Source organism: Anoplopoma fimbria, chromosome 12 (assembly GCF_027596085.1).
Source record: "Anoplopoma fimbria isolate UVic2021 breed Golden Eagle Sablefish chromosome 12, Afim_UVic_2022, whole genome shotgun sequence".
In the NCBI taxonomy this organism is placed as follows: domain Eukaryota; kingdom Metazoa; phylum Chordata; class Actinopteri; order Perciformes; family Anoplopomatidae; genus Anoplopoma; species Anoplopoma fimbria.
The window spans coordinates 16,973,734-17,045,822 of NC_072460.1; positions in this window are offsets into that span (position 1 = coordinate 16,973,734).

Here is a 72,089-nt window from a genome sequence, read left to right on the forward strand (position 1 = left end):
GGCCAGCCTGTGTCCATCGGTCCCTGCCGCTCTGTAATGAGGGGACACAGCAGCACTGCAGGTTAACATTCTGCCCATCTCTCTGAGACGCCATGTCAATATGGATTAGGGGACTGAAGTAGCCCTGGAGGGGGAAAAAAGCCCCTCTCCCATCTTCAATTACAATAAGCAAACAGCTCGTGGAAATGGAAGAGAGAGAGAGGGCGGAGATGCACTTCAACAGCATCGGGTCCAACCCACACAAGACAAAGTAAACATTATTAGCTTAATAACATTTTCAATTAGCTGTAACCCACATAGCCGTAAGCTAATGGAACAGGAAGCCCAAAATTAATTAGAAAGAATAATTTGTAATTACTGCATGGTTTAAAGGCCCTCACAGGTCCCAACTTGAGAGATGGTTCAGAGAATTTGGCCTTATTCTCTGTGGTCATCCACGCATGGATACTGTGTGTGATGATATTCCTCAGACTATCTCTGTACGACGCAGAACATGGGGTTTGGAAGAGCATGCTCTCTTTTTGATAATAGTCCCATTACCAGTTCTTCTTCTACTTCTACCAATATGTTATGGGCTATTACCACTGCCATATTGAAGATTGTGCCCCTGTGATATGGTCACGGCACATTACAGTGCAGATACACTTGTCGGAACAATAACTGTCTAGCCTCTAGTGTTCTAAATGATAAAAGGAGATTGAAACTGTTTTATGATCTAAGTGGAGTCCAGGTGCTGAATCAGAGGCATCTCTTGCCATCTGCTTCCACTAGCATCATCTGCTTGTTTGTTTTGTTTCTGTTCAGTTCAATTAATCCTAAATTAGAATTTTTATTTTCATCGAATTTTAATGTAGGAAAAATAATACTTTTGATTATCGAGGCGAGATGTTTCATGATTCTTTGATTAAGGATTTATTTCTCAAAGAATAAGCTTTCCATTGCTCATCTCCCTGAAAATTAAACTTTTCATCCCTCAGCCTTTGAGTCATTATCAGTCCAGTGTCTACTATGTGTTCGGTCGTCTTGCTGTTCTTCATAAAATGGAGAAGTTCCATGAAGCCAGTGAAAAAACTGGTTTGCCCTCTGTGCCATGATGGTGTATAACAAGCAAACAACTCGTTGAAAGATTTCACACTCAGAGCTCTAAATATATACGTCAACTGCTGTTCACCTGCGTACACTGTTGTCTAACTGTTGTTCACTCTCTGACAAATTTTTATTCCTTAACTAACAATTTACATTCATCCCTACAGAGGTATGTATTATGAATACATGGGTACATACCTTTGACTTGATCCGGTCTGTATTTTATTGTGCCATATGACTTGTTGCCAGAAACACAAATGAGAAGTTGAAGTACAGAACGTAGCTTTGATTTATCTAAAAGATTTCCTAAGTCATTGTTGAATATTTTGCAGATTTTGACAGCGTGGATGTGACACGAGATTTCAGAATGAGACTTCGCCTTAAACGAGAACTTGGTTAGACGTGATAAATAAAAGAGACCGATCAAGCGAAAAGGGTAAAGAAAAACGTTTTTTCTTTCTGTAGGGTCTTTTCCATAATGTTTTCAGACACTAATAATAACAATTTGAGCCTGTAATTGGCAAAACCAAGCATTTTTAGTGGACATACATTGACGGTGAGGAGTTGCCCTGAGCGATTACATCGCAGACCATTTAGCGGCTGCCATCTGCAGCTTTCTCACTCAATATTTGACCAATTTGGTGCAATCGGGGGGATGTTTGGGCTCCCATGTCTTCTGGGACTTGCTTTAAATGTTTTTTACTGGAGAGTCATTCATATTTTATGGTGTAATAGGCACCGAGCCTTGGGACCGTGTTGGCACCACGATTACAGCACACATACCCATTAAAACTGATCTCTCATTTGAGGGGAAGCCCGTGTCCACAAAATGCTTTGATAATCATTTTGTTCCAAGTATTAAATGTTGGGGCTTTTTGAGTCAAGTGAACAAACACAGTGTATGCCTCATCTGTGAAAGTGAAAACCCTTCCCCTGGGTACTAAACAACTTGCATCGAAGCTTGACAAATGATTTCACCACCTCTTTATTATGCACGCCATAACAGTTGGGGAAGTGAAGTGACTGCGTTTAAATCGCCTGAGCACCGTGAAATGATACTACTGATACACAACAAGCCAGTTGTTCTGGTTCACAAATGTTGTGTTCAAGAACGTTGCATGCTTTGTTTCTCCCCATCAGTCTTTAAATGTGTATAATCAGGCAGAAATGTTGTGGAACCAGCATACCGATGCCTTGGATTATTACATTGATTGAATTTTTACCCTAGTTAATATTTTCCATTGGTGTAAAACAGTGGTTATAAAGATTAAAATATTTTAGTATATTAGTATATTTTGGCCAATTTGATATTTTTTGGAGGTGTTGCTGGATGCATTTAGTATAGATAATAAAATGTAGTTAAATGTAAGATAATAAAATAATTATATTATATTATCACAATATAAAAGCATAAAGTGGCATCAGTTAACTTGAGACATGTGATTCTATCCAGAGTGTGTGCAGGTGCTTTGGTAATCCTGGTGAGTTGCTGTGCCACACACGATATGTGTGTTGATGTGTGTTGTTTCCCACGGCTGCATGGAGGCCGTGCTGTACTGCAAGCTGCAGGGAGGATTCCTGAGAGCTGGACACCATGTGGGAAAGATATGGCCATTACTGCCAGCAATCCCTCCAGTGCTGGAACAGGCCACATCAGCGTGTGGGCTGTGGGTCCTAGTTAACATTATTGGCAGGTGGTGCGTGAAGCCGGCTGTCCTTGTCAGGACCCTAAAGGCAACTTCACAAACTAAACTGAAAGCCTGGAGACCTTGTCAACTTCTTTTCAACCATAAACAGCAGTGCCAACATGGATGAGGGGAGGAGATCTTTCTAATGCAGCTGATATAAAGAACATAAAAAATATAAAATACTATCTATTCAGAGGACACTATGGGCTGTAGCTTGTCAACATTGATATATAGAAACTGGTATTGAATTATTATTATTAATATAGAGTTATATCTTTTTTAGAAAGTACAATGTTGTGAAGAGCAGGTCTGGAGGGGAAGCTGTCTGAAGAGTAGCAGGAAGTGGGAGGAGCCTGGCTTGATCAGAGCCTATATGGGAGTTCAGGTGTGAGCCCTAAGCATTACCTGCAGCAGAACCATTGGCTCTCTATTGGCAACAACTTTGAGTACATTCATGTCTGCAGTACCTTGATGATTGAGTTTTTTATGTTCGGCTAGAGTGAGTTTCAGACAACTCGGAACTTAAAAATGTACGTTAAGTTATCTTCACCCCACAGAAGCTATTCAGGAAAAATGCCCCCTAAAATGTGGAGGCTGTACTGCTAGGAATACAATAGTGAGCACAGTTGGCAACGAAATGCTTGAGGTCGGAAGTTTGAAATTTGAACCAGGAAAATTGAGTTGTCTGGAACACAGCATAAAATGCACTAACATGCACTAAAACGCAGCGCAGCCGGACCAACCCTTTAAACAAAGCACAGAGAAGCTGAATACAACACACACAGGAGGAGAGCGACTTCAGTCTCTGCTCAGGTAGACATTACTCCACTATATCTTAAATTACTAATGGTTGTTTTCTGCAGATGTTTCCCAGCATAGCTTACTAACTAATCACTCAACTGACAAAACCGATGTTGTACTGTACTGTTTTTTTTTTTTTTTTTTTTTTTTTTTTTTGGGGGGGGGGGGGTTGCCATGCAATTCAAAATACACTACAACAACAAAAATGTAAGAACTAAGGGTTTTAAATGTCAGGATTGCATTCCTCATAAACAATTGTTGTGATAAGAAGGCTGGGAGAAGGGCTAAAGGGACATATGGTCCGTTTCTCCCACTGGCACACACACAGCTCTGTTTCTGTGTTCCTCAATCAGCCTACACCTACACAAGGTTAAACTGTGCAAACATTTGCAACGTCTAATTTATGGGCCATTCAAACACGTGCCGATGTTCCTGCCACATCAGACATATCACAGGAAGGGGCTGTGATGGAGCTCATTGTTGACAAAGCTTTGTGAAAGGTGTGTGTGTGTGTGTGTGTGTGTGTGTGTGTGTGTGTGTGTGTGTGTGCGTGTGTGTGTGTGTGTGTGTGTGTGTGTGTGTGTGTGTGTGTGTGTGTGTGTGTGTGTGTGTGTGTGTGTGTGTGTGTGTGTGTGTGTACGTGTACTGGAAAAATCAATTTTATACGTCCCAGACTTTTTTTTCAAATAATCCAAAGATAGTGTTTTGTTTTGTTACTGGAAACCATTGTAATGATGTTTAAAGGAATTTACACAACAAGAGCGTTTTTTTTGTGTATGATAAATTATCTTCATGAGTATTTTTATTCAGGCTGTGTTCGAAATAGCATACTATTCCAACAGTACATACTGATTTGGCAAAAACGAGCCAAAAATAACGCCTGTGGTATGAGTAAAGCAAAATCAACAGTATGCCAAATTCCCAGATATAATAACGATCTGATAAGCATCATCTGCGCATTTTTCACTTGTACCGAAATAGCTAATTGTATTTTGTTCACTTACAACATGTTATTTTAACTTTTTTCACTACATACATTCTTTTGTCAAAGACAGCCCCTTCAGTCAAAAATATCTATCCCCACCAACTGTTGGGCAAAATGAAAAATCTCTGACAGGAGTTTGTCCCATTCTACTGACAGCCCATATGTTTGCTCCAAGATCTCCACTCTAGGGGCTGCTGAAGCTGTCAAAATGTCTTGGAGTCCAGGTGATGCTGATAAAAAGAACATCTCAGCTGATGATGTGCTTTAGTGCTGGCTCAGAATCAAATCCTGATCCTCAACTAGTGTGTCCAACACTCATTACAGTGGGGGCTTGGATTTACTGTATAAATATACATGCAGATGTTTATTTTCTCTCATCTGGCAGGTTATCTAGAACAGATTGTGTCTCCTCAGCACTGACACGTAGGTGCTGACACAAAGACAGATGGGTTGCTCGTTGCCCCCTTGGTCTCCTTCTGATGGCGTCCACGAGGATGGATGGGCTTATTTTTAAGGTACAATTGGTCATCTGACAACCTGCTGTGTGTATTTACTCAGTAATCTGCTTGCATTGATCTTGTTTACACTTGGTAAATACCTCCTAATCATTAGCACATGCTGTGCTTACAGCAAGAGCCAAATAAATAAATCCTGTTCATGCATAGCTGCGGACATATAATAAAAATATAAAAAAGGCAGTGCACGTAAAGACATTCTATGGCCATTTTAGCGCTGTGTTTTTGCAACATGTTGGAAAGCGTACTTCTTTGCCACATGACACAGCTGTTCATTCTTGATGCCAGTTAGAAGCTGGAGAAAGTAGAAGCAAGCTTTCTAAAGATGCTACTTTGCATTTCTGGGCGGCAGTATGATGAGGTGTGTGTGTGTGTGTGTGTGTGTGCGTGCGTGTGCGTGTGTGCGCACATGTCTGTCTGTCTGGCTGCTGTGCCAGGCTGGAGAGGGAGTCAGGAACAGTTCCACAGATCTAGGCATTAAACTAATGTGCTGGGATCAGGGGCCAGCGCCTCGCAAGCTGTCTCTTTGGCTGAAGGCTATGATACGAATGGGCAGTGAGTGAGCATTGGCGCAGGCGATGGCACAGAAACCAAACACCTGCCTTAGTCCTGTTCCAGGCCACATAAACACATATATTTCCATCCATCAATCTATCTATCCTCCAGTTGTGATTAGTGTGATCATCAATGTACCCAGGTGATGAAATTAATATCCCAGCTTTTTTGACCAGAGGGGATTTTGAGAACCCCCGACTGGTGGCTGCCATTGGGTGAGTCGTTCAACATAATGGAAAATGCCATTATACTTTTAGCAAGCACATGGTGGTTCTTGTAAAATGTGCATCTGTCGCTATTTATTTATTTACTCTACCTGTCAGCTAAAGGGTTTCCATCACATCAAAAAGAGATTTATCTTAGAAAGAGCTCTAGACTGTTACTTACTTAGATATAATATGAGCTAGATGCTGTATTTTATCAGCAAGAATAACTGCTGTAAGAAGACTGAGACTTCATAACTCAATAAGAAAGGAGCTTTATTTTTACTCCCAGTGATGAATTCCTCTTGACACGCTCACTTGCAGAGGAAGTTTCCTGACGGTGCTCTGGAGTGAAAACATTTCTTCTATTCAAGTGGATTTTTTTTTCCTTCTCCAGTCATCTTTATGTCTCTCTAATTTCATCTCTGATCCGTCTCTTGCCACGGCAATGCCGCATTGGGCAGAAGCTATGGAGGAATGAAAGAGGAGAAGTGGATTTGTTGTCACACCGCCATCAACTTTCAGCTCTTTGACACTGAGAGTAAGGTAAAGGAAATGAGACCCGGATCCCTCTGTGTCTTTTCAATAGGATATGATGCAAAGTTTAGCTTCTTTATTGCTGAGGTATCTTTGGAGCGTTGGGGGAGATTTTCTTTTTTTTGGAATTGTGACTTGCTGTCTTTTTTCTCAGCCCTCTCTCATACCCAATGTCACAGGGCTCCATCTCAACGCTGTTCCTCATAAGAGACTTACATTTTCTCCTTTTCTTGCATTAGCAATTACCGCCACAGTGGAAAGGTCAGGAGATGTTTTTAAAATGTGATCCAGGACTTTGCCTGACTGCTCTACTGAAATGTTGTCATACATTTATTGGGTATGGAATGAGGCTTCTGCACATAGTGCCATTAGAAAGCCTTGACATTCTGACATTTTACAACCAAGGTGAAAGGCTGTCAGAAGACTCAGGTTTCTCCCTGTCCTCTGTCTCTTACAGTGTAATCCTCAGTGTCTGATAAATCAAAATGAATATGCAAGTGAACTTCACGTGATGATCAGAATACACAGACAAGAAAAATTAGTTTTAATGATTCAGCTTTTGTTTGTATTCTAAATGTTTTTTTTCCCTCCATAATTGGTTACAGATTTAATAGATATGGATTTAATTAACTGGGCTCTTTCTTAGAGATAATTATTCCGACCTGGGGAGACAATACTTTCAGGATGTTAGAAAAATAATTCCCATGTTCACAGGATGTTTAATTTACGTTAAGGTTGATAACATAACTGTCAAATATGTGCAGTAAGCACATTGCATATCATAATTAATCATTTCTATGATTAATACCTGACAGAATAGACACGCATACAAACCAACACACATATATTTCAGGTAATATATTTTGTAGATAACCCTTCACATTGTTATCTAAGTTTTTAATTGCTCTTACAGTTTTAATCCTGTTCATCAAGCTGAGTCTGTAGCGTGGGCTCTTTCAACAGAGGGATAAGGTTTGCCCACTCTCTTCCATTTTGATTGTAATGGTAAAGTGTGAGCCCTAATGTGAGCCTAATTCACTTCACCCCTCAGCAGTTTAGGCTTAAGGCCTCATCCATCTCACTTAGAAACTGCACAGCCAGCCAGATCCCCGTTGTATAAAGACATCAGCTTTATTACACTGCCTAACACAAGGATGCTAAATTATTTATCTTATTTAGCTATGGTACTGCAAATAACTGTTAGCAACAGAGTAGTAGAGTTGTAGTTGTAGTCTGTTCTGTCCACTATTCTTCTGTACTGGATTGTGGGGGAGGCGCATGGAAAAATAAAGATAAAGGTCACATCTGTATAATTCAGATTTAGTTTGGTTTGCATTGTACAGGCTCTGTGAATATCTATAAACACAGTGCTAACTGTAATTTAGCTGTCATGTTTTGGCAACCTGTTCTTTTCTTTAAATGAAATAATTCAGAAGTGCATTCATGTATTAAAAAAAATCGACTGAGATGTGACAGCAATGCAGGTGTTCTATTCACATCAGCAACTTGATAGAATATTAAAAAGCAGGGCTAAAGCACACACGCGTCACATAGTGTAGGCTTAAAAATGAGATGAGCCGGTCTTTGTAGCAAGAAAAGATGAATAGGGCCCCATATATAATTATAGGAAATGCATGCTGGGATATAGATTTGCTCCAGGCTAAATGGAACACAAGATGGATCATGGCCTTTTGATGAATCGTTTTCTATGTCAAAAAGAGGAGTAAGAACTAGATGCATTGCACGGCAGAACCCTGTAGCGACAGCTTGTGGTTGCAGTTTTACATGCAATATGCATTCATCACATTTTGCTACATATTAGTTAACCCTTTTTGTGGATTTCCTAAAATACTTGAAACATTGTGATTATAGTCAATTCCTTAAAACAAGCGTTTTTCTTTTAATGAATGCATTAATTGTAATAGGAGATAGGTTTGTGGCTGCTGCAGAAACCCACACTTGGCTAGATCCCTATCATCTGGTCTGTTTAGGCCTCTGTCTCTGCTGGCTTTGTGTTTTTGTTCCATCTCCTTGCAGCCAGGAGACGATAAGGGCACAAGAACAGTGGGAGGGCCAAGGCGCATTACTAGTTTAGTTGATAAATTATGGATAGCATTTCTGATAAGAGACCATGGCCTTTGCCTGAGTGTGACACCCGCTTTGTCCTTTCACTGCCATATTCCTCCTCCTGCACAATACTAATAGAAAATTATAATTTCAATTCGACTTATTTATATAGCATCAAATCATAACTGAAGTTATCTTAAGACCCTTTTCTAATAGAGCAGGTCTAGACCTTACTCCCCCATTTGCAATCATTGGGCGACATTGACAAGAAAATACTCCTCTTTAACGGTTAGGAACCAGAAATAATTATAGAAAATATGACTACTAAAACTACTAATAATGAAAGCTGCAGTGGATATGAGAGAATGATAGTAATAGTAGCGGTAAAAATAATAGAAATATGACTGATAATAATGATATTAGCCGTGGGTGTCAAACAGGGCCATGGCCGCAGCCACAACCACAATCCAGGTGTTACTCAGATCCGTGAGACAAACAGCTCTAAGACTTCGGGGAAGAAGTCAACTTAGTGACGAGCATTAATAGGACATGATTACATACAGATGTAGAGGAAGAGGAGGAGAGAGGAGCTCAGTGTATACTTTAAGAGACTTGAGGAACCACAAGTAACCCTGCATTCTGGGATGGAAGTACTCTTGTTGGATAAAAGGCCACAATGAGCTCTTCAGGATTCCTGACCATTTGGGGCTTTGTGGATGAGTAGGAGGATTTCATATTATATTCTGGATATTACAGGGAGCCAGTACTTTTCCTAGTTTTTGTCAGTACACCAGTGCTGCAGCATTCTGGATCAACTGGAGAGTCTTAAGCAACATATTGGAGTAGCCTTATAAGGAGTTGCAAAAATCAAGACTGGAAGTAATAAATGCATGGACACATTTTTCTACATTGTTTTGAGACAGTGTGTTCCTGATTTTTAATGTGCCCTTGCTGTGAACAGTACTGATGGGTAATACAATATGCCATGATGACCAGAAGGAGAATTCAACTCTTCTTATTTTTATAATTCAGTGTCTGTCTTGTTTGAGTACAGCTAGATTTTCAATTTTGTTATGGTTCTTTTGTGCCTCCCAATTCTCAGTTCAATCTTGGCTAAGACAGCCTGTCTCCCCCTCCATTCTTACAACACTTGTGCTACTGTAATTGGCTTGGGTTTTACACCTCCTTAAGAGCCAATCTGAGCACTTGCAAACAAACACAAGGCTTCACCAAAGATAAATACTCAAACTGAGTCTTCCACCAAGCTTGAATGAGAGCTTTTGGAAATCGCTTGGTTATGATAATAATAGTAATAGTGTGGGGAACAGGGGTTATGAGTGGCTTTTTTTTTGTGACAGAGCTATGAATCATATGCCATTAAAAGGGTTGGTCATTGAGAATAATGTAGAGAATTATTGTGCTGTAGCAGGATCTTGGTTGGTGTAAGTGTTAAGTAAGAAAAACACTCACCGAGGTATTTGGTACAATTTACCTTGAGTCTTAAAGTGTTTACAATTTGGAGAGATGGGGGAAATCTAGTTTTTGATAAAAACATATATATATTTTTTTAGTAGGCTCTTTAATAATACCAATGTCAACACCATTTCGATAATATCTTTACACCCAATAGAAATATCACCCAAACCCTGTATAAAATAGATTTATTTATGAAACTAGAAAAGATGATAAGTTTGTATGGGGGAGGACAAACAACACCAAGTAAAATTTCACTTTGATGGCCTGCATGTCATGAAAAAACAACAAATCAAGAGAAACAGCCACCCGGAAAAAGTTATCAAAGCTCCCACACAGAAAATGGACCAAATAATACCTTGATTAACAGTGTGAGCAAGAGATACACCCCCGTGAAAGACATCCCTCTGAAAAGTATTTTTGGGAGTAACAGGTACAAATGTGTGCAATTTCAGAGACTCAGTCAGTAGACAGACAGAGGGAGAAGAGAAAGCTTTTTTCACTGTCACCGTGCTCCTTGTATTTTATCTGCCTCTCAGTGTGATTAATGCTAGCTGAAAGCCACTTTGACCTTTCTGATAGATTTATAGACTTCACAGTAAAATAACTGAGTGTTTCCTAGTGCATTTATTTTCCCTACATTGGTATTTGTCATTTACAGGGTTCAGAGTTTGGCCTTTTCCCTCCTACATGAATTGTTTGCTTCCTAAGTTGATTGGCCCACATTCTTGCAGGCTTGTCACTGCGGTATACTGTAAGTGGTCTGGTGTCGTCTCGACACAGCACAACACTGGAAAGGTTGTTAACGAGACGATGTGAACCACTGATCTCTAATGCAGCTTGGTTTATACGTACATATTGTGAAACTGAGCGACTGTTTTATCAACTAATAAGTATATGTGCCTCAGCTGGGCTAATCAGTGACTTGATGAGAATGTCATTTATTATACATCTGTGTATCTCTTGCACACAATATATATGCCATTTTTAGATCCTGATATACGTCCATGGAAATACTGTACTATAACACAGTTCTCACACAGTACACCAGCGCTGTTAATATATTTTGCGGTGAATAGAAACTAAGAGGCCTGTTTGAGAGTGTACATTATGTGTAGAAGGGTCACACCACCGGAAGCCGCAGGTTCTGTCAGACGCATTGTTTATGGTTGATATCGATAAAGAGTGATGTCACTGACTTTGGCTCGCGCAGAATCATGCCACCTGGTTTAATGCAATCTGCAGAGGGTACGTAAAATACAAGTAGGCCTACTACTGTAACCATTCTGCGTGGTTTGTAAAAAAGTTTTGTAACTTTGTTAGCGTGTTACACATTGCTGCATAAATCCACTAAAGAGATGGACATATTTACTAATTATAGACGGATTGGACCAGGAAACACTCTGGACGCTGTGAGGAGGAGATGTCTCCAGCCTGCTGCAGCTTTGGTCTGAACTGATGCAGCAAGCCAGAGCAACACTTTAGGACTGTTGCAGTGGTCAGCATGAGATCCATCCCACAGCCTTTTCCTCGCCTATCCTCCATATTTCCCTTGTCCATGCTTCAGGATCTGTGAGTACCACACCAGCCTTTTATTGTGAATGCTAGCACGAGGTGGTTTCCATCTTCACTGGCCTCACAATTCGATTTGATTACAATTTACAATGATTCAAATGCACGATTCTTGACACATATCAATGTATTGCATCCTCAATTTTCTACATTTCTGCACATGTATACTTTTTCCTCAATTAATACAAGCAGTCAGATAGATCTGAACTCCCTTTTTATTTAGAAGGTGCTCTCAAGGGTAGACTACAACAGTATGTAATGTAAAAAGCTACATATTTTCAATATCAATATCTGTGTGACCCACCTCAGTACATAAGCATTACAAAAACAAAACTAAATCCTTCTGCAGTCTGTTACAAGTGTGCTCTAGTCTTCGAGGCCGGCATCAGCCTCGAAGACTAGAGCGTCTAATTTTAATTTCATTAGACGCTACTTTTGAATTCTGGGTTGGCACCTGCCGGCTGGCTGGGTCCTTTCTGTGTGGTGTTTGCGAGTTCCCCCTCTACTTGCATGAGTTTTCTCCTGAAGCTCCGGATTCCTCCCATAGTTCAAAGGTAACACACACCTTTGGCAATTATGCCACTCTTATTTGCCCGTAGGTGTAGATGAAAATAGTAATGCGTCTCTATATGTCAGCCCTGTGATTGATTGGCGACCTGTTTAGGGTGTACCTCGCCTCTCGCCCAATATAGATTGGTTCCGGTCCAGACCGAACCAAGAGACTCTTGAGAAAGCATGGGTTCGGTGCTACACCAGACAGAAGAAATGTACGTTTATTGAATTTTTTTTCCCAGAGGAAGGGAAGGCGATTGAAAATAGTTTGTGTTGTCACTTCATTTCCAATGGCCACACACAGTGTTAATGAGGATCACTCCCCACATTACTCTGTGACAGTACATCAGTTAATCTGTGTTATGATATGAATCACTTGGTAATGTGTTTTACTGTAGCATGAAGTAAAGATCAGATGGCACGACTTTTAACTTCACTTCACAATGAGAGCAGTTAAGAGTAATTGTCTGGACTGTTTGCCATATTGAGAGGAAGCTGTTCTTAAAGTCACAGATGGGACATAGCGCATATTATTTATCGTTTGTGATTACATAAAGAATGACAAAGCTTTTTTGTCAAGATGCCAAGGGGCTCTAATAGTCTACTTAGTCCTGACTCCATATGTTTGGAGAAAAACTTATTCCATGAGGAAAACCAAATGTACAACATTGTGCAATAATATGAGGCATCCCATGCAACATGATCAACTTGACCGCCACTGACGTCTGACCTCTCCCTCCTTCAGCTGAATTTTTCTATCGGCCATTATCAGCAGAAGAAGGCTTGCTCAGCTTTCTGCACTCGTCAGCTGTGGTTAATGTCATGAGTTTGTTCGGATCAGAGGCAGTGCTTCAGGCGACAATGGGACATTGCTTGATTTACACCCATTATTTTCTTGTATTTTCCAGTGGGAGATGAAGGAAGAAAAAAAACAACTCTTGCTGCATGGAATGTCTAACTCTGGTTGAAGAGGCACACATTTGACAGAACATTTCATTATCTAATAGTATTTTATTGAAAATAATATGATGATAGCAATACTTAAATAATTTGTCAATTAAATGACTAAATAAGAGATCATTTAGATCATATAACACTTGCTTACAGTGTTGTGCACTTCAGTTTTCTTTATTTATATTAGATCAAAATACATTGTAATACATTATTATATGAATACTGTACTGTACGTTAATCAGGGTTCCTGTGTATCCATAAAAAATGTTTTCTGACATTGCCATTTCAATTCTCTAAATATTGGTAACATCTATTTTTAAAATGATTTACTGATTGCCTTTCACATGAAGGTCCACAGATAAGATGAACCAACAACACTCACACTCATACTATTTTTGTTTAAAGTCGGGATGTTCAAAGCAGATGTATTACCTGCAAGGTAGCAAGCAATGATACAATAGAAATTTGGACCAAATTATTCCCTATTAACCCTAAATAATTAATGTCGTATTTTTCTAAAATTTTGGCTTTTGAATCGTTGGTCTTAAATTTAATTCTGAGTGGCATTATACAAGTCTTAAATCTAATTTAAACTAACTTTAACTTTTAAACCTGTAGGAACTCTGATGGATGATTATGACAAAAACAAGCATTTAATAAATCCTTTTTACATTTGTTGTAATCAAATTGGCAAACAATGGGTGAAATGGAAGGTGTCCATCAAGCTTTCTATACCTCTAGCTTGCTATGTTCGGAAACAGACGACGGTGAGATGAGCCAAGTGTTCAAGGGTCAGTGAAGACAGATTTCTCCTTATATAGCTGTGTCAGTCGTCACATAACTTAACAGGTACAGACAGCTTCCCTTTGTCTCCAATGATTGCCCCGGCACCTCAGACAAACCCTTCTTGAAATTTGGGCCCCTACATGAAGCTCTCCATCATGGTGAGTAAGTGCGGCCAGGTCCCAGTCAGACACCGTGAAATGGGCATGGCTCTGGATCACAGAGCAGGCCAGTCCGCCCATACTACCCATAGCTGGTCCATTTACCATGGCCCATTAGTGTGATCATGCTTTGCTGGCTCCACAACCCTGCCATTCATTCATCCTGCTGTGCTGAGGGTGTTTGACTACACTAATGTTCAAGGTACTCTGCTCAGCTCACTAGGTAGCTCCAGCTCTAATAGCCTTCGGCTCTGCAGGCAGGTAATGACTACACACCATGCTAGACGTGCAGGATTGATAGCTTTGATTAGATTGGGTATCTTAGGGAATGTGATGCTTAGGCTTATTGATTTGTTTTGTGTGCGATATCAATCATGACACCAACCACATATTGCAACAGTAGGAATGTCGGGCTGATGAAATTCTTATGAACTACCAGGCTATTGTCTTTTAATTGACAAAACAGCTGAAACCATATCATCTATAATGAAAAATGAAGATGATAAATGATGCTGTTGAGGCACCAGTCATTATTATGATATCGATAAAGGAACCTCTTTGCTTCCAATAGTACATAATTTGTTAAAGTGTACAGTGCATGGTGAAATTGTGTGTTTATGTAATGTAGTGTATGACCGGTGAGTTGTCTGCACATGTGTTGTGTGAGTGTGTCATAATGCAAAGGCCACTATTCCTGTCATCCCAGTGATTTATTACCCATCTCGAAGCCCTATGGCCTGGCTGTGCCCATCTCCCCAGGCCACAGGAGTCGCATCACATCGACAAATAGCACAATATTGCTCTGCCACGCTTCACTGATGTCAGCGAACACGTGATTCTGTCTGTTGACACCATGGTGTTATGTTGGAAACTTTTCAGGTCAAGTATCGGAGCTTAGGGTTAATGTGAAAATAGATTAGAGTAAAGTGGGATTGGGTTTCCGAGTATGTAGCAGGACTCAATCAGTATGAACTGCAGACTGCCAACTAAATTAACTATTAAGTATGATTTTACCTGTTCTCACATGAAACATATTCAAACTTTATAAAGTGACATATTAACAGCTTTTATCCCAACTCAAAATCTCACAAGACTGACGGCCGGTCTCAAGTCACCCAGATGCAGTGCATTATGGGGCTATTGAGTGTATGCTGTAGTCTCAGGTCTTGTAGCTATACATTCTTGCTAATGTAGTATATACATCCAGGCTTTACTTAAGGCACAAAAAATCCACAGACAATACAGTGTGAACACTGTACATGCTCAATTTTACATCCTCAGACTTGGATCAGCATCTAGGGAATGTAGCAATTTTGCTTGGAAAAGTTGAAGACGTAGTGATGACTCAGCTTTTCTGGCCTCTCCTGCAAGACAACCTATTATTTCCTCCAAAGACAGCCCGTGTCTGTAAATAGCTTTGTCTGGAATGCCCAAATTAGAAGACTAATTAGGCCAGAGATATCTTTGCTATTCAGTGTTGCATGAAGTGGACAAGGCTTGAACTCTGTGTCATTGACCCTTTCTCTGACTAACACAGTAGTCTGTACTAAATATATTGTAGTTCTGTTTTTTTATCTCCTTCCTGTCATGTCATTTGCTTAGTACATCCGCAGCAGTATTGAATATCCATCTGTCGATTCAAGTGACCAGTGATGAATAGAGAAACAAGGTGAAAAGCTACATAGATCAGTTTTATGGTGGCTATTGTGAGTAAAGTTGTGTGATGCTAACATTAGGAGTTACTGACCACCTTTTCTGCCACATGGTGTGTTCAGTCAAGAGGTTTTGCATGAAGCACTACCCTGAGCCTTCCTCGTAGCACTTATTGTATTCGTATTAGTTGTTGCACTTACTGTATTCGTATCAGTTCGCTGCACTTATTGAATTCGTATTCGTTTACTGCACTTATCCTATTCGTAGTAGTTTGTAGCACTTATTGTATTCGTATTAGTCTGTTGCAATTATTGTTTTCGTAGTAATTTGCCTCTGCACTATACTTTTGCTCTGGTTTATGCTTTAAGATGCTTGTTTAAGAAAGGAGATGCACTTATGACTTCTGGTGACTAGTAGTTCTCTTGAATACCTATGTTGAATACACTTCCTGTAAGTCGCTTTGGATAAAAGCGTCTGCTAAATGACTGTAATGTAATGTAATGTGCTTTTGAGCGCTGTCTCCAGTGAACTACAACACATATATGTATGTCTACTTGTCTTGCCTTTGCTTCACATCTTGCGTCAAAACAAAGCAGCATGCAGGAAAATACACACTAATGCTTCATCACTATATACTAGAGCATGTTTAAAACATTTTCAGCCTTTATGCTGAAGACATGTTGTCAGCGAGCCCAATAATTGGGCTTCAAAAGGCTTCAACAAAATTCCTACTGAAATAAAGTGTCAAACTAGATAACCCATACTTTTGCTAAACTTCAGTTTTCTTGTTAAATTTTAATGTTAAATTGACACTACGCTAATGATTTTGCCCTCCCATTTTTAGTTCAGTGAGCAATAAATTCCTGAAATAGCATAATTGATATTCATGGAATACTAGCAGAATGACTCTGGGGATAGAAATGGTGGTCTGTCGGACTACAAAACTGCCATGAAGTTTTGTACGGACAGTCATGTTCCCCAGAGGAATCCTACTGACCTTGGTCATCCCCTGTCATTCCCTCTAGCAGGTTAACATTCTTGGCTTTAGAAGTAGATGAAAGAACAGGCATAGTTTTGTGAAACAAAAATCCTCAGAACTTTACTTTACAGAGATGTAACAAATTTACTGGAAAGTGAACATAATCAGGAAAATTTGCACTTTCCCTCTAGTCAGCCACAATAAATGAACCTAGATGTTGAGTCAGTTGTCTTAGGTGGACATGTTGAAATGAGTATTCCATATTTTATGAATGTTTAAGTCTTGTCCTACGTTTGTTAATTGTTTTGGATCATACATTGCGGTAAGACATTTGAACCTTGTTTGTTCAGGGGCACCAGAGATCCGCTGGCATCTCCTAGAGATCTCCTAGAGCTGTGATTTAAACCATATGTTCCATAATAAGGCTAACGACAGGCTATTAAGGGCCACTGAGTTGGCCCCCTTGGCGGAGGCTTGTTAATGTCACTGTCACGTTGTCGATCTCTTTGCCTTGAGATCAAGGGCACATAGGGGAGATACGGGAAGGGCGGGCCTCTCATCATCACATTGGTCCTGCATCCACCTCCCCGATATGAGAACATTTCACACGCACCCTAATCGCCCTGTGAATTATTAACCTTAATAGAAAGACAACGTGGGGTCATACTGCGTCTCGAGGTCTTAGGCCTTCAGCAACGTGAGCAGACGTGTACATATTTTATCATCAGCAGAGAGTGTCTCATCACAAATGACACTCTCTGGTTTCTTGGAAGGTGCACACACTTAAACTAAGTCCAGTGCAAATTCATGTTTAAGTGTGTAGATATAATTAGTGCTTACACTTAGAGGCCTGGCTACTGTTGGTTGTGCAAATCAGTTTTCCTCATGGCTTATGTCCAAAGAAAAGCAGCAGAACAAAAAACCATGCATACAATCTGTATATATTCTTCCTACTTTCCACTTGAATTGCCATTCTAAGCGCTGCCCTTGAGCAGGGGAGAAAAATATGATTTATTTGTTGACTAAACACTTTTCAACGGTATGATCTCAGATAACATTCTCTATAATCAATAATTCAAAATTCTTTAAATAAATGATGACTATTCTTTTTTCTCAGTAAATGACAAGGTAAATGACACTCTCTTAGTGTATTTGAATCAATTATTTGATCAAAATTTGATGCAACAAGACAGACATCAACAAAGAGAGATGACTGTGTACTGTGAGTGGAGGTAATTGGATTGTTATTGACCAATATTCTTGGCGAACCTTTCCTTTTGTTCTTGGGAACTGTAAACTGTACAGCTAAATTCTTCTCTGTAACCTTTAAGCAAGGATCCGGAGGATATGGAAGGATGTGTTTCACCTTTTGGCACTCTTTTTGCCTTTTCAGCTTACATCCTGTTACCCAAAGTCTTCAGTAAAGCAGTGTTTGAATCTCCAAGTTGGGGCTTTTATTGGACCAGTTAGGACTGGCATTTTTTAAACGGACCGCCTCTGTGATTAATGTTCTACTTCTACTGTCTTAGGATCAGGATTCTGACACTGTAACACTATGGGATATGGCTATACCAGACAGTCTTGTACAGTACAATAAATAGACTTTTCTACCACCAGTTTCCCTAGTGACATATTTACCACTGAACACCTACAGTCCTGAGCCCTGGGAAAGTTCACCCTAATGTTTTTGCAACATGTAACAATTTCATATGGATTTCTAAATCTCTGAATCTGGATTCAGCACATAAAAGTTTGCGATACAGGCCGTACCGCAGGTACCTTAGGTGCCGGGATCAGGGTGTGAGACTAATGGCGTTGAGTCCCGGGACGTTAGAGATATTTTCCTGATAATAATACATTATGACAACAAATCTCTGTTGAAATCGGAGAGCTAGTAATGTTAGCTGTTAGCATCTGGTGAGCAGCACAGTCCTGCTTGGCTCGTGAGTATTAGGCAAAGGTGATTTTTTTTTTTTACGTTATCATGATGTGTTCACATGTTATCTTGTAAATTTAGATTTTGGTGAGAAACTTGACCCAAATCATCAGGGATTAGTAAAACATTTGCAAAAAACTACACGCAAAGGGTAATGAAGGTGTGTATGTTGAAGTACATGTGATGTATTTTATTTTTTAGTGGATATGCATATCAGATCCAGTTTTGCTGTTTCTTCCTTCTTCCAGTTTTCATACTAAGCTAAGTTAACTGGCTGCTGAATTCAGCTTCATACTTAATGAAAAGATATGTCTGCTATTGGTCTTCTCATCTAACTCTTAAAGGGCCGTGGGGATTTGTTGACACAATCAAAGTCAATGATTACAAAATGCTTTGATTTGCATGTGTGTCAGTGAGTTTCAAAGCATACATTCCCTGTGAGGACATGCTTCAGCTAAAAAATCTTGCGTATGTAAAGTGTGGAAGTATTTTCAGTGAATTCAGCTACATGTGAACATCCACAGTTAGTTTGTTTAACATTTGAACAACTTTATTATGTGCCTTTTCAGCCATGCACAGCACAACACTGGGTGGTGAAGATGAAAATGTATAACTGAACAGAGTAGCTACCACATTCTGTAACTCCAGTTCTTACTGCTATACTGACATTACAATATTATCCTAATTAAATGGGATTCATTAATAATTGGAGGGCACAATACAGTAATCCTTGAACACAAATTATTTATTGGAGAGAATTAAGTCATTTGAGGATATGAATTATTAATTTAAGGAAACAAATTACTAATTAATATCCACAAATGCTGGCTTGCATTTTTTTTAAATATTTGCTGCATTTTGTTTTAATAGTGCTCATGATTTCTCCACATTTGACATCTTCATTTTTTATCACTTTAATAACACATCACACATTTAACTTGCTCCTAGTTTTTGGATACCTAATAAAGGATTAATCCTGTAAAAGCAAGTTTAAAACCTGCAAATGAGTCAGCATTTTAGCACTTCTGATTTCCTTGTCTCAAAGTCAATGGGTTCTTTAAATGGGGTGTTGGTTAGATGCCTGAAATAAGATGTGTGGTTAACACAAGTTGAGAGATTTTAACATTTTGTTCTACAATATTAAATACGTCCGTAAATATCCCTCTCGTAACTTTTCAAGCTTTAACAAGTGTCTAAATGAGACTTCAAAACATCATCACGCCAACTAGTCGACTTTTACAACCTTTTTTTGTTCACTCACCCTCATGAGGCTGTGTAGTTCATAGCCTAACATTAGCTTTTTACTTCTACCGATTGCATTCATTCAACAAAAATCATAAAAGTTCTGTTCATTTGTGAAGTATATCTTTCTGAACAACGCATGTAAGTATCATAAACTTATGTTTACCACAGAGCATATTTTCTGAAATAATCCAAAATTCAGTGGGAAAATCTCATTGGTTTTTTGTTGAGGCATCTAGTGCGAACTTCTGGGGTTGGCCTACAAAAATGTATCATCCCTGCACCACTGTATAGTTTGAATCATTGACACACACACACACACACACACACACACACACACACACACACACACACACACACACACACACACACACACACACTGAAAAAGTTATGTTTTTGTCCAATGAATTCAACCTTGAATAAATAGTGCCTACACTAATAACTGTAAAGAGCCATCCCAATGATCATTTTACTATTATAGTCGTTATTATTGTTTGATAAACCAAATAAATTAATTGTTGGTTTTATCTGCTTGCTTTTCAATGATATATGTCTAAATTGTTGCAGTTGCTCAAATGTAAGCAGAAGAGCTGTAGAAAGACTTGAGACTTGGAAAGGCAGGATTTGAGCTTGGCTTAGTGTACATCCAACACTCGAACAAAGCAGTGTGTGTGTTTGTGCCTGTGCTCTGTGTGTCTGTTGTGTTTTTCTACCTTCCACTGCTTTGTTTTTACTTCACATGTTGGCCTCATCTGGGCCATTGTTTCATCAGGGGGTTTCAGTAACTTTGTTACTTTGAGCTGACTCTGCGTACTGTAGGTCAGCTGCCTCATCTGAGCCCCATTCTGGAGCCTTCAGCTCCCCAGTGTCCCCCGCAGCTAAACAGCCACACTAACCGCCAGGCCCATATTTCTCCTGCTGCTGACAACTCACAGAGACATCTTTGTAATTTAAGACGTAATTCCCTTTTCCTGGGAGCTGTATAAAATCTATATTGCAACCATAAACAATTCGGGCTTTCCTGTGAACCTCCCCATCCTCTTTTTTATGTATGCAGAGAGATATTATTGAAGATGTGCAATGGCAAGCAGTTCTCTTTCCTGAAAGGCCAAGCAGCAGTAAAGGGGAATGAGGCCATGTCTCTGTACATCCTGATGGACCTATTGTGGTCTATCCACCTTTGCAACTGTGATGTGGATCTTGTTCATTCCTCACTTATCAGGCTGAGGTTAACATACAGAGATATACACAGACTTAATTCTGGTCCAACACAGGAGATGCATCTCAGTGGCATCAGGATCTGCAAGACAGACTTTTTTTTTTCTTCTTCTGTGCCTTCCTGTGTGTTTTTTGTGTTTGAGTCACCGGCTCTAGTTCTGGCTCATTAAGTAAAAGCAAAAATGGCTTGCGGCCGTGTCAGCTTTAGAGCACCCTTTGCGTGGACTTCCCAGGGCCGTGAATTAGCACATGACACATGAGCTATAACGCTCAATGCTCTGTTCGTTGTCATATTCTCTGAAACGCCAGAGGGCAAACAAAAAAAGTACTGTTAAGAAGCAAAAAGACAATGAGTGTATCCTGCAAAATGCTGGATTACAAACAACAATGAGACATTTGGATGCCTATGTTATATCAGACATGTTTATAGTGCTTTAATCAGTGAACAATTTGTGAGAGTCACGTCTGAATAGCTCAGCATGCGCGCAGAGAGCACAAAAATAGACAAATTCAGTGCCACAACAAGTTATAATTCTTGATGTATGAATGTTTTCAACACTTTAATGTTGGAGCTGGTAAATGTGGAGCTAATTTTAACTTTATATACGTAATAATTACACAATATATTACTTGTTTCAGTTGATTTAAATTATGTATTAAGAATCTAAATCTAATGTGGGCTAAGTAGGCTGTTCTTTTATTTTACATGTTGGCAAATAAAAGTTGTGAAATTAAAAGAAAAAGTAAAGTGATAACATTTTGGACTAATGGCATTTAAAATCCAGGTGTGACATGAAAATGTCAAGTACTCACCTGCAAACATTCCATGTCTAGGGCTCTTATTTTGAAAGGTAAGAATGAGACGAGTGGATTTGGTGTGCGCTGCCTTTGTCAAGGCTGAAAGGATAAATTAAGGATAAATTAAGATGGTCGGGACTACTGTTCCACCGTGTTGTTGTGTCATAAATATAGCCTAACTCAACCTGTTTAGCACAACTTGATTGGTTGATGCCTTTAGTCACGGTGCGAAAGCTCAGAAAAATGTAGCTTGTTAGAGGAAAAAAAGCCAAAAGAATATTTGGGTTCTGTTTGAAAATATTCAGGATTAAGCAACCGTTAGAAAAATATATTGTAATGCAAGTTTATCTCGCAGAAAAACGCCCTCGGTGTGTAAAGGCCTTCAAGGTTTCATATTGTAATGCTGAGATTTTGGTGAGAGTCTACGTGCCATATAAATACTGTGAAAGTATTGAAAGGCTTGATCCATGGAAAAATACACACAGGCCGCGTTCAGTAGCCGTGCCTTCAACCCATTCATCTGGTTTTCCCTACAGATGTTTACGGGAACCATTTTACAGTTTTAAACGTAAACATTCTAAATTCTTCCCAGTTCATTTCCGGTTGCAGTGTATGTGAATTACATCAGCTGAAAGGAAGCAACATGGACCCAAGCTGTTGCTTAGCAACTCAATTCCGTTGAATTGTGCTAAACGGAGCGTTTCAGACAGAGTTGAATATAAGTTTATTCAGACAGACAGTATTAGGCCCTGATCACACGTCAAAAACGCCCCATGGCAAAGCGAGACGGTGTAAAAAGAGCTAATGAGCCTGTGGAGCGGGGATGCATCTGCAACCAGGCGGTCAAATGTTAAAATGGACTCAATGCAGACATGGAGGTTTTGCTGTGTTCTGTGTTGAACAAGGAGGAGGGAAAAAATGATATATAGTTCATCGTAATTAAGAAACGCCTTTATCAGCATTTTTTCTGCCTTTGTCCGCTCCTACCACATATGGCGCAGGAAGTTGAGTGTTTTAACTTTAATGTGCGTCTAAAAACCGCTAGAGAAATTAGACGTGTGCTGCTAGAGAGGAGTGCACGCCATGTGCAGCGGTACCATAGGAAAACAATGGTATTGCAGGCGATCCGTTTCTAGCAATGCCTCTTGGTTTGATCAGGTCTTAAAGAGTTTTTGATCATTAAATCATATCAAAATGTTCTATAGAAACCCAAAATACAAGCATGAACCTGGAAATGAGCGTAATGTGTCTCCTCCAAGGCTTGCTGTTTTCTCCACCGAGAATGCTCGAGTTCACAATGTTATGAATGCTTTTGTACATGATGGTCGGGGTCCTCATTATTCCACAAAGTCATTGTCCTATTGTTGAAACATTTCTTTTTTTCTCTTTTATTTTTAGATTATTTTGTGTGTGCATCCATTTAGTGCAGTTGCTACTGAGTCATGACAAAGTGAAATAATCATCATCATTATTTTTTCTGGTTATTTATCATTTGCCTGACAGAATGTCAAAAGCACTGAATTTCAATTTTGTATTGTTCTGCAGTAAGGCTAATTATGCATGTCTAAGTCTTCAGCTACCGGAACAATTTGGGCTTATGAGGCTGCTCATTGTGGCAGTTCCATGTGTCTGCTGCTGCAGGGGCTCTAGGCATTATTCCACTTCAGCCTGACACCACTGTCTCTTCCAATTCCATCTCATTGCATTAGTCATTAAGCTCGGCACTGACACCACCCATCATATCATTGCCTTAATCACATCTGAGCTCCACTGTGTACATATGACCATATCATTAACACAGACTTCCATCCCCTCTCCACCCCTCCATCCATCTATGCCCTTCCATCCTGCTCTCGTTTTTTTTTTTTAGTCACTGATTTGACCCTGTGTTTCATACATCACACGCTGTTGTCCAGTATCTGTACAGTGACAAATGACATTCGCATTACAATGATTCATTCAGGGATAACTTCCACCTCATATACAAAATTATTCATCCTCAGGGTAGGTTTGTGGGGCGGTGGGGATAAGTAACATTGATGGAGTGCATTGTGGGTTCTCAACTTTGTGCAAAATGAAAAAATAAATCTCGCCATACTTCTACCATTATCCATCCGCCAGAGGAAGGAGATATGATATTGGTGGGATTTTTCTATCTCCTGTCTCCAGGGGTAATGATTAGGGAAGTCTGGCCAGCCACACTGATTATAGAAGGTTGTGAGTGTGTGTGTGTAGGTGTGGAGGTAGGTAATAGTCCGTCTGAACTTTGCTGCGGTGGTGATTACAGACACCCTGTCACCTGTCTACTAGACAACTCCCAAAGATGAGGCCAGGTCCCATCTGCAGCCCTGGGTTCTGAAACACGCTCATGCTTTCAGCCATTTTCGTAGCCTCAGGGAATATGTGTGTAAAAATATAGTGATTAAAAAAAATCAGGTGACCAGGGCTCAACATTAACTTTTAATTGTTTATTTATTCAACACTTATTTAACCAGGAAGTTTCTTAAGAGAAAGAGATATGGGAGACCTTTTTAAAGTAGTTGCTAGGCTGGCAACCAAGAATCAGCTTTTGGTTGCAAAAACTGTAAACATGGTTGCCATATTAAGTTGCCTTGTATTTTGAGTAATAGGTTCCAGTTCTGACTGTAAAAGGTATATACACGTTGCACGTTTTGGTGATTGCTGTTTCCTCAAGACCAAAGGCCAAGAATTGATTGCCAATTTCTCAATGGCATCTTGGCAACTGTAGACAGACAGTGATATTTTGTATATAGAGCGACCTATGCAATGCGTCAGACCATCCATCTTTTTCTTTATTTTGCTTCAGTTTACTTGCTCTGACTAAGTGATTGTAATATGGGAATTGACTAATCTAATTCAGGAAAGACGGTATTTTTTTGCTCTCAACACGGTGTACTGAAATTTACTGATTTATTTCCTTCCCATGCTCCCTACACTGCACCCATAACACCATCCACGTCTCTCAAGATGTTTTATGTCTAGCTATTTTTAACCCTGAGTAGAAACCTGCAGACAGCGTCATTTCTGGACATGAATGAATAAAACGGCTTTTATCTGCTTCATGACTGCATATATACATATTAACCTCATAAAAGTGACAGGGGGCAAAGTATGGATTTTATTTGGTCGTCACCTCATAATGTATTCATAGCAGAGCATCACAGTGCTGCCCATATTTTCCTGTCAACTTATGTTTGCTATATTATGGTTTGATTTTTAAAAAAATGAGCTATGATCTCATCTCCTTTCTGATGTATATATGCAGTTTGTTCTGCAGTTCCTTGTATAATGTCATCTTAATTTTGGGGCACAATATGATGAGCCACAGTGGTTGAGTTCTTTTTTTTTTGGAGGAAAAGGGGGTTGTTTGATGGATTAAAGGAACAGAGGCCCTGACAATCTATAATTCCAGTGCAGCAGAGGTCATTGCATGAAACCGTTCACTTGCACACCTCGCTCTCATTGTAATATATTCTGTTGTAACTTATTCTGAGAGACTTTGAGATAAGAAAGATAGTTGGGGGCTATTCTGTGAACCGTCATTGATTTATCTTGTAACATTGCGGTGGCTCACGGAAGAGGGAATCAATTATTTTTGCAATATCACAATCATGTCTCCTTGATAAGATAGCTATGCTGTTCCTCAACCTGAATTTAGATTGAATACACCGGATCTTTCTTCTACACAGTAAACTGACTGGGTTACCACAACTGACTGGATTATTGGGATGCCTAAAGTCTGTTCTTACAACGTAGTTCAATACTATGTAGAGACTAGCCCATGTGCTGCATGGGCCTACAGTATCTATGACAACAGCGATCTTGGCACACCCGTGGGCTATGGTGGATTAACCCTATCTCTAATATGACCCATTTTAAGGCCTGAGCGATGATTGTCACACCCCAGGTCCTCAGGAGACACTGCAGTCTGCTGCAATCAGAGGTTTATACGGAATTAACGCAGCTGGAGTTGATGGTAAATGACAGCTGCTGAGTCCCACCAGGACCCACCTTAGCAGGATAAAGGTATTTCTTCATGCCCTTTCTTCAACACTTGAGTCTCTGTAATGAGCTTTTTCCTGGACACTCAGGTCCTCTGAGATATAGGAGATCTTCTGTTGGCACTCCACACCACCCTGACAAGATATTACTGCAGAATCAAACATCATTTCAGGAACATGATGGCACCACCTGCGGTAGATCACTACGGTTGTAACTATGGCTGCAGCTAACGACTATTTTCACTGTTGATTACTCTGTTAGCATTAGAAGTCTGGAATTGTACAAAAGTGGACTGTGTAACATAAGACTCTGGATGGCATTTCATTACCATCCCCTTTTCTCCATCAGCACGGAACGACTGCAGCTAATGGTCCTTTTCAAATGACTTTCAAGTGGACTTATTACAGCAGATTAAGGAGTTAGTGAGAATAATAAACAAAGAGATGGAGCAGATGACTTCAATGGTATTGGTGGTTAGTGGCATATAATGAGACAATGCAATGCAGCAGTTAAGTGATCCTATACTTGACCTATCAAAAACTGATTGGGCAGAATAGTATAAAAACAAGATTTTTCAAATCCAATTTTTAATTGAGCTGCAAATTGACCAAACTTCAGTGTTTAGTTTTTCAACCATGTTTCCATGACTACTCCTCCTCTGCAAAGGATTTATCGATTTATATTTGCGGATACAGTTTTGAAGCCTTTACTATTTTCCTTTTCTTTGATTTTCCCCCCAAAAGTCTCCAAGTCAAGTCCCGAAGCTGTCTGACAGACAGAGCCATATTGTAGGTCAAGCTTGACAAACATTGTTCATAACCCAGAAAAAAAAAGAAAAAAAAGTAATTTCATCTGCTTTTGATGAAACTTCCTCTCGCCAGTGATAGCACTGCAGGCTTACTCCACAGATACAATTATCCAACTGGCCTGGACTTAAAGCAATACAACAGGAGGAGAATGACACCAGGTGTTAGAAATACAAAGCCAAAACAGTCTTTCTTTGCTGTCTTATTCTATAGAAAAAGGCTGCTTTCTGGAAAACACAATAAGTGGAGTCTTATATATTTTCCTGTACTCATTGAGACTTTCTTATAACCGATTAAGTAATTCCCTTGAGAGTTTCTACTTTAATTTAATTGATTTATGATTTTAATATAATTTTGGGGTATGAATAGTTTAGTTTTTAGTACCAAACCTGGGTTTGAGTACAGCCACCTTTTCCTGAACAAATCTTTCTTGTATTCTACAAGGTAAATGCCAGTGTCGATGTGCCAATGCTAATGACTGCAACTTTTGAAATCTGTTTTAATCATGACTCGAATGCAGGATCTGAAGAGGCACTAATATTATATTACATTTTTACATTATAATATCCAGACAACAGAGCTGGTTCACATCCAAATACTAAAGAGGAACAGTCCTGAACTTACCAGGCATCTGTCCAGTAAATGTAAGTTTTAAATCCGGTGACCTCAATGCAAGTGGCAGGTCTGTCCTATTAAAAGGTCTCTCCTCCCTGTCTTTGTCTCTGTGTCAACAGATCTTTAAAAGGCGAATAGGTTGCCTGGCCTGTGCTGCTTTATTTGCAAAGTTACGATTGTCTGGAGAAGATGACCCCGAGATATTGATTTGTGATCCCTCATATGAACACACAAACACCTACTCTGTTTGGTTAACTTTCACTCTTCGGTTGGCCTTCGAAAAAGGTTATTAATGGCCAGCTCATGTGGGTTGCAGAAAAGGAAGAAACATGAAATCAGAATTTGAGAACTCGTGCATCGATATCCATATAATTCACATGTAGTTACTCACAGAAAGTTGTTTATGTGTGCAATAGAATATTAAGAGAAAGCTGAATTTGAATAGATACATGCATTACTAGAATAATTACATAAAATAAGAGACATGATATAATTTAATTTAATATATTTTATTACATCACCATAGCAACATATCTTGCCTGTTTTTGTTTTGGACTTTTTGTTCGTTTCCCTCAGGGTCTGCCATCTACTCTCTGCCTGATTCCATGTGTATGCAGCATTAGTGAAATGGCTCTTTACAGGTACAAAACAGATAAGAGGAAAACCATAAATCTAAAATATATAACTACCTAAAAAGCCATGTAGACTATGACCACGGCACAGCTTCTTTTCCACCATAACCTTGCTATTTCTTGTCACTTTGCAGAGACCTGACAATCAATGTCAAATTTGAATGTTAATAGAATCTTAAATTATTCAACATTTAGTTTAGCACATTTGAACTATTGAAATTACCCTGGCCTAACTCCAAGGTGTGTTCAATAGTAGGGGATACAGGAATTAGGTTGAGGGCTGATTCAATTATCAGGACATTTTCCTAACTTTATTAATAATTTATTAGTTATCATTGTCATTAACATTAGGTTGTTAAATTACTTATTATTGAAAATGTGTCACTAATTTGCCAAAATAAGCATATAGCAGCTGTACTTTATGATAGAATCCTTTTAGCTTGTTCATTTAACTGAAACTTTCTTTGAGAGTCACTCGATGACAGTGGTACAGGGCAGATTTAATCTCTGCACACACACCATTGTAACAATCTTCAGTTAGACGATGAGGGCTTACTTACCAATATCACAGTAAGCTTTCAACGCCTTCATAATCATTGCAGCATTATTTCCAGACTCCAGTGCTGTGTTTGTGCCTCTGCTACCCAGAGGTGCCAATGTCAGTTAGCGTGTAAAATATGAAAGAACAACTAAAACTCAAGCTCAATGCTGGTACAGGTCAGAGCCACTTAAACTTTTTGGGAACGTATTCAAATGTTTCATATGTGGGGGTAGTGGTATTTTAGATGCAAGGAGAATACTAATAACGAGTGGGGTGTTTTTTTTTTTATTAGGATGAAAGAGGATGAAATGTCATTGGTGAGGAACAGCGGCTGACAGATTTGAATGGGCCAGTGGCAGCATCTCAGAATATGATTTATTATTGCAGAGAAAAAAGAGCTGGAACTTTCATTGAATCACAGAGAAATCATTTATCACTTGTATTAGTCTCGAGTATTTGGTTGGCTTTTCAGCCTAGAGCCATCCAAATAAACACAGAGGAGCAAGTCGGAGAGATTGGACCCCTAATGGCTGCGGCAGAGAGGCAGATTCTGATATGTTCCAGATGTTTTATGATTAGACATAATAGCCTTCTTGAAATGGCAACTGAGGCTATAGTCAGGAACTATTAAACTGTCTATTTGGATCCATTTGAGAACAATGTACTGCCCAAGAGAATACTAAACATCTATCATGTAATTAGGGGGCCTGCACACCATATGTAAAATCAAGTCTTTCTGAGATCCTGAATACAAGACAATGACAGTGAATGGTGGCGATGAATGGCAGTCGTCATTATTTTTACATCCATCTGTTCACTTCCCATAATCGCATCAATTGCCCGGTCCTCTAACAATAACACACAGACAACCACACTAATGCTATAGACATCTGCTGGTTGAGACACCAGAGTGGAAGTTTTACAATTTGGCCATGAAAAAACAGACGTTCCACTGTTTTCCTTCAATCAAGCTACAGCTTAATTCCACCGGGCTCAACCACCAGTAATCAGCTTTTAAGTGATGTTCCGTTGAGATGGAAACAAATGATGACGAGTCCTTTTGTAATCCATCAAACCTGTGCTTGGACTTTATGGGATCTTTCAGCCAGCTGGTCTGAAATGCCTCGGTACATGTCTGTGACTTTGTAATACTCCAACAGGCTGCATTCCTGTTTTTATATGTCTTGACCTTGACAGTAGTCTCCCACTCTTCCATATGCATGCTTTGATGAAACCACGTGTCACTCTTAATGCTGTCAGTGCGCTGTCATGTCAATTTGACGCTTTAAAATATGTGACAAGCTTTGAGAACAACAAAGCAAATAAAACGCACTTCAATCAAGCAAATAAAAACACACGCACACAAAGGCACACACAAGCAGAAAGCCACATACACGCCCATGCGCACAGCCTCGCAATCATGTGCAGACACACAGGATATATAAAAATAGAGAGGGACGGGGTGTCAAACAGAAATTGTCACATTAAGAAAGATGAGGCACCCCAGCAATAGCCAGTATGCAGTGTTTCTTCCCTGTGGCACAGACATTTAATGGACGATACCCAACAGAGGACGGCCAAATATTAGTTTTCTCCATCTCGCTCAGTCCATAACTAGAGGGGTTCACATTCGCTCCTCCACTCTGTATCTCCCTTACCCCCCAAATTGCTCCTGCACTCATTACCTCTGCAGGATTGATGGTTTATTTTCATAAAGCACCAAGCTGATATCCCACAGATTCCGAATTAATAAAATATGAAGGACATTAATATTCCCAGCGTTCACATTTTGCTATTATTGCAGAGGTGCTAGTGAAGCCCCCTGACTCGCCCAGCCTGTCAATCACCCTCCAGGTACGCTGCTGCCTCTCTGCCCCAGTCAGGCAGGAGGTGAGCGTTGCTGACAGACTTCAAGCGGCTCCCTCAAGGGCATTAAAGGGCAGGTAATGACATAGGCAGCACATTTATAACTTCCTTGTTTTGAGGTAAACTGTGTTCAGAGGGCAGAGGATCATTTTTTTGTCTTTGAGGATTTGTTTGGAATTTCACTGATCCTTCAGTTTTTTAATTGTAGGCCAGCTGGAAAGGGCATACACGTCCTTATTGTCAATATTTCCATGCATACTCAACTGCTTTCCTGTAAAGTGTGGAGGTATTATGACGTACTGTTGATGTCCCTGCTTCTTTATTTAACAATAACCACGTCTCTAGCTAATGAACATACCTGTAACTTTGCAATATTTAGCTGCACTTTCCTCCAGGACTGTTCTCCTTTTTAATCTCCGCCCTTTCAGCCCCACCTTTTTCTCTTTCTTTCTTTCACCTGTTCTTTTATTCTCTACACTGCTCAGCCATGCACACTCCACACACTGACTGAACGTTGTGTTTATGTATGCGTGCCTGCGACCAATAACGTTGACCATCAGGTTAAAAGATGGCAGGGAAGGCTGGCTGTCTACAGTTCTAAATGACAAGTGTATTCGCTTTCATATACCCATTTCATCTTGTATTTTTGACATTGGCCAAGCCATCGGAAATTCTCTTGGTGATCCTAATAGCCAGTGCGGGCCGGATCCATAGTTTCTACGATTGTATGAGTGTCCGTACGAACCACTCGAAGAGAACATTACTGTTTAGTACTGCCAATGTTGCACAGAATATCATGATGATGATTAGAGATGCATAAGAATTTTCATGTGCCTGATTCAAATTTAAAGTTCTCCTTACCTTTCCATCAAAAACAACGAACAAAACAGTATGTTGTTTATTTAAAAAACGTTTCCTTTTCTGTCTTTGTTTTCACTTAGCTAGCAGACTGGACAAAGGAGCATCCAGAGAGAACTAGGTGTGCACATAAAGCATAGTCTGATTCCGTCGCGTCCCTCTCTCTCTCATCGTAGCTAGGTTGTCCAGCACTGTGGCTCTAGGTGGGTTTGTCTGACAGTCTTTCAACATGACAGATAAGAGAGAATAATTAATTGATCAGAGCAGGCCAGGCTTTAATCCCTGGTGTCCTGGTGATAAGGGAAGGTTTCTACTCTCCTGATCCCTCTGCCGATAGGGGCTTTTTCCTTGGCGGTTTCCCGTTAATAAGCCTGTCAAAGAGGCACACGACTCTGGGCTCCGTCCTGCACAGGTTATCTTGCCGCCACACGTTCCCATCTCCTCCCTGACAGCCGACAGCAGCCGGGTCGCTGGGCCTTTGAAACCCAGGGAGAGCGGGGCCTGTGGGCGTCTCTCTGAGGCGGCCCTGTCATTTAAACCATCTAATTCAAACATCAGGTGGGTCCGAACCCACAGGAGACTTGGGAGAAAAGAGAACACAGTCCTGACAGACCAATGGACGGACCACACTCGCCGAAAGCTGAACTTTAATAATTCTCTTTAAAGGCAAATAAAACGGAGGCTTGTTTAGTACAGCTTCTCTCCCTTGATGCAGTGTGTGTGTGTGTGTGTGTGTGTGTGTGTGTGTGTGTGTGTGTGTGTGTGTGTGTGTGTGTGTGTGTGTGTGTGTGTGTGTGTGTGTGTGTGTGTGTGTGTGTGTGTGTGTGTGTGTGTGTGTGTGTGTGTGTGTGTGTGTGTGTGTGTGTTCTCTCTCTCTCTCTCTCTCTCTCTTTGAGCCCTTAATGAAATTGACTGGTTGCTTGTGAGATGAAACAAGCGTGGACATTTTTCATCCTGCTTTAGTATGAACTGTATGTCTGGACGGTAGAATGACGAGATCTGTGTTGAAGCCGTGTCTGGCAGGAAATATGGTAATGGTATGGCACAAGTCTGTAGCCTTGGGAAGAGGGAATTTACAGTATGTGCACAGTAAGCAGCTTCAAATCGAATAACTCAAAGCGTATTTAAGTATTAAACTGCTGTTTATTGTGGAAACATTTTAAAGTCTTGCCAGTCTACATAAATTGAACAATATTTCTTTCACAATGCTAAGCCATTACGTTGGGGAAAGACAAACAACTGAAGCTAAATCTTGAGGACATTCTGTGAATATACACCACACTGCAGATGCAACAATGATAGTCTCATTTAGCTTTTAATTTGGAGGCTGAGTGGCCTGCGGAGTGAGTGAGGAGGACAGTGCGTATCTCAGGGCACCAGCAGGATGTCTGCTAAGTAGCAGTGTGCGTGGTGGCCTTGGCACTGTGGTGCACTTCATCATTTCCCTCAAGCCTCACCTATTTTGCAGGCTGACTGCATGCATTATCATATTTTATGTGGGTCATGAAAAGCACAAAGAAGTTGCACTGCTCAAGAGAATTTGTGTGCGTCAACACATTTCTATTGATCATAATACAATTAGTTTTCCTTAAATTCTCCATTTAATTTAAGTTCATTTTATTTTGATAACCTGTATATTGTTGTATAATTCAGCACAAAATGTAAACAAAAGTATACATATTAAAGTGCATACAAAACTATATGTTGATATGTGCTCTCTATTGAGATGTGCCACGTGAATTCTGCACATGCAAAAAATATGTCAGTAGTTTTAATTATTCTGTGGTGGTCGGATTTTTTGATATTGGTCTATCAAAATCAGAATGGCTGTTGATTTGCACTACAGATTTTTTTTTTCTAATAAAGCCTCATAAAAGGTCTGGTACTGATTTTTTTAGGGTTCAAGCCCCCAAAGGGACAGAACCCTATTGAGTTCGCCTCAGTTTACTGTTGGAATTATTTGTTGTCTGCTGCAGCGGCTCAGATTTCTGTGAGCTGGAACGAGCTAGAAACATGATACTTTACCCATAACTAGAAATCATATGCGAATGTTTCCCAATAAATATGACTCCAATCTGCCAAATGGTGGCGCTGTAAATTAACTCTGAAAAACAGGATTTGTGAAAGAATATGCCCCTCACGCAAGTCTGATTGACTTTAAATTTCAATGTACTCTACAAAAAAGCATTGTAGAAACTAGATTTGAATGTATGGCGGATGCCGTTCATCTGCATGTACTGCCCGCGCTGAAGTGATATAATTTCCATTCAAACACTTATTCAATGATATTTCTTAAGCAGCTGGCATTTGATCACTTAATGACTTTATGAGTGTGTTTTTCAACTACGAGGACCAAAGATTGGAAAAAATCGATGTCGACGCAATCTCAGCGTCAACATCATAGATTACACCTACTCGTTGCAGCAGTCTTAATGTGTGTGGAAGAAATGCACTGTATGTAATTACACTGTAGAACTTGAGGATTTGTTCCAGAATGATGATGGTATCACCACATCAGACACCTTCTGTTTTACTTCTTACCACATATATAATATATGATTTTTGAATCTACTCGTTGATACTCTATTTTATTATTAATCTTGTGTACTCAGTTTTTTTTTTATATCTTTGAACCAGCAGACCAGTTTACGCACAACAATCAAGTCAAGGTCAGTTCTGAATGATTTACTTTGTGACCACGCTCTGTCTGTCTGTCTGTCTCTGTCTATTCGGCTGTCTTCTGGCTAACTGGAGCACTTCAGCTTTTTCGATCTGTCCAGCATAGAAAAAAAAAACATTTAGCCAATGCCGCTCCTTATCTCTGTCGCTCTTCTAATCTCCTGTGAGCTGCAAGAGTGGAGGAAGAGGGGCTGTCATTGTCCAGGGATGTGAACCTGCAACCTTTTCAATTTCACCCCGCGCTTCAAAGCCCTTCCGCCTGGACGATCTCACGTCCTGGACAAAGGTGCCATTTGCTTTTCATTTCCTCCACGATAAGAGAGGAGAAGAGAAGTATTGTATATTGTAATGCTCCCTCACCTTTCTGACATCAGCAAAATTGAGGTGCAGGCGAAAGATCAATACAAATTAAAAGTAAATACAAGAAAGGCAGTGAAGAAGAGCAGATACATTACCATGTTTGGAAATCCATTTGCTCTGGTCCACAATGGTTTTGTTTGTTCAAAAAGGTTACGACAAAATTGGAAAGTTAAAAAGCTGAGAACTTATACTGAGATATTTTCAGAATTTCATTTAAAATTAAATTTATTTAGTGACAGTGATATTTGTGGGTTGTTTTGTCTATATCCCACTCAAACTTGGATCACCACATCTGCCACCATGCAGTAGCTGGTGTCACCAGTAAGTTCTGATGTCATTCCTCATCTGGCCTGGACTTTAACTGGGGTCCCAGCTGCGTGGTCAATGTTGTGGAGAAATCGTGTGTTTTTACACACGCTGTTTTATTTTTGTGAAATGAGCCATGCTGCTACAGTTTAAGCTTCCAGTCTTGATTTATTGTAACATTCTTGTATTTTTCCAACTGGCCATTCCACTATTCAACATTTCACTTTCACTCTCCTGGCATCTTCTCCCCACTCCTCTGCTGAATTATAGGAAACCCTGCGAGCTGATATTCTATCATTGTAGTAGCAATATCCTACACAACATTAAGCAAATTGCATCTGGCTGGCAACATGTTCCAGCGTCTAAGCACACCTAACGGCGTGGCAGGTGGCCTTGCATCGATCAAAAGCAGCCGGCCAAGATTGGTCGGCCAAATGTGGAAAATTGCTGCTCCTGGTAATTGTGTTTCTCTTCCCACTATTCTGTTTCTCTAACAGTCCTGCATTTCCATATGAATGGCTTGATGATGTCGCACTTATCCACAGGGGTACATGCATATGGAGAAAATGAAGATGCTCTGTTTATTCTAACATCTACACTTTGGTTAAATCTTCTCCTGGTGTAAATGTAGAGGTACAGCATTAAAAAATGTAATCTGCACAAACCCTGGAGTAAATGCATAATCTGTTGCAGTACTGTATGTGGGGCTGTTACCTGTTGTGTCAAGCCTAACAAAAACTAGCCTTTGGAAAAAGTATGTATCTGGTTAAATAAAGAAACGGTCCATGTTACAAAATAAATAAAAATAATACAATTTGTATCCATTTATTTCACTATTAAATTCCAATTTCAAAATGTGATATTAATGGGGATGGTTTGGATGGGGGATGTTAACCATGTTGTCCAATGCACTGCTCTCAGTACAACACTAATGTCACAGGTTTTGGGGGGCCAAGGACAGAAGTACAAAGTACGGCTGGGTATTACATTGGCAACTTCCATCCTTATCCATCAGACTATACATTATTTCAAGCCCAGTGTCCCTAATTGTGTCCATAGTGGACAAAGCTAAGGTGTTGTCCACTGACATTTTACACTTACTGTGAGAAGCCATGCGCACAGTGAGCAGATAACACCCTTGGAGAAGCAGTGGCATTTTCACTGTTATTGCTTCTGTATATCTGAGTGGAGCCCTGGGATTACCATCAGTACAAATTAAAAACAAATAAAGGTTGCCGAGGGAAACAGAAGACAAAGATGTGGATTTGTTATGCTCTGATGTATGGACCACTGATACATAGCAGGTTGGGTCAGTGAGCTAGTGAGTGTGCATCCTAGCAGCCTCATTGCCAACTCACCTGCCAGTCAATAACCTATTTAGTTTAATGTCACAACCTAAACCTATACGGGCAAAGCATATTGACAGCTTTGAGAGGCCCCCAGCTGCTAGTGCCAGATAAACTGCATTTGAAAAATTCATCCTTTCATTGCCCCAGAGTCCTTTATAAATTATTAAAGCCCCTGTCAATGAATTATAGTGGAAACGTATAGTTGAGGAGCTAATGTGAGTGATTTTGGGTGGGGGTGATCAGTTGTTTAAAAGACAAGCCACTATTCCCACATCACATTTCCAGTCCAGCAAGTCCACCCCCTCTCAGAGGTGAAACAGTCACTAGCTGGCCTTTATGAATCTTTCAGAGGAGGAAAGACGGGAAGTGATGGCATTTCAACGTTTAATATAGTGTCATTTCTCAGGTGTAATGCTGGCTCTTCATGTTATGCTGTAGCCTGACACTTTAAATATGACCTCTTTGGCTTTGTGAAAGTCAGATTCACCTAGAGGTAAATATTGAAGAAGATGACAAAGTGCACGGTGAGACTTGGTCGTGGCAGCTTTGTTTGAACTCAAAATCCAGAAACTAAATCAAACGTTGGTATACGAACGTAACAATGCATCCTTGTGTGTGTCTCAAACATTCTGTCGGTTGGATGACATCTGAAGGTGACTTCCTCTACGAGTCTACGTTTTTGATGCCCCTCCCCGGTCGCAGTCAATAAGCCATTTAATCTTGGTGCTCAGGCGAGTCGATGCAGCCGATGTCGTGTTCGGGGCTTATGGTTGACAAGACGAGGGTTCTGCCCAGACCAGATAAACCATTCATTTCCTTGAGCTCCTTTGTCTTCCGTTCCTTTCAGAGAATAGAGCTCTTGGCCTATTTCAATCATGGATGCCTCTCTTTAATGAGCTGCTTTAATCCGTAGCAGCGAACGCAGCTTGCCTTTCGGCATGACAAAAATGTACCAGATTAGAGGATTACTCACATTTATGTATTCATGTACTAATTTATGAACACAAGCCATTCTAAGAATCCCATGCAAGAGAATTGGAGTTTTGTCCATATCAAAAGCTCGTGTTGCACAAATTGACATTATATATGGGTGATGCATCCCTTTGGGAGTATTAGCAATTGTATGGTTTCATCTTCATTGTATTTGTTGAAATGAGAAACTGCCCGGATTACTAAGGGCTTGGAGGATAACTCCACGACTGTAATACTGCGTCCATGTGACCCTTCCTCTGTGTTGAGCTCATTACCTTCATAATTGCCTTCATAAGTATTTTCATTTTAAGGGGCACATTTTGTCGCTGGTGAAAGTTACCTGAGTGCATATGTTGTGTCATATGAAATGTTCAAACACAGTAATCATTGTTTAGTTATCAGCATTGACGGTCTTCCATCCTATGTTAAAGTGTTCATGTCAGTTTTGCAGTCCAAATGGGATTCATTTCATTTCTTTGTGTCAGATTAATATAAATAATTTCTATTTCTAGGCTTGAGTACTTGCAATAAGATCTATACCAATGACATTCATTTGAATATATAAAAATACACAGACATAAAAGATGGAATTATTCTATGACTAAACCCTGGACAATTTGACCAATATTGTGAATACAGTGTAAAAACTTGTAGAAGCCAGAAGAGAAAGCCTCAGAACCTGTCCCAAAATAGCTTAGTCCTGGTGAGTTATGCTGAACTTTGATTAATATTTCTTTACCTGGTTTGTATTATGGCTATACCGAATAGTTTAAAGCTTCATTCTCAATAACAATGATTCCGATTCTAAATAAGCATTCAAATGATGCCAAGTTTGGGGTCTATTCCTTCTGTTTAAACCTGGTATTTCTGTACAGTTGCAGATAAAGATTAGGGTACACTAATATAATATATAAACAAGAGTTGATGTCAAAAGAAAGAGTCTTTGAAGACAAACACAGTGCACCTGTAACACAGCAATGCTGGCAACGTCAAAGATGCGCTCCTGGAAGAGGAGCGCATCTTTGACGCTCCTCTGAGGTGATGATGGAGATTGAGATGGTGTCATGCAGTCCAGTACATCAACAGCTGGAGATTTAGACGAAGCGAGTGAACTCCCGTTACTTTCTCTCCGTGGTTAGAAATAATCCATACCGTCACAGCTCTATATTTACTATTACATCTATTTGGGTTGACTTTAATCAAGCAACTTACATTTTTCATCTCCCAACACAATAAAATACTCGCATTGGAATCCGAGAAGAGCAGAAAAAATGCATAAACATTCTGTCGATTTGTTTGATAAGGCGCCAAGTAAAACCCTTCCCCTCCCATAATTTGGTGAGATGGACCTTTAATGTTGCACAGTTGAGCTTACTTTTGATACAGGTATACATTTGCATTACAGTTACTGTTATTACAGCAGACTGACACAACCATCGGTGATAATTATTTGAAATACACTTATTGTTGAAAATCATATTTTACTTCAGAAAGTTTGGGGAAAAATTTGTCAATTTTTGACAATACATGTTAATTTTTTATTTGTATTTCTTTTACTTTTTGAAAGCCTGATATTTTAGATGTACAATGCAGCTTCAACTTTTCTAATAACTGTACATTGAGGCTTCCTTGCTGCTGTGCGTAGAAATATGAATATGATTTAATGTGTGATATCTTTCCAAAATAAATTCTATTGTGTGGCTTAAAGATCAAGTCCATGGGAAACAATCGGTGTGGGGGGTGTTGGTGGGCAGACAAAGTGCGGTGGGACGCCTCCCAAGCTCCTCTGGATCTGGCCACAGAACATCACGGTAAATGCGGTCAGACAGATGAGTCTCGCCTCGGAGCGCTGCCTCCCAAGGGCAGAGTGACATTTTCTGGGGACAATATGGGACTGCAGTGGCATAGAAAATCCCCTCCCCCCCCCCCCCCCATCCATTTCCTCTATTTTCCGCTCTCTCCCTCTCTGCTAATTTCCCTGGTCCTGAGTGCTGCAGTAGCTGCTCTCTGCCTTTTCTTTCTGTTACAGGTCAAAAGACTCAACTAAGTTCCAATAGCCTGGTAGCACTATACCGGGCAACGAAATGGATGAAAATGTGACTGGGTTCAACAAAGGAAAATTATTACAGGCAGTAAAGATACACAGCACCAAGTACATTTTTCTGAAAATGTATGGGAAAACCTGTAGCTGTTATGCATATGTCATAAACACCTCGGCTCAGAAAAGTTAAAACACGGGGGATCAGCTACCAAACAGAGAAGCTGAGAATGTTTTGCTTTTCACGATATGAGTTTGTTGTGATTTGTATTGCTTTGGAAAATGCCTTCACTGTTCCCTGCTATTCCTTGATTATTGTGATTTAAATGCTGTTACTAATTAGGGCTGTCAAAATTGGCCTAAAAATCATGTTGGAGTATCGGCTGATTCGTGGAGTCGTGATTAGGAGCACTAGCAATCTTAATAAGGTTGCCGCTGGCTGAAGGAGGAGACTTTCAGGAGATCGCCCGAGAGTTTCCTACTTGCTGTTGGCTATATTGTATGGCATTTAAAGTTAATAACTTGTGTTTTCTAATTTAAAAAATGACCAACGTTGGAAGATGACAAGCATTACTCTCCAATCTTTTAAGTGTTTATGTCTCCAGTATAATCTATAGCTTACATGTTTTTTTTTACATGATGTTACATAATGCTTGCTTATAGGACATGGTGCCTCTCTCCCTGCGACCAATACTAATTTTCATATAAAACATTTTTTTATATATATTTCTTTCAATTGAAATATTCAAATGTTGTTGACAGCCCTTATACTTATATAAACATGAAAACAGCAAATAGAAAATAATCAATATACATGCCTCTGTGTTCCACTTTATGCACCTTGATTATATATCATTGCCATACATGTAGATCAACACTTTGTGCCAGCTGTATGTCAGTGTCCCCACATGTATTTACTGTTTAGCCTCCTGTACTGTGCTGTCATCCGTTCGAGTCAGACGGCACATCTGTCATTGTTGATCGCTGCGGTTGTCTGTGTGACAGATGAGTCCTTCCCTCTCAGCGGGGACTCTCTTCGGGGAGGTACAAATTCCTGCTCATCCAAGCATTGGCAATCATGCATAGCACCTTGATGAGAGACAGGCCCCCGCCACTTGATTGACTGGCATTCTAACGTGAGGCGATGGCTACGAACACCACGGGCACAGAAAACATTAAGACCGTAGGCGTTCAGCCCCGTCCTCGACACACAGAAACACGCTTGGACACACAGAATGAATCACTGCACATTAAGAGCTCATCCTTCTCCCTCTCCCCTGTACTTAATAATGAGACTAGCTGATATCCATGGCTAATCTCATTAGGGCATGTCACAGAGCAGGGGACGGGTTTGCATTGAAGTTGCACTGACTAGGTATTACAGTTGATTACACATGTACAAGCCACTCCATCTTGAAGGACAATGTTTTATTGTCCACTTCAGAGGGAGGATAATGTATTCAATCAAGGTTTGGAGAGTTTCTTGACATGGGGCTGCAGAGGGTCAGAGACAATTAACTTTCAAGGGTCTGGTGAGAATCAGGGTTAAAAGCCTCCAATCAAGTCAAGCAAGTAATTTGCTTTCCCCCCTGGTAAGCCAGTTAGTGGTCAATCCAATTAAGACTTTGGTTCAGACCCATCAGTGTCCTGCAGCGGCGTCCTGCAGTCAGACGTACAGAGAGCAGGAAGGGGATCTCTGTGGAGGGCCGTCTGTCACACAGGGATTGTTTGACACTCGTCTTTGATTGCTCCATTTTTCTGTGCTGGGTTCCACCGTAGGAGGCTAACAGGCGTAGTTGAAGTCGGTCTCTCTGTCTGTCCTCCCCAGCGAGGACAAGCGTGGATCCCGCTGGGTCAGCGGGACATTGATTGGGCGAGAGACTTTGCTCCTGCCGGGAGCAAGAGGAGAGGATGGACCCGGCGGTCCTGCTGTTTGTTTAAGAGCAGGAAGCCATGTGGAAAGGCTTAATGTCTTAATTGGTGTGAGTGGCAACGGACGGTACCTGACGAGACTCATTTAATCAGGCTTGGATGGCAAGAGGGGAAGGCAGGGGTGAAAAGGCTACAGGCTTGGATGGCAAGAGGGGAAGGCAGAGAAGAGAGAGAGAGAGAGAGAGAGAGAGAGAGAGAGAGAGAGAGAGAGAAGGGGGAGATATCAGGCCAGTGCTTCAAGCACGGCCCCCTCAGCTGCTTTGTCGTCCTGCAGCACACCGTTCCAAGACACCCACTGACACCTCACAGCTGTGTCTGTCAGACTCAGCCACTCACCCACTGAGTGCAGAACGAGGATGCAACAATAATTAGAATGTATTTACACCAGCGTGTACATGCATGTCCTGCACATGCCTGGCACAAACACAGCAACATTACATGTTACAAAAAACAAAACACCCACGATCGCTGCCATGCGCCAAAGGCCATGTTCAGACCTGGCATTAACATGTGTCTCGGGTGATCAGATCACAAAAGACAGTTGGAAGCAGAGGTGTTAATGCACCCACGAGGCATTGAGGAAACATTGAGATCCGATCGCTCAGATCACATTCGGAGGTGGTCTGAGGGATCTTAGGTGGTCTACACCGCAACATGAGGCAAATCAACAAATTAGGATATGTAGTTATATGGCTTAATAGTTTGTTGGTGCTTTGAGAAGATGCTCTGCACAGTTTTACACCTGCCCAGCCGCCCACCTGCTCTCATCCTCATCTCTCTGAAGCTCTTGCCAGCAGCACAGATGTTCCTGGGGACCACCAATGGTCATATATTTTTATGATCATAACATGTACCCAAAATCACATATACATAGGATATTTCTACTGCTTACTTTCTATGCTTAAAAAGCAACAACACATTTGGTCTTTGGAAACAGAAAATGGTTTGCTATTTGTGAAATTGGCTGCGGGGAAGTGAAATATGATCACAAGTGGTCACTCCAGAAGCATGTGGAGACAAATTCTAATACCAGGTGATAACTGACTGGTTGGAGCTGTCCACTTGTGACCGGACCTCGTGAGCCAGATGTTGATGCTAGGTTTGAACAGGGCCACAGAGACTAGATCTTTGTTGGTCAGAGCATGTTTACACTTTGAGTTTCATCCCTGTGTGTCATGTCCAACATGGCCTTTGTTTGTTTGGGGCCATTTTAAGCTCTGCCACACATATCTGACAGCCAACCCCAAAAGACTTCATATATGAACAACACAAACATATAAAGAAAACATCACACACACATATACACACATACAAAAGTGTTCCCTTCGGGACAGTCCATCAGACAGTAGCAATTGTTTAGGGACTGATGTTCCTCTGCACAAAGTGAAAAGGAAAAGAACAAAGTTATTTTCTCCATTGTCTTTCTCAGCTTGTCCTTTCAGCATGTTTGCTCCGATTTTGTCCAGGTCACTTCACCTAATGGAGTAAAATGAAGGCCCTGAGGCCAGGACTTGTCCTCTTGATACAAACATCCACGTTTCAGGACAAGGACTGCTCTGCCCTGTGTCTCTGCCCCAGGCTTGCAGAGAGAGAAGTCACTTAACTGCCCATTTACGTTGCCATTTTCTCCGGCTATTCATGGGCATACCATTAAAGCAAGGCTAGCACTTTGTTTGTGTCACTGTGCCTTTTGGCTGCCTCTCTGTGTCCTCCACTTCTATCTCTGATATAACAACCAGTTAAAACATGATATTACTCCTTTGCTGCTATTGAAGTGCCCTATACACAGATGTAATTTAATAGTCAATCTCAGATATCTTCAATGGGTGAATGTTTATTTTCTATTAATGGTTTGGTTTTTGTTCCATTGAAAGGTTAATGTAACAATGTACACTTAAACTGAAATATCCCCTAAAAGGAAATGGACAAAGAAAGGGCTGCAACACCTCGACTATTTTGATTATTAATTTATCTGTCAATTGTTATGATTAATCGATAATTAATCATATGAAAAGTGTTTTTTTTACAAAACTTATTACTTGTAATAACTTGCTGTAATAAGTAATACGCATTTTTTTCACTGATATATTTTAGAATATACTCTCTTTTTATTTTCTAGATCCCTTTTTTTAAATGTGTTGCCTTTTTTGTTAAGCACATAGAACTTTGAAAAGTGCTGTAAAAATAAAGTTTAATATTATTATATTTGATTAGATATTGCTCAATTTTCCGTTTTCACAACATTTAAAGGATCCACTTTGAACGGTCTATTACTGATGGCATGAAACATTCCCAAAGCTCCATTACATTACGTTATAGACCATTTCAGTTGAATTGCATTGCTAGGCAACAGATTAAGTCCATGTATATTTCCTGTCAGCTGATTACATTCACATACACTGCAACTGGGACATATTTGAAATATTTAAGCTTGCATCTGTGAAATGGCTTCTAAATAGCTTTAACGGGGGCCTGGCTGAAGTGATTCATCAAAAAATGGTGAGAAAACAGGTGAAAAGTTTTTCTGTTCTTTATTTTTAAATTTGAAACTGTAATGGTGCATTTGCCTTTTCTTCTCTGTATCGCTAGTCTCAGCCTCCGACTCATTTCAAATGCTTACTCCAGAGACACTGGAGAGTCTGAAGGAGACATCATAATTTCCCTTAATTCATCGTGTTAGATACAAGCAGCGTCATTGGCTGGTTACTGCCCCCACGGAGCCTTTGCCACAACGGCTCCGTGCATCACAACATTGACCCAACTAATCAATGATGAAATTTGTTGCCAACTATTTTTATAAATGATTTAAATGATTAGTTGCTGCTACCCAATACACGGATCACACAGGACTAGTCTCCTTCAAAAGCTGATCCAGCTCACTGTTCCAACAACACATCTCTACTGAATACGCCACCTACATGCGCAATCCCACACAGCCCTTCCCATCAGGCTATGCACACTATGTAGGGGCAGTTTGGCTGGTGGGCATGGTTTTCTTCAACTGTCCGCCCACCAAAAACTCATCATCTTTATTGTCCCTCCTGTTGATGTAAAATTCAATAAAAGTGGCAGGGACCATTTTGAATTGATTATGAATAGATGCCACTGCCTGGCTGTCTACATTCATGACAGCTCGGGGAGAGTTGATGTACTGTATTAGACAAAGTGTGCGGGCTTGCCTGTGTGTGTTTGTGTGTGAGTGTGTGTGTATTGAGGGGGGCTGGGCGGGAGTGTGGGGGGGCTTCTTCATTATCTTGACTTGAAAAGTTGTTTGCTCAGAAATGTGGCACATGGGTGACAAATTGTGTCTGCATTGCCCACCCTCTGTTTTTTTTACATAACCTTGCTGGTAGTGCATAGCAAATCTGTCTCTTCACATTTGTATAGATATGTTCAATTGCTCACGGGGCATGAATTCCTCATTGCCGCTGGAAAATGGGGAGGTACAGATGAAAAACCATCAAGTCCTTACTTTTCACATGGCTGCACTCGACTCATTGCTCTCTGATAGCATGCCCCTGCAACTTAAGCTGTGAATAATGATGTTTTTAAGTCCTTTTGACCTTGCCTTATACATACAACCTGTCAAAAATTGAACATGTTGCATTTCCTACACCTGCTGTCTCTTGGCACACCATCGGCACGGCACTCCTGTGGCGTTAGAAAGGCCAAAGAAGCTAAAACCTGTTAGTGTCACACTGAAATATGCAACGACAGGTGATCACCTGGAAAAAAAGCATTCATCCATCTGGACAGTTCAATACTATAGCACTGTTTCGTGACTGCACTAGAGTGGTGGCAGATCAGTAAAGATGCATATAAAGTAGTTTTCTGGTATAATGTAATTGAAAATTACATAAATACAGCTCAAAACACAGTAAAAGTGCACATGTCTCAGTTAATTGGTGTACATGTGTCTGGGGTATTTTTCATCCAAGAAAAGCATGAAATTCATTTGACTGCTCCTTTTTAATAAATCTGTATTGATCAGCAGAGTGTGCTCCTCTCCAGACAGCAATCAAGACATTGCAATGCTCTGCACCCATTTCCTCTCTCATCCTCAGGCTGCATTGATTTTATGAATGCAGGGCTCTTCTAAACCTAGTTGGTACTTTAAAAACTTCATCGTCCTCTAGCCGGTTATTATCGTGGCTCATGAGCCTTTTCTGCCCTTGGGAATGACAGCTATTGCAGAAAATGCTGCCGGAACATTTGCTTCATTGCTGTTTTATCTATGTTTTTAAAAAAGCTCCTTTTACATTCCTTTTACGCTCTTAATGCATGTTTTCCTGAGGCTTTGATTTTTTTCCATTTTGCACTTTCTATTTGAATCTATCACTTTTATTTTGAAAGCAGTCAAACATGTTGGGCCAATCACAAAATTGTGAATCTGGTGCAGCTCCACAATCCTTGCACCAATATTCCCTAAAACGATGGTGCCCAACTGGTCCAACCTCAAGGTCCAGAATTTCCCTCAGACATCAGGGGCCATGTGCATTTAAAGATCTGTGTCGATTCATATAAGTGAAAGTACGTCTGTGAATTTTTTATTGTGTGGGCATGTGAAGCCAAAGACAAATTCCCACGATAGTTGACAACAAAGATGTCTAATCAAACCCTTCATGACCGAAATATGCATCCTTTTAACAGATTTATAAATCCACATGTACGCCTGGTTTTGTTTTAGAATTGAGTCAATTTGGAACTGGGCGCACAAGCCTTATTTCCTCTCCCACAGTTTCTACAGCTATAAATGGATGTAGAAACTGATTAAAACCATTAATGGTATGCAATAAATCAATTTAAAGTATCTAATAAGGTAATAGATGGAATCGCATTTGTTGATGGCAAATGTAAAATTATTTGGACACTCCTGATTACCCTCAACCATTCCTTTGCCCCAACAGCTTACTCTCTCTCTGTCTCTCTATCCATCTTGCTCTCTGTTTCTTCTCTCTCACTCTCTCACCCTTCATTAATTATAGGCTCAGCATCAGCAGTGCGTCTCACAGCACGGGGTTAATGTAGATGAGGATATGTCACCCGGGGAAGCTGGTGCCTGATAACTGAGTTCCCCACACCCCTCACATCCCACTGTGCCACCCACATCCACACTCATGCTACCCCCATGCAGCTAAGTGCACCTCTTAATCTGCTTTCAGAACTTTTCTAAACACTGCGCATGTTTCCATGAAAAATTAATTTACATGCTAAAGTGGAATGGCTAACGCCGCTGGGCACTTGGTGTTTTTATTTTCGATTCACGCTGACAGGAAGAAAGCATTATATTTGGACAGATTTTTTTCATTCAAATGAATGCGGCTGTGGCGTAGTGGAGAGCAAGGTAGCTCTCCAATCAGAGGGTCGGTGGTTCGATACCCGGCTTCGGCAGTCGATGTGTCCTTGGGCAAGACACTTAACCCCAAGTTGCTCCCGAAGGCTTGCCATCGGTGTGGACTGGATGTTGCATGAATGTTAGTTAGAGTCTGATGGTGGCACCTTGCATGGTAGCCTGTCATCAGTGTGTGAATGGGTGAATGATATGTAATATACTACTGATTGTAAGTCGCTTTGGATAAAAGCGTCTGCTAAATGACTGTAATGTAAATTAATGCTTTTCAGTGTTGCAAAACGCTCCCAGATTTTTCGCTTTTAGCTTTTATAGCGGTGTAGAAAGGAATATCAGACAGACACAACCTGGTAAATTAAAACTTTTTTGATCCTTTTTCTGAACTTGCTAGACATGTTTTCACAGTTGCATTTCTATGTAAATGCTACTTGGGTTCCAGTTGAAGCTGAAAGCCATAGTCCTTTTTAGTCCAATGCATACTTTGTCACACTAAGCATTGCATTGAATCTCTGTTTTATGTGTTAGTTTTTTTTAACGTTACTGTACCGTATACTGCACAATGTCTGTAGAGCATGCAGTTGCCTGTGCTTGGCTTAGATGCGCAATACATAAATAAAAGGATTAACACGATCAGTGTCAATCTCTGTGTGATTTATATTGCCTGAGGTGCACGTATTCTTCTGAGACAAAGACAAGTCATGATTAATTAGTTACAAACCATTGCATTACTGCAGTGACTCAGAATGTGAAGAAAAAATGAATTTACTTCAGAATATATGCTCACTCTGACGTGTGAATTTTGTCAGTATTCTTGTAATTGTACTCATGCACAGTAAATCCCCTGCTCTGTTCGGTGAAATGCAACCCTCACATCTCACCTGGGTAATACATCCTGTTATTGCTTTGGATAAATAAATGAATTCAATTACGTTCTATGCATTGAATAACTTGCCTCTCACACAGCCCGGCTTTGCCTGTTTCAAAGTGATTAATGCTGCAGTGGGGAGCGGTAACTAAAACACGGGAGAGCTTTATTGACATTAAAGAAGATATCATCATACAAGCTCAGACTCTGGGACCCATCAGTGAAAGAGTCACTCTCACGTCGTTGAGACGTGCAGAACAGAACAAGAAGTTTCTAATTTCAGCCAGGCTTATTGAGGCGTCATATTGCACCTGCCGTGAGCTCACTCTTCGATGGCCTTTCAGACCTCAACTTCCTGTCTCAATCAGGGAAAATGATTGCCTGGCTGGCTGCTACCTGCCTTCGTCATCCTGTAATTACACTTACTTCCATTTAGAGACACATGCCTAGCAGCTCTGACTGGTACTCGACAGCTCCCACTGAGGGACCATGGGTTGGGTACCAACCAGGGCTCAGTTAGCAGGGACTTGATGAGGGGGTTGAGAGATGTTGCTCTAACTTAGTATTAATTTAACAATGAAGCAACACGTGACTGATTCCCTCCTTTTCATCCAGCCCAGCGGACTTTCCTTAATAATGATACGTAACAAGCGTAAAGTCAATGTTTACTTTCTAACTTAATGTATATTTATATACATTTTGTTGTGTTATACAGGTAATGCTCCTTTTGAGCCTTATACAATATGCTGTAATGCTTTTTATGATGGTTCAAAAAACAATTGTTCTTTTGGGAGGGAGTCCAGCATTTTGTGATTGTTATACGCAAAATCCACAAAACTGCACATGAAAACAATAAGAAGTTGGAAAATAACAATAGAGCAGCATTGGCATGTGTGATGATGCTCACCTCTTCCAAACAAGGCCCTGAGAGGCCACGGTGGTTCCACCCTTACAGCTGCATCACTTCACAAGTTTGGCTCAATTTCACAAAGCTTTTTTTGTGCCAAGTTTTGTTGGTTCCGCAAGCTCCACCAAAGCAGTCTGTACTTACTGTGTTAACCCAGCCCAGTTGTTTAGATATCAGTTATGTTCATTGCACAGTAGGCTTTGTTGCCATTTGTTTAGAGAAAGAAGCATTCAGTGTTTTATATATATTTTTAATTAATGAATACAATTGTACTTACTGAACAATTATAAACAAATATATAACCCTTAAAGGCAGAGTGGTTACGATTTAGTGGCATCTAGTGTGTTTCAGTTTGCAACCAACTAAATACCCTCAGCTCACCCTCTGTCCTCATGGCTACTTTGTCTCAACCAGCAGATAAGTTAACAAAAAAATGTTTTATCCAATCGTGCCTACTTTGGAAACTTAGTGTTGGTGGCCGATTGAATTGGGTTTCACTTTTGTTTACATGTTAACAGATCTATTAATAAGGTATTGGCTTTTACTCACAAATATATTTTATTGCACATACAATGTAGCAAGTATAGTTTGAAGGCTGCTTTTGCTTTTTAATAACTGACAGTGAATAAAGACCTAACTTGTTTTACAATGGTATTTTCAGTATCTTAATGTTGATTTTCTGGTTCAGTGTGTTGTGCATGTCAAAAATACGGACGCATGTAACACATAACAGCATCTACTGATCTGGTTGCTTTAATGAGTTGTTCAATAAATCTTATTACAATTTCTTTTTTATATTAACTTTTTGGGCAAATATCTTTTTAATGTTAAGAATAGCATAAGGTATGCTGAAAAATGGCAGCAGTAAATGTAGTTGGTATTAGTCATAGGTTCTGAGTTTGAAAGTGAATGCAGGATAAACATCACCATAAAGACAGACACAACCACAAACAAAACATTCAGCTGAGATGCTGAAAAGACAAATAGCACACAAGCTGTAAGTGACGCACAACCGCTGAATGCCTTGACAATGGCTAATTTATCTGTCATGTCCATGGCATATGCCTCAATTAGAGAGTAATTTTCTTCAAATGTTATTGTTCAGCTTTCTGGTCTTTTTTTTTTGCTTTCCACAGTGGTCCAGCTGCAACAATGCTATACATTAGGCACATTATCACTGCCCACAGGGGCTGTTTGATCACAAAACATAGCATCCAGGTTTCTAGGGATCTGCAAGAGGGAGACATTTGGGGCAAGGGTTATATATTGCACCATGATGATGGGCCATTTTGCTGAATGGAACACTATATGGAATTGCTTTTTTTTTTTAAGATCGTACAGAAAATGGCCATCAGACCTGCGGGCCGGAACAAAGGGGCTTCATTATTGTCTGTGGCTCTTATTCTGTTACTGCTGGAGTAATGAGAAATCCAATGAAATTGCGGTGAAAACTACATAAAACAAGAGTAAATGTTACACGACAACAACTGATGGAAATGTGTTGAAGCCCGAGATTTTTTTTTTCTGTCTAGCTTGTCAATAATTGCATTGACTTCTGGAGGTGGCGATATCACATTACTGCAGGATAAAAGGACAAGTCAACCTGCATCTTCTGTAATGAGCTTTTTGATTAAGAATGAAAATCCGCTGGAGGGGGAAAGGAGTCTTATGATAGACTAATTTCTCTCGTGCCACATCGCTAAGCTTGCCTGCGTTCATGAAGAGCATTAAATAGCTGCTCTAGCCAAATGTCCTCGTCTTCCTCCAGCCCAGTCTGCCCAGCCAGGAAGCCAAAAACAAGCACTTCTGCTTGACACTCATGCATCTGTGTGCATTGTTATTCAAAACGAGATGGCTTGGTTGCAGCTACTTATCGTTCGAACACCCCCATTAGAGCTGGCTTCAGTCAGCCCAATTCAGGTTTGCACTCTCAGGAAATGAATCCATGTCTTGGTGGAAAGTGAGCAGCATGGTCTGAAATGGAGAGGAGGCTATTGTTGAGAGAGCATTACAGGGAGGGGGGGTGGGGGTTCCTCTGTCACTCCTTGGATAAGGTCTCTGCCATCAGCCTCGTGTTTAACGCTCTTTTTGTCACACCTCAGCCTCGTTATCTATTACCTCCTCCTCTTTCCATCTCCATTTCACGGCCTTTGTGTGTCTGTGCATCCTGCTCTGCTTCTGTTGAACGTTTGGCCTATGTTCAGAGTTCATTAGTCTCCTCCTCGCTTCATTACAGCCTAAAGATGGGCTGCCATCACCAACCGACGGCTATGCATGAGTGCGTCCCCCTCTCCCCCCACACCAGTGTGACAGGATACCCAGTTCAGCACAGCAGGGGTGATGGTTGTCATGTGGCAGTAGCATGTTTTTGTGTCACCTATTTGGTAGACGGAACTATTTCCTAGCTCTCACAAGACCCCCCAGAGCTGTTATCAGCAGGAACAAAAGTCACCTGCCTGTCAGAGATTCAATGCAAATCGAGCAAGAGAGTCCTAGACGGAGGAGGAGAGGGCGAAGGATGCTTCTAATTAAAGTTCAGGGTGATTTAGGTGGCAGCGGTGGGGTGGTGATGTCTGTCTGTTTTGCTTTAAAGTACCAGGGCTCTGGTAGACTTCCTCTGGCCGTGTATCGACAACATGCTGGGGCAGCATGTGGAGATAATCAGGCGCTATTCAGATGAGGATCAGGCAGGTTTGTTTACTGGAATCCTTAGCACCCTACCCCTGCCATGTAAACACCAGGCATGCCACGCCTGGTGGGAGGCTGCTGCTGCTGCTAGTGGCAACACAGATGAAGCATAGTTGCTGATTAAATTACAGCTTTCGTCAAGTGATTTTCTATTGAGTTTCTGCGTGAGTCACTGTAGCTTCGTATTCTTCCTTTGGTAAACAGGATGAACTTTTACACTGAGCAGAGGAGCTCAGAAGAGTCTGTGACAAGTCATTGGGTCTGAGTGAAGGTTGCTGAGGCGCTATGTGGGAGAATTGAACAGTGACATATCAGTAATGGAGCATTGCGCTCTCAGTATGAATGCATGGAGATATTTTTTGGGAAATCTGTCAAGTGGGATAAGTTACAAGGAAATGACATTCATGTGAAGAAAAAAAAGAGTGATTTAGTTACATAAAAATCACACTATTTCTCAGTTAACTTAAGGGGTATGGCCCTAATTCATTACCTATTACCTTTGCAGTGCAGCTTCTGTCTTCTCCCCTTGTGTGCTTAATATTCATACTGACCTCAAGGGGGCAGTGTGGGAGTCTGATTGTTCAGAGGTGTCAGACAAATGGGGGTTATTTTGTACCTGTATGAAACGTGCCCTTTCATTCGGGGCCTTTTTACAAAACTTCATGCTGCAGTGATACGTTTCCAAAGTTAAACAATTTTGACTTGGAAGACAACATGTTGAAAGAGGCATATGCGTTTCAAACCTTTTGTGAATATGTAAATTCACCTTTCTGTGTAATGGCGCAGCTGTCAAAGCTTTTGCAGTGTGACACAGCCTTGGTGCATGCTCCCCCATCGCGTTATCAAAAGCTGACAAGAATGGATGTGGTGTGTGTGGTTTCAGTATGTGTGTGCGTGTGCGTGTGTGTGTGTGTGTGTGTGTGTGTGGGTCTGGAGTCCATCTGTGGCAGAACAAGAAGGTTCCTGTGTCATTACCCACTCCAGTGCACTAACATCTTCAATTAACAGCAGCCAGATACTGATTACATGTTTTCAGGATGTTGCTCTGCCTCTGTGACCGATCTCCTCATACTCTGCTGGGCTCCAAAGTGCCAACAGAAAGTGAAGGTTGCACAGAGATGTAGTGAAAGCATATCTACCTTAAATACCTTTTCCACTGGTTCCTGCTGCTGCTCTTTCAGCCTGCAGGGGAAAAGAAAACTAAATGTGACTTAGCAATTGGTGCATAATCACGTCTCCAGGTGTAAAGGAATTTGCAGCATGTTTTTTTCCCCTGGCTGCGTATGGGGTGCATAATCAGTTAGCACTTGACCTTGACTTGTATCATTAATTCAGTGAGTAAACTGTCAGCCGCTCTCACCAGCTGTGCTCTGGTTTTTAACCTTGGTTCCCTGAAGGTCAAGCACTCTTCACAAGAGTCTTTCTCTCTTCACTTTTCTTAGAGTGTGGGGGGTTGTGCAGCTGTCTTTCTTTCTTTACTTTACTAATAACTTCACAGCAAAAGAAGGTAGCTACCTTACATTTGTTACTCAGTCCAACTCTGTCAAAGGTGCCTTTAAACACCTCAAGGTGATTCCTTAATGTAGGTTTACATTAGCAAGCCAGCTTAGAACACAAACTATATAGATACAACAACATTCAAGTTAACAGGAGGCATATTTCTCCTTATTGGGTAGAGACTAGCTGACCACCCACACTTCCAGCCCCTGTGCTAAATTGAGAGTTGGTTTTGCAAGAAGAGGATTGTAGGTTTTGTCCAACCTTGCAGGAAGTGGAGGTGTCAAGAGAACCCATAGTTCGGTAATAAGCAGATGCCAAAATTCTGAAAAAACGTGACAGTACATCTTTTTCTATATTACCCCAGGTACAATAGGTACTGGGAACCAGGGCTCGAGACTTTTCCCAGGGAGGATAGAAAAAATTCCTGATAATGTTTCATTTTGAACAACAAATCTGTGTTGAAGTTGAAGCCAGAGGAGGGCTAGTAAAATTAGCCTGTAGGGTCCCGTGGGCAGCAGCACAGCCCTGCTTGTATAATATTAAAATAAGGGCGCGAACAACTCACAAACAGGGTTACAATGAGTTATGGTGCATTCAAGCTCTATTCATTTAATCTTTTTATTGTGCGAAGGTAAATTCTAACTTATCATAATGTGTTCAAATGCAAATTTGTAATATTCAGTTTCTCTTGAGAAACTGCTGCGGATCATCTGGGATTAATATTACATTTGCAAAAACCATCATGCAAACGAATATAAAGTGGTTGATGTTGAAGTACATGGAATTCAGTGTTACATTTTTTACTATGGTATGGTAGAATTGAGTATCAGAATTCGTCGACTTCCTCAACTATTACGTTTCTGATATTGTGATACATTTGCCAAAGAGTTTGTAGCTGTGTAGAACTTTCACACTGCAGGTGGAGTGAAACACTCGTCGTAAGAGAGATAGATGCAATAAAGTTTAAATATTGGGATAACTGCGCACATTTTTGGACATTCTCCCTTGGAAGCTATTCGTAGCATTGTACTTTTTGTTCGATGAAAAGTGAGGAAATAGTTTGTAGAAATTAAAAAAGAGAGCACGGGAGAAACCTTGGCACATTTCTCACCTCTGCGCAGCCACCCAATTACGTCGTAAAGTGGGTGTGAATGTCGGATTGTGGGTTTCTGAAAGTTCCAGTAATTGTCAGACACAGACCCTCTGGAATCGGAAAGCTGTGGGGGGCTTGGTTTCCGGGGTTACTGGGTTTATTGACTGTAATGTAATGACTGGATCCCTTTTCCTGCTGTACTTACTGAAAAAAAAGCAATCACAACGTGTTACTAGCTAATGGCCAACACTGCTCGGATCTCATCGTTTTCAACCGCTGTGGTAGAAGAGTGTTGGCTCCATCAGGTAGGAAGGGGAGATGGAGGCAACAGTAACTAGGCCAGTGAAGGTGCACTCTGTTGAGTAACAATGGTATAGTTGCAGGTGAGCAGCTGAGTTTCCAAGCCAGGAAAATCAATTAGAGCCCAGTGTCTGCCTGCATTCAGTTTATTATTATCAATCCTCTTTTCTCCAGCTAGGGGTGAACTGTAAAGCACGTTTTACTTAAAATAATTTCTGCCTGCTTCTCCACCACCAACACCCCCACCTGCCTTCAAATTACATTAAGTGTCCTCTAGGACATTAACCACCGGACAAATCAAATTGCAGTTTCAGTAGGAGGATCAGGGTGAAATGAGCCTTTTCAAGAGATTTGGACCCAGACTGACTTTTAAAAGCTCATCAAGCATAACACTTGTCCTTGTTGTGCCCTTTAGACCTCAGTGCCTTAGAGGAGTGTCTCCTCGGCTTCTGTTTACCAAGGATACAATGTCATCCGCTCCTTCTTGTTTGCACTGCTACAGAACTCAATCAAATAAGCGCCGTTGATTGAGGCAGGGTCAATGCAGAGATGTCCCTGTCTTCTGCGTCACGCGGCTATCTCAAGTGAAATGAGCTGGAAAAGCTGCTGTCATGAGGAGGCAAAGGAGACTCAGAGCGAGGAGGGAAATGGATTGTAGTCACAGCCAGATCTGACTTTTGATAACAGGCGAGTCAGCCTTTTGTGTGAGCGGACACACTGATGTGCAGTTAGCAGGGGCAGTCATCCTCGGAGTCGATATAAGTCACATGAACCATGAAGGGCAGAGGTCAGCAGAGGTCAGAAGCTTAATCGCACATCGGCTACGTAGCAGTGAAACAAGATTGCTACAAGCCTAATGGGAAAAGGTATGTGATATGAATACATTTGAAGCACAGACAAGTCCACATCTGCTTTTGCTGGAAAGTAATTTCATCACCGATGGTCGAACATGCATTTTCTGATCTGAGAGATAGGAGAGGCAACAGATGTAGCTTGTTTCAGTTGTGAAAAGACTGGGGATTCATTGTGGCAAATAAGACACAGATTCATTGTGGCAAATAAATGCAGGTATTGCCATCCCTCTTGAATTTTGTGCCGTTGAACCTTTCTGAAGTACTTGATTCCTTTGTTCTCAGATGCAAACTGCTTTGTAATATTTATTTCAAAAAGATATCTGTATTAGATGGCTGCGATGCCAAAGCAACTATGCTATTTGCCCTGCGAGTCTGTGCCGTGTCTTGCAACCAACCATGGGACTTTCAGCAATGCGGCAATGCTATATCAACAGCAGTCTCAGTTGTGACTAATGGTAGCTCCTCTTGTGGATTTTACTGCAGGGGAAAAACAAAAGGTAGTCGACTACAGGAAGAGAGAACACACATTCTACTACAATCATTCAACCATTTACAATCATGGAATACAATTCAAGAGAATGAACTATTATAAATCAATATTGTGTTGTTATTAGTTTTTTTCGTTGACAGCAGAAAGACAAAGCTGAAACTGATCTTTTACTCTTTTATCCTGTAATATACAGATACTATCTTTAGGATGAGGAGGAGGAGAATGGTATACTTTGTGTAAATCCAAATACTGCAGCTTGGCCAGTACCCCTAAAGCAAAAATATGGAACTCACCAGGCTTAAAAACTAACTCCGATGTAAACCCCTTCTCGTCATTATTAGTTTGACCGTCAGAACAACTAATGTAGTACAAAGTCTGTTAAGGGCTAGGCGGGATCGGAGTTGGATGGGTCAAACACAAACAGGACTTTCACCCAGGATACCGCTGGTCTTTTCCGTTGTAAACCAAGTCGGTGTTTATTGATTTTATCGTAGTTTTGTTACATAACTTCTGGACTTATAACACCAGTAAAGTTACACACGTAATTATTTCAACAAAAAACAAAAGTAGTTTTATGTGTAGCTAAACTTAAAAAAGAAAGCCAACCTTTGGAAATTTATTTTGAAAATACATCATGTATGTAACGGGCAGAAACTGACATGCGGTCCCTGAGGTGTCCATAAAAATGACGCTCTGGGGTCCCTAAAGCATCATAGTTTGAAGCCCAGGCCCCATGACCAAGCTACGATATTCGACTTGAGTTTGGGAGAGAGAATGTGTTGATAAATCATTCGTTATTGTTTCCACAGGCCCTGAAACAGCCTGTTTTAAAGCCTGATGCCTAAAGTGTAATTGCTTTAAATGATGGAAAAGGTGAAGGCAGTTTAAAGGATTGATTTAAGAGATTTGGTTTCGTGCTGAACAAACCAAAGAGGGAGCCAAGGTCACAGCCAGGGGCCAAGACAAACAAGTATATCTGTCAGCTCTTTCTCTCGCCCATGGACCCGTGCCATTTTGTACTCGCATACACTCAAAGAAACAAAAATACACCCCGAGTCATCTCACACCTCACTGCGTTTTCAGTCAGGAAGAACTAGAACTTGATAGTTAATACTTTAAGTGAGGCATATATTTGAATAATCTAATAGTCGAAATTGTATGCCTTTTGGTACACAAAAGAGTTTTTAACATATGTCCTTTATTCACTAATTTAACAAAACTGCTATTCAGTGTATGGCATATGTCAGAGTCTAAGGGTCCCTGAATGCCAGGAAATGTATATAACGGATGAGTGTTTACCCTCTGGTTCTAATTACATGTCACCCTCTCCCAACCCCTTTTCCCTCAGTGATTGACTTGGCATAAAACAGGGTCAGTGCCACTGCTGAAGATAGTGGCCTATAACTGAATTAGCAAATTCAATCTCCTAAAACAAGATCACGCTTACTTTGAAAAAGACTCACTCCACACTTTTAGCGTAATTGCCCACACAATTATGGTAATCTAGAGGCTCTGTACTTAATGCACTGCCTGTTTGTTCCTACCCCAAATCCTTTGCTAATTTGAAAGGAAAGATTCCTTCATTTGAGATAAAAGGCCCAGATAAATTACATGTCCCTTTGTGAAATCTGCCTGTATTGTCTCCTCCAAGTGTTGGGGGTGATAGAATGTTCAGTCACAGTAAGAGCACATTTGGTCCATATTATCTGAGCTATAATATTATTTGTAAACTTACAGTTTCTCTCGGGTGCTTTGGTATATTATCAAATCATCCCGAGCATTTGGAAAACAGTAAATGCATTTCTTGAAATAATTCGTACAAACAGCTTACCTGGAAAAGCCAGTAATTTTCTCAAAATCCATTATGTAAATATTCATGCTAATGAATGTGTCCGTACCATACAAATACCAAGTCCTTGTGTCATTGTTTCCAAACAAGATCAAGTCAAACAAGTCCAAATGCTTAACATTGATGTCTTTGGCTGTGATTACACCTGGACTTTCAATGCGACTTTCGTGATTGGATACGCCACATATGTGTGTCCAATTTAGTGCAACCTGTGACCTGCATTAGTGATCGGATATAGTATAGGATAAAGATAGGATATAGATAGGATGTAAGTGGCTGTAAAACAGTAGAGTGGCCTAAACACATTTAATTCCCAATAAATTATTTTCAATAACGTTCAATAATGTTATTTTTGCTTCTTACTATTCCTCACTGCAGTATTAGTAGACTTGTTACCAAAGTAGCTTAGAAAAACTGTGAGTAGATGACTGTAAGTATCATGTTTTCTCTCTGGATCCTTAAAAGTTTCTGATACGTCACAGTGTAGGAAAACAGGGCCAAACACAGTGTTTCCCATCTCCTAGACATGTTTTTGCTTCTGGCCTCTTGTCCTTCCAGCTTCCTTCCAGCTGGTCACATCTGTGTGAACAACAGGCACAGCAATACAGCCTATCTACAGCACTCATGAGTGGCTGTTGCTTGGCAACCTTAAAACTCTAGGTGACTGGGGATGTCTAGCTGCTTAGGGGATGGGTAGGGTTAAATGAAGAGGTGGTGAGTTTTGAGCTAAAGGGACTGCATTCATCTGAGGCTATTAAAGCCACAAACACAGATACACAAATACATCTAAAGAAAACATAGAACCATCAATATCATACAGGCATAAAAAAAAATATTTTAATAAGAAACACATTTGGAGACAAGACCGGACCACCTTATTATGTTATATATTATATATTATTATGTTACGTTTTGCGATACTAACTTACTAACTACTTTTTTATTTTACTATTCAGTGGATGGGCAGATTTATACCTGGTAAAATAATTCCAACAAAGACCTTTTAAACTTTAAAGGTTAAAAACAACACCCAGCATGCGAAATACAAGGGATGTTGATACCTGAGACCCCCTGAAGCCTCAACAGCTAAATTGTGGGCGATCACTTGAAAGAAAAAAAAATGTGTCAGTTGCGAACTTGTTACGTCCAGCAGTATATATTATTCAAACTCCAAAACATTTATTCACAGATATATTAATACAAAAATTACTGTTGTGGTGTTTCTTATATTATTACCCAGCTGTTTCTAGTTAGTAGGTTATCCTCCATATGCAAATGGTCCGCTGTGCAAATGTTGTGTAGATGGAAAAAACCTTACCCCAACACAACCTGAAAAACAGTGGATTTCTGCTTCGACATCATGGTTACGCTAGTTTAAATATGGACACTGTACGCATCGAGTCTGGGTAAATACGTCAAAGAGAGAAGCAAAGTGAATTACTTGTGGTCCATTTTTTTTTTCAGGAAAGATCGATCTCCAACCTATCACTGAAGAATTGTGATGCATGTGTCAGGTTAGAGAGAGAGAGACATGGATTCTGTTGCAGGGATTAGTTGATGGTGTGTATGGCTGTATTGTTAACAATATTAGCCTTGATGAAATGTGTTTAAAGCATGTATAGCCTAGTTTATTGCCTTGGTTTGCATCCATGGAGTCTTGTAGGCCTATTTTACATATTGAATATGTGTAAGACTTGAGCATAGTTCACACACTGACATCATGCATCACAAGACTGAAAGCTCCGACTCAAATGTGTTCATTATAAAAGGCTCTGGGAAAGAGCAGACATTTCTAAGTCACGCATGTTGTTGGTTAAAAAGTTGGACATTTAAGAAGTTGCACTTGTGTGTTGGAGTCGAGGCACAAGTGCAATTGCATATTGTGTGTTTGTGGTAGCGTGTGGTACACTGTGTCATCGTGACACTGTCCTACTGTATAGACAAGGGCATGCCATCATAATTGCTGCAAGTGATTCAATTATGATCCACTTCTATCTACTCCACAGGGGGCAGGAGGTGCAATGGGACATTAGAAATGGATAATTTACTTCGCTGTCAAGAGATACACACTACCTCTTTTATGCACGACAAAACACACATGATGCTATGCGCCCTATAACACACTGCAGCAATCACAAACACGTGTGTACAGCTGGATGTCTCAAACTGCAGTGTTTATCAGACAAAAAGAAAAATGTGTAATTCCCCATTTATTTTTCCTTCTGTGATGTCTCATTGGGTCGTAGCTCCATTAACTCTATAACTCTCAGAGGGAAGCTAGCGTCATGCTACATTAGGAATATAGCCTTATGGATTCCACATTAAATGACTTTTCTCAAAGTTATTCATTTTGGAGCTTAACAAACCACATTTGAAAGTGCACATGAGCAGCAAAACAGTCTTGAGAAAATGTAATTGTGTCCCACTCAGGAGGGGTGTGCAGTAATCTTAATGTTTGCTGATTTTCTATCTATGGTCATAATGTGATGAGCCCTGCAGTCTGGCAAACAGCAGTCATGTGTGAGCAGTAATCATGTGGTGTCAATCAAGTGCCTGAAGCTTTCACTCACGAATCAATCAGCCTTGGGCGGCTTACAGGCAAATCAACACTTTTGCAGGTGGACAGGATGGACTGGCTGACTGGCAGCTTATTCTGTCTGTCAGCAGAGAATTGAAGAGAAATCGAACACTGCCTTGCTGCAAACTGGGCATATGAGATTCTACGACTTTTTTTCAGAATGACTCCCCACTACCAAAAATACGCTCAAAATCTGCCTATTTCCATATCATGAAAACTATTTACACCAGTGCACCAGTCTATTATGTGGGCAAAAAAACAAACAAATATACACGTTATTGTACTGGAAACATGATGAGCTTTTGCAACAGGTTCATTTGAGTTTATTCGTATATACATTTGTATGTATGTATATATATATATATATATATATATATATATGTGTATTTATATGTATATATATATGTATATGTGTAGATACTGTATATGTATATATATGTATATGTATATATGTATATATGTATGTATATATGTGTATGTATGTATATATGTATATGTGTATATATGTATATATGTGTATATGTATATATGTGTATATATACGTGTGTGTGGCATTGCACTTTGTAATTGCTGCTTGTTTGATTAGTGATTTACAAATAACCTTTATTATTATTATAAATCACAGAATTTTCAATAGATTAAGTCTTCATTGCACAACATGAGACTAATAGCCTACAATTTAGCGTTAAATTTTACAATTACACAGAAAATTTTGATTTTCTACAAAACATGGTGTTTGTTGTCAAAACTAAGCCAATCACCTCTTCGATCAAGCGACAGTCGGACGTCTCCCATCATGCCCTGAGTCTTGCAGTCGGTAAAGAGCAACCGCGGTGCACCGGTGATCGATTCTGCACAGGCCTGGGTCATCTTCGGAAAAGCCTAATGTTTAAAAAGACATGGGAATGAAGATGGAGGGTTAAGTGCATCCTTATGGTCAGCAGATGATCATTTCCAGTCTTTGCAGACTGATGCTATGATCTGAAACAGCCTTGGTGGGTAACTCACTAAACCCCGATAGTGAAAAGAATGATACCGAAGTATAGGATCTATTCGTTTGTGCCTCTCTATCAGCTCCACACAAAGAAGTCCTAAATATAACTGATGCCTCAGATGGACCAAGGTTCAGGGGAAAATTACACTTTGATGGTCGGGTTCACCCCATGGATTTAAACTGCAATTAAAAGGCCAATTAAATGCCCTTTTATTCTGTTTCCAGGTAATGGTGCCAAATAATGTGTTGCTGAACTTGGCATTGTCTCACATGCTGCTTCAGATCCAAATGGTGCATAAACATTTAACTGCCATTTTAAAGAGCTGTTACAAGCCATGCAGAGACACACTGGGTGTCCCTAACATCCCCCTATTTTTAAATTACTGACTTTGTAATTTACAACTGAGAGTGAACTTGGTAATTACCCAAACGTATCAACAAAAAAAGAAAACGCAAAAAGAGCAATGGTGGATCCACAGAGACAGACTATTAAGATGTTAAGCTTCAATCGGTATGCATGTTTAAGGGTGTAATGCCCGACCTCCTGGGAACCGCAGGGATACTTTTGTACACATCATTCAAACAGAATTATATTACATTTTTCCTGCAAAACTCATTCAAACTTCATTAGTCGTCAGAGCACAGAGATGCATGATGGCAGTAGCAGAATATAGTAGTGATTCAACATGGCCAGGTTCATCATTCACTTGGGCACATGACTAGGGGAGGGGGGTTGACGAGTAATTGTGCACCAGCTCTCATGGCCCCTAAATGTGGGAGATTCATCATTACAGCATGCATGGCTTAAATGCATGTCGTATAAAGGTACCGTGGGAAAAAAGGATCACTACAAAGACTGGAGACACTTTGGGTGTGTAGCGTTGCACCAATTGTTTTGTAACCATACACAAGGAGACGTTGTCACTTTAAGTCTACAAAAAGCTTTACGATAACGGTAGGTGTGGTATTCAGACAGAATTCGTTCAAACTCAAAAACAAGCGGCAATGTAACGTTATACGAGCTATGGGTGGAAGTTCCAAAACATAAAGCTGGTATTTTTTTGACATAATATGTTTTCATTCATGTCAGTGGAAATAGCTTGTTTTCCTCTTTTAGCATATGTATAGAAAAAAAAAATGACTCCAGACATTTCTACAATTTTATTTGCCATTAACAACAATACAATTTGGTTCTATTTTTAGCTTAAGTTGCTCAGAAACATGTATTTTTCTGCAAATTCTCATGCACCCTATAGAAAGTGACCTTTAGTTTTTTTCTATTTGACAGTTCCTGCGACCACAACAATCTTTTTGCAACAACGTGCTTGCCTCATATAAAATAAATAAATAAATGAAAACCCTGAAAACAATAGCGAGGATCTGTCCTTCTGGTGTTGTCAATGGAAATCCTATTGGAGACTCCCTGCCATCAGCAATGTTTGGTGTGCAGCACGGGGCGCATGCCGGGGCAGGCTGCACAAACAATTGTAGCATTGCTAAGGATCCTAGAGGGGTTTGGAGGGCCATATCTCCTTTGGGAGGAAAAATTGTGATGTGCTCTCTCACTGTCTCTCAAACACCTACATGCACACACCTGAACTCACAAGCTCACACAGGAAAAAGGAGAAAACCAAAGGCCATGTCATAGAGGGGGGTGAAAAAAACGAAAGATAGGGAGACATAGAAGACGTAGTGTAAGATTAGTTTTCTGTGCTCTGGTGTCCAGAGGCAGCAGTGGCAGAGCAGATATGCCTGTGAGAGACTGAGAGAGAAGGTGCACACAAGTCACAGTTAGGGGCAAACGAGGTCCCCAGCTGCAGCCCCCTCTGTTGTTACTCTCTTCTTTGTTGTGTTTTTTGTTGCATCTGACCAAAAGATAAGCCAGGTATGGATGGCCATGGAAAAACACATTTGTGTCTTGTTTTTAGCTAAATGTAATCAAATCTTTCCTGGATATTGTTCTTGGAACTGTATGGTAGTAGATTTGGAAGCAACATACAACTGGAGCCAATTTGTGTGTGTGTGTGTGTGTGTGTGTGTGTGTGTGTGTGTGTGTGTGTGTGTGTGTGTGTGTGTGTGTGTGTGTGTGTGTGTGTGTGTGTGTGTGTGTGTGTGTGTGTGTGTGTGTGTGTGTGTGTGTATACAGACTTGGCAGATAAAGCTGATTCTGATCCTCTTAAAGTATTTGTCAAAATTTGACAAATATGTGGTTATAACGTAGCTGCAACATTAAACTTTTTTTCTGTCTCTTTCTTTGGGTATCCTAGACAGCCCGTGGGGGTAAATAAACCATACCTGTCCAGAAACAAACACCCCTCTACCAGCAAAGTAGAGTGCCAACATGATTGAATACTACCTCAACAATTGCACAATGAATGGCAATATCCAGGTAAATGTTATCACCCCAATCTTGAAGCATGCTTTCCACTGTCTGCATGTGTTACATGGCAACCACTCTGCTAGATGTCACTGAAGAACTACAATGCTTGGCGAACAAAAATTATTATTTCTTATCATTAAGTTAGTGGATTTTTTCTTGCTGTGGGTTTATTTTATTAAACCAGTTATTTTTGGTATCTGTTTTATAAAAGCAATATGCCACTTCAGTGTTGTGCCTAAAACAGCCCCATAGCTGTTGTAAAATCACTGTGAATCACAGCCTCTTATGGCTTAGGTAGAGAATGTGAACCTACATGTGTGGCCTTGTAATAGAATAAGCAGGGGTTAAATGGGTCTGGTCTGTCCGAGGTTCATGACCACCATATATGCTCTTCTATGTATGCATCACCATCATTTTTTGAGTGTATCTCTACTAAAATTTTAAATGCTATGAGGCAGAATGGAAAATGTAATGTGTGTGAGTGTGAGATAGCCTCCTAAGTGAATGCAGGTTTCTAAACCAACTGTGTGTGTGCATGTGTGTTTGCAGGGTGGTTCAAACGGCCAATGCCAAGTGACTTGCATCAGCAAAAGCGGGATTAGAGAAGAAATGACGGGGTGTACAGGTCCAGATGAAAATTAAACAATTAAGTCTTTTTGTATTTTTTCAAAAGAGAAGGAAGGAGAAGGATGAAGAATTTAACCTATGCAGTATGATTTATAATTTAAAATGCCTGTGTATTCATGATGATTGTGGGTGCCGTTTTCTTTTTATTTAACAAACTTCACGTTGCATCACATTACATTTCTGGGCTCCAAAATTAACTAACAAATCAATTCAATTTAACCCCGGAGAATAGGCATAAGAAACAGAGATAGGCAATAAGCAACTGTGAAATTATGGAGGGAACAATGCACAATTGTGCTGCTTTAACATTGACAGTAAGTGTAATTGCATTAGCAGTGATAGAGGGTAGGTTATGAGAAAATAAACAGTTATGGAATGGGCATACTCATACTCAGCAAAAAGTTAATAAATACCACAAATTATTTAAATTAGGTCTGCAATAGAGTGTGTCAAATTGTCATGTATACCTGCGGTGTTTTAAACAGTGCTGTTGTTGTAACGCTTAGAAATGCATGTGTGGAATAAGTTAGATAACCAATCCCCTCAGAGACTAAGGGAGGTAAAGGCGGTCCACATCCAACAACTTCAGATTTTTCAGAGCAACCCTGATTATTCTACCTTGAAGTGTCACTTGAAAAGGATTGAAACAGAGTTTTTCTGTATTCACAGAATCAATTCATTCTCAAGCTATCTGAGTGTGTTTATTCATAGCATGTCTGAAATTGATGCACATTTCATTGCTTCCATTTGGGGAAAGTTGTTGCAAATGCGATGTGTCTCAGAAATGTCTTTGGGAGAACAGATGAGGAATTCAGGCAGTCCTCAGGCAAAACCTACATTTTTAATATCATTTTTATAGATAATCATAGCCCAGAACTCCTACAGGATACATTTGGTGGTGCTTTAGAGCTATTTCATTGGTGAATAATTCATGATTAAGAAATGAAACTTTGAATTAATCTAATTTAAATTTTAATCTTTTGGCATACCAAGGAACGGCTGAAGGACCTGGTGTAAGTATCTAGATGCTATATTAGATGCTTTTTCTGGCTTTTCTGCTTATAGGAAGTTGAAGCTCTTAGCAGCCTGGTCACAATCTTTACATTACACTGTGATAACTGAGAATCTCCAGCTGTGAAAACATGGATTGTTGGAATTACTGATGATGAATATGCATCATATGTGGAGAACAAGATTAGCATAATACAGATTTGTTTTGTCTTTGCGTCTGCATGTGATTGTGTGTTATATGGACACGTTTGTTTTGCAGGCTTTTTGAATGTGTGTGTTGAATGTATCCTCGTTAGTTAAGACGTTTTTTTCTGAATGCATCTCTGTCCTGTATTCCTTGTGTCCCATGTCTTTTTTTCTTTTTCTGCCTGTGGCACCAAGAACAATAATGAAAGGGTTAATGACGGATTGTGATGCGTGCATTTCCCTATTGACATCCTCAATCCCCCATTTACATTTCATATCAGGACAAGCCACTGGCGGGGGCCCCATGTGAAAGGCCAGGCTGGATTAAGGTATCACTGTGATTGTATGCTACCTTATGGACAGACAGGCAGGAAGAAGACCTAAATCCCTGTCTGGAGCAGAGCGAGGTCTCAAGCTGCTGGTAAGCTCTCATCAGTCTCACCCTTTGCCTCACGGCTCTCTCTCCTCTCATATACCTCAGAGATCAGACGTGATGGCATGTAATAGTGGATATAATTGCTTTGTCCTCTATCTTTTTCCTCCTCTCCTCTCTTAGTTGGAAGTAACCAAATGAAATGAGGTGACACATGAGGAGAGCGTGAACTCTTTCTGTCAAAAAAAGCCAAATGCTTTCTGTGTCGTGTCCAGAAGTAAATGTCAAATTGGCTGCAATCTGACAATAATTTGTTAGTATATCTCGCAGTTTTTTTCCTCACCCACAAAAATCTGGTGGCTCAGTGCAAGTCAACTATTTTTATATTGATGCAATGCAGGAAGTAGCAGATGCTGTCTGAATATGTTATTCTCTCTCTGTGTTACAGTGCTCATAAGCCCTAAAATCATGTTTCTGTTCTGAAAGCTTGCTCCCTGGGACTGTATATTGCCACTATCAAAAAGGGAGCTAAAACGGAACCGTAATCCCACCCAACGCAGCCAGTTGTCGGGATTTTCCTCCTCTCCTTTACAGATACTACGAATAAAGTGATAACCTTATTTTCTCTGTAATACTCTAAGTCAGAATATGTGTTTGTCATTGTTGCGGAACTATTCTCAATAGCTGTGAAGGATACGGATATCCAAGGTGCCTCGTTAGTATGCAAAACAAGGCATCATATTTTTGTCTCATTTCCGATTGCAAATGGGGAAGGAATGGAAAAATATGCGGGCGATTACCGCGTTAAACAATTTGGTTCTGCTTTAATAGGGACTCCTTTGATTTGGTCCCGGGCTCATGAGATGAGCATGGATGAGGATTGATTGAGATGCACGGTGGAGCTTGTTCCCGGCTGCCTGCTCTGCTAAGCAGGCCCACTTCACCATAATAAGAGGTCATCCCTGGAGGAGTGTGGAAATGTGACTAATTAAAACAAAATGCTTTATCAAGAGCTGAGACAAAGTGAGCAGCCCCAGTGAAATTAAATAGCCAGCAATTTCCTGAGATTCATATTCTGATAAGCATCTTATTAAAACAGCCACCTATCTAATGGAAGTGCTCTGCATTGTAAAATTACTTTTTCTCTCTCTATTTTGCTCTTTTTCTTGCCTGTTTTTAGCGATTAGCGTTTAGCGGTGAGCATCCATGCTGGTTGCATGCGTGAATGACAGATAAATTGTACAACACACTTGGAGTCTACCTATTTTGTTAGACATTTTGGATTTTCTTAAGCAAGGGTGTAAATTACTTAGTGCTGTGGGCACAAAGGTCTTAATTGTTTTTTTTATATATCAACGTTATTCATCTCTCTGACAGCTCAATTGTGGCACTGATTTGTCGTAAGAAGGACCATCTGTACTTTTACCAATCTCTCTCTCTCTCGCTCGCTCTCTGTTGCTATTTTTGAGGTGCCATGTTTCCATACTGATGACATCTGAGTTTGATTTGCTGCCACAACTCTGATTTGTGAGATTACAGCACAAGGCTGCAGCTCATGGAATGCCTCCGAGCAAGGACAAAATCATTTTAATTAAAAAAAACCCAAACATTTAGCACAATGCCTCACTCAGCAAACATATCAGAGCAGCTTGCAATTACTACATCTCCTGTGATTGCATCTCTGTGGAAATTATTTGCTATTTTCATTTTGTTTTTCCATTCACAGGTCCTGAAGAGCTGAAGAGATGCCTCCACTGAGAGACGTACAATTGGGCCACAAATCATACGCATTAGGTTCACTTGAACTTCTGGGTGGGTTGTTTTCCCTGAAGAGGGGACAGAAAACAAAATCGCAGCTATGAAACCTCTTCATACTCTCACTGAGATCATTACTCTGATATGACTGCCACTGTCTGTAAATAGTTGCAATTTGTTGACTAAAACTTGAACCACACATAATGATGTTAGATGAAATATTCCTCCTCAGTGTACAGCAGGAGAATGGGCCAATCATCACCATTTGGTAGTAGGGTGCTAATTAGGGTTGGGCAAATGTCTTCATTTTCATATCGTCTAATCGTGGTTACTTGAGATCGCCAATAGGCGAGCAGATCGACACTGAGCGGCGGCATGGCTCGGTGTCTGACGGAGCTTTTTTTTAATAATAGAACCTCCAAGCTTCTTGCAAGAAATGAATAAACATTCATAAAAGAGCATTCCAAAAAATTGATTTAATAGCTATGTCTCCACAACGGCTCCCTTTAAAAAGTCTGAGTGTCTGTACTTGGTGCGACAATATCACAGCATCATGTTTTGTTAAAGATTATTATCTAATGCAATCCAAATCATATTCATAATTAAGGCTTTAAAGTTTTAAAAGCTTCATTCATAACTTTGAAATTTGCATTATTATTATTAATAACTTGCAGAAAAAATGCATGCACCTTCCCTTACCCTCTCTCTGTCACTCTCTTGCTCAAACATGCGCACAGCAAGCGACGTGGCGCCCAGTCTTCAGTCCAACAGTCCCAATTGATCTTTTACAATCTTTTACAAAAGTCATGTTTTTATTTCACTAAATATTCTGCTTCAATCCACATTTGTTGGTGATTTTTGCTGCGGTCATATTCCTGTATCACGTATGCAGCAATGAGGCAGGCAACTTTATTAACTGAGGGGTCTAGAAGCAATCTAACAACACCATAAATTACATTTATATAACCACAATAACACAAAATCATATTTCTCCATTGTTTTGGGGTGATAATGTCATGAAATATAAAGTCAGACATTCAAAGCTCCATTCAAAAGCCTCATTCAAAAATGATGTTGAATACAGCCCATAACAATAACTACTACTATAGAGAGCAGAGCAACGTTTCAGTGAGCAGGCATGTGGAAAACAAAGATGTGGAGTGTCAGATTCATGGAAAAGAAAAGGCAAACTGGTTTGTGATTCAGGATTTAACGCCCCTTATTTCGGCCTCGGAAATAACAATAGTTGATCATCTGATGAGGCTTTGTCAGTGGGCCATCACTGATGCAATGGGCCACCTGTATTGTGGTTTCTGTGTGTAATAGTGTGTATGTGGACAATTGCTGATTGCATGGCAGGAGTCCCTAAAGCATGTTGAGTGTGTATCCGGTACCCACTCTAACAGGTGGATGGTGGGAAGTAAGCGGCGAGGTTGGACTTCCAGAATGGACCTGGTTCAAATGCCACACACATCCACGTCCCAAGACACACGCTGCACATTCTGGACTCTTACAGCTCTGCAATGAGAAATACATATAAATCTACTCTGGTCATTACCTCCAGGGTTATATGAGAAAATATTACATGATTGCAATTGTGTCATTTTTTTGAATTAAGGGTTTCAAAAATGTTCTTCCTGAAGGGCTGAAGTTCTACCCAGAACCTTTTTTGAACAAAGGTGCTGCTTCAGAACTTGCATACAACTTGCACTGAGCTGTTATTACCTCGTCAACTCCTTGCCGGTTGGAGACGTGTTACGGTGGCACACAGTGCTAATCTCATTAGACCAAACGATGATTTGTGAGAATCATAAAGTCTGAACTATTTTAAAATATACATTACGCCTAGCAAAGTGGAATCTTATACCTGCACTTACATTGAAACGTTATTGGAGTTAAAGACCTGTTCGTCATTGTCTGGTTTGAACATTGACATTACTACTGTATTGCATTGTGGGGTATTTAATGCCGGCATAGTGTCCAGTGTCCAGGATGTTGGTATGGAATTTTGGATTCAACTAACCAACTATTGTTAGGGAGCAGAAAGATTAATTGGATATAAAAGGAAATATATTAGTGTTCTAGGTAAAACCCTCAGGATGGGTTCTTGTTGGCACCCTAAGAAAGGTGGAAAGGCTCTGGATAGAACCTCTTACAGGACAGGAACCATTACACATAGAAGGGTACTCGATATAACCTCTCATTGGGTTTTTTGGTGGAACCTTTCACAGATGGTTAAAGGCATAACCCTTTATGTTGGGTTCAAGGGTTCCAGTTAAAACCTTTTATAAAGGTTCTACCAGGAAACCAAAAAGGGTTCTACCTCTGGGACAAGCCGAATAACCCTCTATGGTTCTAGTTAGCACCAAGAGTGTATGTTTGTGCATGTATGAAATGAACATTGACCAAAGATATCTGAAGGTGTAATCAGCTACTATTTCTTGTTGGGATGTCGAACATCTATATTAATGTAAAAAAAAAAAACGGTTAGCATAATTGTTGTTCCCAATAATAACTGACATGGTTAAACATTGTAACAGAAATAATTGGCATCACATGCATAAGATTGACAGTTCAGTTTTTCATTTAATTGTTTCCTGGTATTTGTTTTTTCCCCCTCCAGTCAGGCTTATTGCTTACACGGGTCAGAGAAGAGAGGGAATGGAGTTCCAGTGGAGTCTACAGGTTTGCCACATTCCCTCGTGATATCTTCAAATATGGCTAGAGGGAGAAAGAATTAAAGGCATCACTAGAGGCCCCTTTGAAACCTTCCAACTTGGTATGAAATCGCTGCGTGCGAGCACTTTGATCAGCAAACGGTCAAGCGGCAGCCAGGCAGTCGGCCATCTCTCCACATTACCGTTGGGAGCCTCATTCCCAGCCCTGTGCACAGCCTTCCACCCAGCCACTGTTTGATTTGCTCACTGAACTGATCTTCCTACAAATAAGCTTTGTGCTTTGCCACCATTTACCCCTCTCTATCTCCCGTCACACATGCCTCGCAGCGTCACTCTCCCCTCTTTGCGTGCGCCCAGCCGCCCCGTACATCCCGAGATAAACAGTAGGTACCGCACATCACACACACAATCATAATTCCAGCAGTTAACCTTCTAACCCACTCTGGGCTTTGAATCACATTAGATTCTTGCCGCATTCCTCCCCACAGAAACAGTCTCCACCAAGTCAGATTTCTAATGTAAACATATTAGGTTGCCAATGGGTTTCTTATCTGACCTCACCCTAATGACCAATGATGTGTGCTTTGATTTCAGGTGCAGGGTGGGAAGATGCCAAGACTGAAAGTGGCTGAGTTATAGGCTACCACTGGGAACCTGGACCATCTTGACACAGCCCTCTGTGTCTTTATGTAAGATAGGGCTCTAATAGACGTAAGTGACAAGAAGTGCATCTGTAAGTTATGAGCAAATCAATAAGCAAATGTTGGATCTTTGCATCAAATGAAGGCTTGAATCAGAAAAAAACACAGAGCTGAGCAGGATACTGATGGAATTATGGATATTTTCCTGCTGGAAAGCAAGTCACATGATATTTTTGCATGTTTGAAAAATAAATCAAGTCTAAGGAAGTTGAAATGAAATGAATACAACTATATAAAATATTCCATATGATAATTCAAAGGCTAACTACAGTTTTTACAATTCTCATGAATGTTTTTCTACTAAGAAACGCGACTGATAGCATTTTACTGGAATAAACAAGCCATCTATCAGTTCTCTCTTCACCAAAGAGGCAAAACGTCTTAGAGACAGTTTTGTGCAACCTGTTCTTTCAATATCAATTGAGTTATATTCCAATCAAACAAATCACGGCGTGCTCCAAACAGGGCTGCTCCAAACAGGGCTGTAAGTAATGGATTGAAAAAGTCTGTATTTGATTACCCCTGCTGCCCAAGGTTGACTAAGATCCATTTGGTAGGTAGTGCGGTGGCATTCCAATATGGACAGCCTCCAGCTATTGACCCCGTCTTTAAGTGGGCGCTGTGCTTTTAGTGTACTTACATTCGTTGTTCCACATCTTCTTCCTCCTGGCAGTTTCGCAATACTTTTGATGGCAGACGCTGGCTCCCTTTTCCCCACTCTGCATTATTGATGCATCAGAGAATGTGGATAGCCTACTTTTTTTGTCATAATCTCATAACCCGCTGAGGACAAAGATGTAAAGGGGTTGATGTGTTTTATAGCTACTTCAATGTCACGAAATGACAGTAATAGCAAAGACGAGGATTGTATATATAGAGATATTATATGGATATTTATGTATATATATACACATGTATGTACCGTGTATACATATGTCCATACATACATACATATATATGTATGTATGTATGTATGTATATATATATTTATTTTAAATATATATACTGTATAGATTTAATTTTTACCTCTCTACTTAAGAGTTCATTGAACTTGTTTTTTTTTTGTTTTTACTATATATATGTATGTATGTATGTATGTATGTATGTATGTATGTATGTATGTATGTATGTATGTATGTATGTATGTATGTATGTATGTATGTTATTACATAAATGGTAAATCTTTGATCAGTATATTGGTAGCCTTCACATTGAAAAGAATACAATTTGACAATTTGACAACCTGAATCTTCATAGGTTTTAAAGTCATAGATAAGTAAAATAAACAGATGTAGGGCACTGTGCTATGGCACATTTTAAGAACAACTTCAAGGATTCGACATTCTGTGTTTTTCAGATTATCATCTCCGAAGTTGTAACAATCCTTGTGCTGATCAGTTCCACTGTTGAGTGGTGTAATAAATACATCTCTGATCCGAAGCGAATGAGGGAGAGTAAATCAAAATTTGAAAAATGGTGATGAGAGGAGAGAGAGAGAGAGAGAGAGAGAGAGAGAGAGAGAGAGGGGCTTGTATCTGAGCATGTTCACAGTTTGGTCTATAGATGGCAGTATTCTAACAGAAACAGAGTTGGATGGGAGAGTGTCAATGACACTGTTCAGTGCTTGCTGCGCAGACAAACTCTGATGGGTAAGAACGTTTTCTTTTTATCAATATGATACAACGGTCAATTGTCAACTATAAATATTCAATATGTATAGTCTAAATCATATGTTGGGTTATAAAGGTGTCCAGAGGGAATGCAAATACAAATCTGTATGAATCATTCTACAGAGAATTACCCAAACTGTAAATTAGAATGAGTTCGTTAGAAAACTTCTGGCATATTTTTGGTGTTGTGTGTTGACATGTTCTTGGTGGGATATTGCAAATTGCCATATGCTTTTACATTGTTATGTTTAATTTAGAAAGTGCTTGGACATGTTTTTTTCTTCCTGGTATAATCTTAAATGTTGTTTTAGGACCGCTTTTTTTTTTTTTTTTTTTTTTTTTTTTTTTTTTTTTTAAATTTTTTATATATATTCTTGCACGAATGTTTCTGAAAACGTATTCATTATTCATATTTTTCTCTGGGCGGAAACAGTTAACACCATAATGAGCCGGAGTGTGAGGGGGCTGGGTTTAAACGCGCAGTGTGTGCCAGTGGCAGGCAGGC